The following is a 72089-nucleotide window of genomic DNA, read 5'->3' as shown; positions in this document are numbered from 1 at the left end:
CCAGGCCTCTCAGCATTCCATAAGCTTGAATCTTCCTAAACTCTATCATTTACAGACGTCGAGTTCTCACCCATTCCTCATATGACAAAAGCCTTTCATTCCTGGGATGATTCTTGTAAATCTCTTCTGGACTGACTTCAAGAACAGCATATCTGTCCTTAGATATGGGGCCCAAATCCTAAAATTGCAAGGATGAGATGTTGCCAGGCTGGGAGCCAGTGTGTGCAGGAGTGTTTGGTGAACAGGATTTGGTACAAGTCACAATATGAGCAACACAGTTTTGGATCACCTCCAGTTTATGGAAGGTGGAAGATTGAAGTCCAGCCAGGAGTGCTGTGGAAGAGTCACAAATCAAGATCTTTCACCAACTGGGAGAATGGAATCCATTTTTATTGGTTGTTTTGAGTTACAACCAATCAGTGCTGAATATATGCTTCAGTGATCCCAGTGCTGTGCATGTTTTTCATTGGAGAAGTGAAGAATGGGTAAGGCAATATGATCCAGGTCTTCAGAATATCAATACACCTGGTTGATATTGGGGCACACAGGCTGTCAAAGATGAGTTTGGAGTATCCACCTGGAGGACGTAAGTGAAGAACTGTCAAGTCTCAAGCAAAACTTAATTCAGGGACATCTTAAAACAGACTCAGAGCCAATGCACCTGTGCTTCACTCCACAGGTCACAACATAAAATAAAAATACTTCTTCAGTTATCAAGATGACCAATTACATATCTATCTCAGGATTTAAACAAAAGACATTTCAACCAGATTTCTTAATAAATACAATTATGGGCTTATTATCAAACAAAACACATCCATCATGGGTTGCGCTGGTGGGCCGAAGAGCCTGTTCCTCTGCTGTACTGTTCTTTGTTCCTTGTGATTAAGGAGGGAGTGTTGAAGTATATGGTTGTGATTGGAATTGGTAGTTACAGTGTGAGTACAGATCCAAATGCTCCAACCTGAATTTTCTAAGGAAAATTGCTGGTTGGTAGCAAGAGAAGGGAATGAGAGACCTACATCTCTAAATCTCTGTGTTTCATAGAAAGGACTGTTTTTGCAATGGATTGGAGACCAAGGTCTTGCATATCTGAACAGGCATCAAGCAATATTTTGCTGTTACACCAATTCCAATCACCATCTACCCAACCTGGTCATAGAACTCATTTCTGACCAACTTCCACAAGGGTTTGTGATTGAGTTTTGATTTGTTGGGAAACTTTTCAACAACAACTGGCTGACAGTCAAGAGTAAGTTGACCCTCCAGCACATTCCTGACTTTAAACATGCCAGCGAGTGCACATTGTGGCCTACGCTGTAAGGAGACATACAGTCCAATATCACTCTAACTCCGTCATCAAAATGATTGTTCTCTTGCTCAACATCAGAATAAAATTTTGCACCATCATTGTCCTGGACAAGGGCCTATATCTCCAGCTTCTGTTATCCAGGGGAGACTTTAGTATCCATTGAACACTTTTGGATATCTCAATACCTATCTTTCACAATATGTCACAGTTGAAGTGGAGATCCAAAGTCGAATCAGTTGTGCCAGTGTAATAATTGAGTATTTGGCAACAAGAGATTTCCATAACAGGACAAAGGACTCTTAGTCAACAACCCTATTGTCACCCTTCTCCAAATGGCAGTGGCACATGGGCTTCCTACCAAAGGCACCATTGGGTTCTGGAGAATTTCCACCTGTTGCATCTCCACAGGATTCCCTGAGTCAGGTGGGAAAACAGGCATTTCTCACTGAAGCCAATTCCACCGGCATTGCAACCATTCTCATCCAATATCAGCTTGACTATCTGGACACTCTTCTATGTGCCAAACAATTAGCTTCCAAAGCAGATTCTTTTTTCTAGATTCAAGCATGGGACCTAATCTCAGGGAGGACAGAAAATATATTTAAAGGAAATTCTGAAGACCTTGTTGAAAAAGGCAAAAAATCAACATTGATCAATGAGAGAAACTTGCTGCAAACTCTACCATGTGTTAGGTCCTCATGCAACAAGCTGCAACCCAGTCAGACACTAAACTGTGATTCAGGGAAGTGATAAAACCAGGTGGAGAATAGTCAGAACTCTATCTCGAAGACCACCTTCCTCAGGGTTGCTCCTCTCTGGCCAAAGAACTGTGGCTCAGGGAATGCTGGGATACTAAGGGCTTGAATCATGAAGCTGAAGGATGTCATCTTTGCTTCAAGGAGCTGATGATCATGACACAAGAATTAATTTTGCAGCATAATCACTTTTTTTTTTAGGGAAATGATAAATACTTGAACAGTAATTTGCCATTAACAGAAATAAGATGAACAGGCTGTTATGTTTCTTTTTAGTGGTACTGATTTTCTGGAGAATTGCTGCCAACAGGTTGGTCTCCATACTATACTTTGAATAATTCATTGAGATCTTGAATGTTCTGTAAATAGGCAAATGTTATGTTGATTTAACAGTGGGTGACATTCTGTTTTTGAATCAAGCCCCAATCCAGAGACTATTGATTGTCCACTGCCGTACTGAGTGAGTGCTGAACTGTCACAGTTGTCATTTTTCTACGACTTATTAAAACAAGGGGCCATTTATCAACTCAGTTGAAAGTAGATGATTCCATGACTCTAGTCAAAGAAGGATAGGGAGTTCACACCAAAGTCTTTGTTGATATTTATCCCTCATGAAATGAATGATCTGGTCATTATCTCTTCACTGTTTGAGGGGCATTGCTGGGCACGTTAGCCACCAGGTTTCCCTACAGTTCAAAAGTACTTCATTGGCTATGAAGCACATTCTGACATCCAGCGGTTGTGAAGACAGTACATAAACTAAAATCTTTCTTTTTTGGGTGGAAAGCTGACACTCTGACAATCTTACATGGACTCTATGCCTGGACTATGCCAATTACAGACTCCAAATCACAACCTACTAACCCAAGTGGAGCTTTACTCTGCATTGAATCAATGCTAAAACTGACCTGGAATTGATCAATACAAAATCCTCCAATATTTTCTCTTTTTAATCATCTGCCTTTTAACTTATTTTAACAACAACACTAGTTTCAAGGATAAAAGTAGTGTTTGCAAATAGGATTGTAATTTGATTCATGTATTTTACAAGATGCCTAAAAGAAATTGACTAAAATAAACTATTTCATGTTAAGCAGCATGATTAGAGTCCAACAGTGAAAGGAATATCAAAACTCTTACCTCAGCTTAGACAACAAGGACTATGTTGGCAATCTCCTGTATTTGCCCAGTGCCAGTGGAAGGACATACCTTGCTCTCCTAGAGGTGTGTGCAGTGCCACATAATCTCATTGATCAAGAAGTATATTGTCAACACTAGGCCTTTTCTCACTCTTAAAATCATTGAATGGTTACAGCACAGAAAGAGATCATTCAGCTTGTCAAGTCCATGCTACTCACTGCAAGGGCAACTCAGTGATTCCCACACTCCCCACCTTTTCCTTGTAGTATTACAAACATCTTCTCTACAGATATTTATCCAATGCTCTTTTAAAAACCACAATTACATCTGTCACTTGTTTGGCTTCAGTTTCAGAATTGCCAACTACTCTCATGGACTTGGTCCAAATCTCCATATCATAGAACTCCTACCATGTGGAAGCAGGCCATCTGGCCCATTGAGTCCACACCCCGCCCTCTGAAGAGCTTCCCACTGAGACTCATCTCCCGGCCCTATTTCTGTAACTCTGCATTTCCCACGGCCAATCCTAACCTGCACATCTTCAGCTGTGGGGGGAAACCCAGAGGAAACCAATGCAGACAAAGGCTGAATATGTAAACTCCACGTACACAGTCAGCCAAGGGTGGAATTCCACCCAGGTTCCTGGCAATGTGAAGCAGCTGCATTAACCACTGAGCCACTGTGCTGCCCCAAAATGCTGACATTGTGAGCAGTCTGGTTCAGACCAAGATTGTGGCCTGTCAGACAAATCTCTTCCAAATTCATTGATAAGAACTTGTTGTTTCATTCTCTTCAGGACCTCGGTCTTTTTTATTTGAGAGAAGATGATTTTCTTCAGATCTGCAAATCTTGTGTAAATTGTGCATACTGTTCAAATACCGGTAATGCACCAATAGAAAATCATTCTGTCTCAAATAGACAAGGATTATACCCCACGCAAGGAATTGAGAATGAAGGGTCAATGATTGATAACTGTAATGAGGTATAATATCACAGTTTATATATCTAAGAATGAGTTATATCTGTAATTTGCTTTGCTCAAAGTGCAAAATGTAAAAACAATTATTAAACCACTAATTTTACAGCAAGCAATGGCTGTTCTTTCAATATATTTTAAAGTATAATATTCTGGAATATTGCAATCAAGGCACTGTTGTTTTTCATTTTTAAAATTAGTGAGCATCTTTGAGAGAATTATGGACTGTGCTGTTACCAAACTACCAGAAGCGATATTTTTTATGATAAACCAAACTACAATGAAGCAACGTTCTCTGTTTCCTATGGGGCACATGTCATCGAAATGCAATGCCAGGTGTTCCTTGTAAATCCTGTGATTGAAGGAAGAGATATTCACATTACTGACATTCATTGTTCCAGTCACCACATCATAACTGAATGACTCCAACTGCTGCCATCTGTAGTGACTGTAATGAGGTCAGCCCAGTGGATCCATAGAATATGAGTTTCCTGATTGGGGCTGTTAGCTTGGTCCAATCAGGGAGCCCTGGATGACAAATAAGACATCCTGTTCACTCTGACAGCTGGCTCTGAGGGAGCTGGATCAGTGTCAAGGACTGTCCACGTGTAAATAAAGGGTGACTTGGTGATGGGATACTGGCCTCTGTGGGGTTACTTCACATAGTGCAGCATCTCTGGTCCTGAGGAGATGCATTCAAGGAAGGACTGTCAAATTAGGATCCAGTTCAGAACACAGCAGGATTGAAGCATTATGATCAGAAGGTAGTGTCCAGGTGTAAAATGGTCATTGCAAAGCACCAACACAACTCAGTTAGTCTCCAATATTGAATAGCCACTAACACCTAGTGCCTTGTGTCAATTGTATATCAATTGGATGTGACTTGTATTCAGATGGAGGATCATAATGGGGGATTTCACCAGCACCAGGATAAGGCTAAGCAAAAAATGTCTCTACCTTTAGATTAGAAAGTCCTGTTAAGTCCAACTTGCCAAGGGGTGAGTAAACAGGTTGATTCATTTTATCAAATGATAAGGCTGGAAAAGGTCTGTGCTGTTGGAGGTATGCAGTGAGCAATGTGTAACTCTAAAAATAAGAAAACAAGAAGCAAACAAAGATTTCAGTGCTCTATCCTTCACCAGCTGACATCTAAGTGCATTTCAGACGGATCCAAGAGAACCATGGGAATTTCTGGGAGAGAAATTCACAAAATACACAAAACAATCAACAGAATGAGTTCAGTAACTGCTAAGATCCATTACCTGTTCCTGTCTGTATGCTGGCAAGCATTTTCATTGATGTTCATCATCATAGCTCGGTAAACACTGTTATTTATCTCATAGATCACCTCCTCCAGATGTTTACGGATATAAATTTGAAAGTAAAATACCCACAGTCTGTTGATGAGGTACATCAATCCAAGAAATATTCCTATGATCAATGTCAGGAACTGTAGAAGGAATCATTTGATGTTTTGTATATAATAGATGTACCAGTTCCAACAACACTTGAGAGTTGTTAACTGCACATTATAAACATTGATGTAGCTGTATCATATTAAGGAGGCACCACTAATAAATATAATGTCCTGTGAAAGGAAACAAAAAATTGTCTTTCTTGCAGCTACTTTGAGTCAACTGGAACAAATTCCCAATGAAAAGTAGACAGAGATTAAAGAAACGTAGACTGGGGTAAATTCAGAGGCACACATCTTAAGAAGATTGAAGGACAGTATTTCCCAGGCCAGGAATCTTATTAGAGTTCTGAAAGCAGATGAGAGAAATCTGCAGAGATAAAACTTGATTCTAGTCATTACGGTCCATGAGATTTTTGATGGACATCATTGAGATTTAAATGTGGAGAAGGATAGTGAGTGAAAAAGGCCAAACTGGGGTTATTAAGGTCAGAAGGGACAGAAATGAGATTTATAATCGGTAAGTGATGGATCTGCCAGAGGACCATAAGGGGGTTGGGGGGGGGGCGGGGTGGGGGGGGGGGGGGGGGGGGGGTGTGGGGCATCTGTTAAAAGTGACTGAGTGTTTGGGGTTAACAGCTAGCAGGTCTTTACCAAGATGATGGGACAGTGAGGAGTGAAGCCATTCATGAAACTAGAATAGCAACAGCTATGGTATTGCCATTGATAGAAAATTCATGGGAGTCAAAGCAACACTTGAACCAGAAAAGAAAAGAAATTCTGGAAGTTTTTAAAAAAATTTTACATGAAAATGATGAACATTGCCAGATGAATTCAATAATCTGAGAAGTTCTGTGAATTTTCATGATATTCAGAGTTTTTTTGAGGTACCTCATAAGTTATTCATGGCTGTTATTATTAATCTGATCAAGGGAAGGATGGTATTTTGCTGGAAAGAGAAGCTGAAATGAGAAGGATTGAGAATTTCTTAGAAAAGATTGGCAGCCAGCATAAAAAGGATGTCCCAAAATCTTCTATCTGCATATATATAGTAAAAGGGAATTCAAGGAGAAGTAGGGCTGATGGAGGCAGGAGGTATGGTGAGGCTTTTAAGGAGTATTTTGCATCTGTCTTTCCAATGAGGGAGTTGTTACCCAGGTTATGGTGACAGAGGAGGGCAATCTGTCACTAGAAGGGTTCAAAATTGATAAGAACAAAGTATTGGGTGGACTGTTGGTACTTAAAATTGATAAGATCCTGGGACTGTTTGAGATGCATCCAGTGATATTGAAGGAAGTGAGAGTGGAAATTGTACTCAATGCGAATCATTCAATCTTCCCTAGCCTTGAGATGGGGGCGCGTGTCAGAAGAGTTCTATATATCAACCAGCTGATAGAGTGGATGAAGTGGAACCGCTGTTGATGGTGAGTATTGAATTCACTGCATTGAATCAAAAACTGAAAATCCTAGAGTATCCTGAACTTTAGCAGTTCATTGGATTTCATGACATGAAAGGGAGCCATATCCAACCATAGGTCACTGAAGTCAAGTGTTTCCAGGGAGTTACAAAGACCTGAACAGGTCAACAACTTGTATTAATAGAGCACCGTTAATGTTGTGAAGCACCCCAAAGGAGCATTACCAGACAAAATATGACATTGAGCAACATAAGGGGACATCAAGACTGGTGGCCAGGAGCGTGATCAAGAAGGTTGCTTTCAAAGAGAAGAGACAGATGGAGAGATCAAAGTTCTAGAGATGGAATTTCAGGGTTTGGGCCACAGTAGCTAAAGGCTTGGCTACCAGTGAAAGGGCGAAGGAAGTGACTAAACAAACAAGAACATTGGATAAAACATTAAATGTAAGACTAAACAGAAAATGTTAGACAAAAACAAGCAGACTGAAGGGATGCTTTAAAAATAACATTATATTTTGACCTCAGGCGCTTATGGTTCATTTGTTGGTTTCATATTTTCAACACACATGCTGCTATCCTTTTTTCTAACAAGTGTATCATTTTCACAGCACACAACATAATACCTAACTGGAGAATACAGGGAAAAATAATTAAAACTTGAAGTGATTTTTTTTCAATCTTCACACTTTCAGACATAAATTTCAAATAACTCTGAGTTCAAAATTGTTGCATTGAACCATACACACAAGTAAATTCCTGACAACCTTACAGAAAGGAAACAATGCAAGGAGCATAAAAAGGAGAATAAGCCATAAGCTTCTCATCTACAAAATACTTAGTAAGATTTTCAACATGGTGCATAATGCTGCTCGTAATTGAGTAACTGGCAGGAACTACTATTGCACAGAATAGATTTCTGACAATTTTAGAAAATTTTCATCTTAATTTATCATGGAAGAGTGTCTGCTGTAGGTCTGGAGTGCAAGAAGAGTGAGGGAGTGATTTGCTGCAGTCAAGTTTGGACCTGCAGTTGGGCCTGTCCGAAATGCTTGATGCTTGACACAGCAGCTTTATTTCCAGTTTGGGCAGTTTTGGGCAAGAGATCTCCACGTGTAGATGGGGATGTTGTGTATTTCAGGGAGCCTTTGAGGACATTGTTGAAATATTTCTCGTCTTCTCTCTGGCAACTGCCTACCATAATGAAATGAGCAGGTTTTACTACATTTTAGGATATAAGTAACAAAGGTTTGGATGATCTCAAGTTCACTGAACATGGAAGATTGGAGTTTAGCCAATTTTTAGAATAGTTGTGTTTTCATGTCTAAAGACGTCAAAGGCAAAGTATAGAATTTTTCAGCTCTGATAGCCATTTGAAAGTGCTGACCAGTCAGTCACACTGAACTATCCATTCCCTATATTCCTGACTGGGAGGGATTTACATTTCAGTGTTCTGCAAATATTTGCTCTTGCCGTTTGTTGAGACTTCTAAATAACGATTGGTACACACTTCTTCAACTGGCTTTCTGGAATAGAACAAAGGGAGTGTACAGTTTTGTTCCCAGGGCTGGTATTGGGATCACTGCTTTTCTCATTATGCAACAATTAGCTGCACATGGTGTAAGGGACATCATTTCAAAGTTTATACACGATATTAATCTTGGAAGTGTAGCAAACAGTGAAGAGAATAGTAACAATGAACATTAATGGAAAAAATTGGCAGATTGATGAATTTTAGAGCAGAGAAGTCCGAAGTGATAGACGTGAGCAGAAAGAATGAAGTGAGGCAATATGAAATAAATGGTACAAAAGCAAAAACATGTATTTTCTGGAAATCAGAAATAAAAATAGAAACTATTGGAAATATGTAAAAGGTCAATATCTGTAATTAGAAGTCAGCATTATTTCTGGAAGATAAATTAAATGGTACAATTTTAAAGGGGCTGAAGGAACAGAAAGACCTGAGATTGAATGTTCATAAGGCTGTGAAAATGGGAGAACACTGGAGAATATTTTTAACAAGAATTCCAAATCTTTGGCTTTATGATTGGAGCCTTAGTTCCTAATATTAACGGGAGGCGAGAGGGTAATGATGAAGTTTTGCAGTCAGGATACTCAGAAGAACAAATTTTTACCACTCCTGCTGAAATTAAAGGCAGGATCCAATTAATATTTTCTGTTGCCATTTCCTGGCAGATTGAGGAGGATGCTGACTCTTCAGCAGATAATCCTCCAGCATTGGACCTAAACTGGACAGCCGGAGGTTAGGGAGGGATCAGAATGGTTTTGTAGGGAGATTCAAAACCAAAGTAACTGGGAGATTGGATGAGTCTTGGGAGGAGATTGAAAAGGTTGGGAGGTGATTGGAGACCAGAATCAGGCTATGCAAAGGAGAGAGACGTTACTCTGAACAAGGAGTGGGGGCTCTGAAAAGGTGAGGGAGGGTGAAACCAAGACTCAAGGGGAGTCTAATAGTAGGACGTTGGGTTTTGGCCACAGAGTTAGAGGAAACAGGGCAACTTGATGTGTTGGATTAAGAACTCCTGATTCCCCGAGCCCAGTGCTGACAAAACGCTTAGTTCTTCCATCCAACCTCTTCATTTAGCTGCAGGTTTCTGACTCTCAGAAAGCATTGGTTAGTCAGAGTGAAGAATCTGAGACAACACCCTCATTTAAACATGTAAATTAGTGACCCATTTTTAAGAAGCACGTTGCTTGCTCATGTCATGTTGAATGCTCAGCCTGGAAATGGGAATGTTGTTCTGGATTTAAGATTTTAGATAATTTTACATTTTACCTGACCCAAACCCACTCGTGTTTTAGGGTGAACATTTCCCTCATGAAGTGAAAAAGCAAGGAATTTATGTTAAATTTTCTTAAATAACAAGTTTGTGTTGTATAAGACAGTTTATGCCAGAAAGGGTTAACTGACATCACAAGATAAGCTGTCTATCAGGATGTAATGATGTGGAGGTGCTGGCGTTGGACTGAGGTGGACAAAGTCAGAAGTCACATGACACCAAGTTAGAGTCCAACAGGTTTATTTGGAATCACATGCTTTCACACCTCTGAAAGAATGTGTGATTCCAAATAAATTTGGTGTCTTGTGACTTCTGACTTTATCAGGATGTAAAAAATTGTTGCAGGGAGGAGCTAACCAGAGTGGTGTTGTGTCCCATGAGGCCTCAATGTGAGCACCAGCTCTGCAGAGAGTTCCCAAGTGAGTATTCTTTGTTTTAACAAAATGTAGCTAAAGTAGTGATGCTCGAAATCAGAAACAGAAATAGAAACAAATTGCTGGGAAGACTCAGCAGGTCTGGAAGCATCTGTGGAGAAAAAGCAGAGTTAATGTTACGAGTCCAGCGACCCTTCTTCAGAACTGATTGCAGCTAGGAAAATGTTGGTATATATGCTGAAGATGGGATGGGGGAGGGAGCGCAGTAAACAATAGGCAGACATGGAATCCAGAGAGAGAGAGAGAAAACAGACAAAGGAATGGGTAAAGGTCTGCCTGGGAGAATCAATAGATACTAATGGAGACTAATAGTAGCTGACAATGGGTTATTTTGTGGTAGCAGTCCATGTGATGACAAGGCCTAGTGTTTGGGGGTTGGGGTAAGGAGATGGAAGAAGGTATTTGGTCCTTAAATTTATTGAACTTGATGTTGAGTCTTGAAGGTTGCAGGGATGCCAAGTGGAAAATTAGGTGTTGCTCTTCCAGCTTGTGCTGACCTTCACTGCAGCACTGTAGCAAGCTTGAGACAGATGTTGGCCGGAGAACACAGTAGTGTGTAGAAGTGACAGGCAACAGGAAGCTCAGGATCGGTTTTGCAGACAGAATGTAGGTGTTCTGCAAAGTGGTTGCAATTTTGTCTCCCCATGTAAAGGATACCACATTGTGAGCAGCAAATACAATAGATTAGATTGAGTGAAGTGCAGGTAAATCGCCGCTTCATCTGGAAGTGTGACTGGGACCTTGGATAGTGAGGATAGTGGAAGTAAATGGGCAGGCGTTACACCTTCTACGATTGCACGGGAAGGTGCCGTGGGTCTGTGGGGCTCATGTTGGGAGGGGAGGAAGAGTGGACCAGGGTGTCCCAGAAGGATCGGTCCCTGCAGAAGGCTGACAAGGAATAGGAAGGGAACATGTGTTTGGAGGTTGCAGAAATGGTGGCTAATAATCTTTTGTTGTGGATGCTGGTAGGGTGATATGTGAGGATGAGGGGGACCCTATTAGTGTTGTGGGAGGGAAGAAGTGTGGGAGATTGGTCGGACACAGCTAACGCCAGGCTCATGATGATATAAAGGGCAGCTTTTGGGAGGAGCAAACCAGTCTCTAGAGTGTACATCAGTGATTGTTCTTAATATTAAGAGAATGTAGCTAAAGAAGTATTGTATATTTTGTCTTAACCTGAGCCTGATGTCTCTTGTGAGACAATCACATGTCTTAGATCAAAAACAGAAGTTGCTAGAAAAGCTCAGCAGGTCAGGCAGCATCTATGAAGAAAAAATCAGAGTTAACGCTTCGGGTCCAGTAACCCTTCCTCAGAACAGGTGTCTTAGATATAATGTAACTGGCTACTACGTAATATTTAATAAATCTTTACTTTTCATCAAGTTTGAAGCTATGTTCTGCCTAAGATGTTAAGTACACATCCTTCTCTACAAGGTTTTAGTTGCGTAGACTAGTACCAGCAAGAAGGATTAGTGGCAGTGTATCTAATCAGCATCATATCCAATACTATAAGATGGTGCGAGCAGTGAAAACTGAAAGAACTGCGGATGCTGTAAATCAGGAACAAAAACAAAGTTGCTGGAAAAGCTCAGCAAGTCTGGCAGTATCTGTGAAGGAAAAAACAGAGTTAATGTTTCGGGTCTGGTGACCCTTCCTCAGAACTGGTGCTGAAAGCAGTGATGATTTTGCCAATTATAAAATGCTGCTATCAGTGGCTCCCATTGTCTACCATTATACGATTCCACTCTCTCATAATAGATTCTCCCCAAAGCATCTGGTGTGTTGACCTGACTGAATTTATATGATCCAGAGCAATATTGGAAAGAAGTTGATTGCCTTCTTCTCAAACTGTTAATCTTTACAGTCCCTTAATTGATAAATCCCACTTTCCCTTAATGCTCCCATTTAGCCTTTTTCACTAAATGTACTCTTCCAGCTCTAATCTTAATAGCCTTGGGAAAGAATCTCAAGGACAATAACGATTGACATCCAGTTTTATTTCTACAAATTTGTTTCCATTACTTTCAGGAAGGGCTCCTGGCCTAAGGAAAAGTATCCTCCTAATAGTTTTAAGATCTGCGCTTCTTTAATCTGTTTACCTTCATGGAATGGAAATTTGCTCATGTGTTCACCCTAAGAAGCTGTAAGAAATAACATTGTTTTTCATCTTCATAGCACGGTATATTTATTAATAATGCATCTTTAAACTGATTCAGCAATATTACTATTCATTTCATGTCCAATTTTCAAATGATAAGTGGTTTTAGTGATGTATCAGTCATTATAAAAAATGATTACTTTTTCAACCGTACTTGATGCTGATCGTAGGAATATCTCTTGAGCTGGTGTTCCTCAACAACAGATTCTGGAACTTTCTTTTCCAAACTTTTAACTGTAAATGCATGGAGGAGGAGATCTATGAACTAAAAGATGGTTTTTACCAGGCTATAGTGCTGAACTTCAGTGAAAACAATTACCAGCATACAATCAGAAATGGGTAATTATTAATCATAGCTGTTAGGGTCTGGATTTGTTCTTTTATGAAGCATGTTTTGTTGGTTATGAATTTTATTGTCGCTGGGTCTCAGTTCCACCAGATGAGACAACCCTCCAAGTTCCCTCTGAAGTGAAGGTTTTTTACATGTGAGTCTAGGCACTGGATGTTAGTAGTGATTTGATACCAGAGGATAACACAGTTGAGCTGGATTCGTTTTGTAGATCATTGTGCACGTGCACACCACCTTTTTAATTTGATGCTTTAGTCTGGCTGAATTCTAAACTGGGCCCAGATTTTACAGTCTTTGTGTTTTTTCTCGGGATCAGTGATATGGAATCATGATAGATGGCACCAGCTGGACTGGTTTCATCATGATGTGTTTACCAGAATGATTACCGTCAGTAATGCGAATTTCTTTTCCTCTAACCTCAGAACTTACAAGCAGCGCCTGACTCTTTGAAATGAAACGATCTCCCCTCTGAGCACTTGTAAAATGCTTTTGGATTTCAGTTTCCTTCTTCATAAAGAATGTGTCTTATTGTGGTGCAGCAGTGACACTTTCCATTATCCTCTCCTTATTCATCAACAGTTACAAAGAAGACTATCAAGATTGCAAAATTGAGAACAGCGTTTCATGCACAATTCCAGAATATCACACTTTGAAATGTATTCAACTAAAAGCTACTGTTTCCTGTAGCATAAGCACTGCAATCATTTATTCTTCTGATTCATACTTGGATCTGTACTGACAGATGGAGATCCTTCTTAGCAGTTTATAACTAAAATATTATGCCTCATTACAATTATAAATCATTGAAATTTCACCATGGATTTGCCTTTGCCTGGGGTGTAATCCTTCTATATTTGAAAGAGAATGAGGCCCTGCTAATGCATTTGAACAGCTTGTGCAGTGTACACAGGATTAGCGGTTTCAGTGAAAAACAGTCCGTCTCTTTCAAAATAAGAAACATTCAAACATCTGAGAATGAAACAACAAGTTTTGATTGATATATATCAACAGAGATATTTCTGAGAGGACACCAGGTCAGGATGAACCAGATGTCTAGCAATATCAGGGTTTTATTTTCTCCTGAACTGGGGTCTTAACCTCATTTCCTCCCCATCAAAGATCACCTTTTTTCCAATCGCCAGACTGTCATCCATCTTTTGCCTCAACTCATCATAACTTCATTAAGCTTTTGTTAATTACAGACTTGACTATTCCAATGTGTTCTTGATTGCCTATCTGTCTACCACCCTCCATAAATTTGAGACAAACCTAAAACTGTTGTCCATCTCCTCATTCACATCAGATTCTACTTACCTCTCAGTTTTATGGTCACTGATCTACATTGGCTCCTGGTACCCCAAAACATCAATTATAGAATTTTTGATCACCCTTGTGTTCAAATCCGTCCATTAGCTATATCATACATATGATATATATCCCTATCTAACTTCAATTAGAAAAATTCTAATCTTCTTCCCTTCAGACTCAATGGCAACACCAATGCTGGAGCCATCACTGTTGACCAGAAACTGAATGGGATGAATCACCTAAATGCTATGACTACAACAGCAGGCCAGGGACAGTGTAGTCTATGGCAGCTCTTGATTTCTCAAATCCTTTCCATTATCTACAAGGTACAGGCCGAGACTGTGATGGAATAATCTCTGATTGTTTCGATGAATCCAGTTCTAACATTCAAGAGACTCATTGACTGCTTTAGCCTGGATCACAATTTGTCAAGCACCTAATCCAGTTCCTTAGAAACACAAGGAGAGCAGGCACATTGGTACAACTCAATTTCCAAGGTACACACCATCTAAACTTGAGAACATATTTCTGTGTTTCCTCATTGCTTGTGTTAAAATCCTTGAACTGTCTACTGACCTAGCATACTGGGAGTACCCTCACCACATGAAAGGGTGAGATAGCAAGGTGTAGAGCTGGATGAACACAGCAGGCCAAGCAGCATCATAGGAGCGGGAAGGCTGACATTTCGGGCCTAGACTTCTGAAATAAATAGGGAGAGAGGGGGAGGCGGATAGAAGATGGATAGAGGAGAAGATACGTGGACAGGAGACAGACAGGTCAAAGAGGCGGGGATGGAGCCAGTAAAGGTGAGTGTAGGTGGGGAGGTAGGGAGGAGATAGGTCAGTCCAGGGAGGACGGACAGGTCAAGGGGGCGGGATGAGGTTAGTAGGTAGGAGATGGGGGTGGGGCTTGAGGTGGGAGGAGGGGATAGGTGGGAGGAAGGACAGGTTAGGGAGGCGGGGATGAGCTGGGCTGGTTTTGGGATGCGGTGGGGGAGGGGAGTTTTGAAGCTTGTGAAGTCCACATTGATACCATTGGGCTGCAGGGTTCCCAAGCGGAATATGAGTTGCTGTTCCTGCAACCTTCGGGTAGCATCGTTGTGGCACTGCAGGAGGCCCAGGATGGACATGTCGTCTGAGGAATGGGAGGAGGAGTTGAAATGGTTCGCGACTGGGAGGTGCAGTTGTTTAGCGCGAACTGAGTGTAGGTGTTCTGCAAAGTGGTCCCCAAGCCTCCGCTTGGTTTCCCTGATGTAGAGGAGGCCACAATGGGAACAGCGGATGCAGTATACCACATTAGCAGATGTGCAGGTGAACATCTGCTTGATGTGGAAAGTCTTCTTGGGGCTTGGGATGGGGGTGAGGGGGGAGGTGTAGGGGCAGGTATAGCACTTCCTGCGGTTGCAGGGAAAAGTGCCGGGTGTGGTGGGGCTGGAGGGTAGTGTGGAGCGGACCAGGGAGTCAGGGAGAAAGTGGTCCCTCCGGAAAGCAGATAAGGGTGGGGAGGGAAAACTGTCTTTGGTGGTGGGGTCGGATTGCAGATGGCGGAAGTGTCGAAGGATGATGCGTTGGATCCGGAGGTTGGTGGGGTGGTACATGAGGACGAGGGGGATTCTGTTTTGGTTGTTATTGCGGGGAGGGGGTGTGAGGGATGAGTTGCAGGAAATGCGGGAGACACGGTCGAGGGTGTTCTCGACCACTGAGGGGGGGAAGTTGCGGTCCTTGAAAAACGAGGACATCTGAGATGTACGGGAGTGGAATGCCTCATCCTGGGAGCAGATGCGGCGGAGGTGAAGGAATTGGGAATAGGGGATGGCATCTTTGCAGGAAGGTGGGTGGGAGGAGGTGTATTCTAGGTAGCTGTGGGAGTTGGTGGGCTTGAAATGGATATCGGTTTCTAGGTGGTTGCCGGAAATGGAGACAGAGAGGTCTAGGAAGGAGAGAGAGGTATTAGAGATGGTCCAGGTGAACTTAAGGTTGGGGTGGAAGGTGTTGGTGAAGTGGATGAACTGTTCGAGCTCCTCGTGGGAGCACGAGACGGCGCCAATACAGTCATCAATGTAACGGAGGAAGAGGTGGGGTTTAGGGCCAGTGTAGGTACGGAAGAGGGATTATTCCACGTAACCTACAAAGAGGCAGGCATAGCTTGGGCCCATGCGGGTACCCATGGCCACCCCCTTTGTCTGTAGGAAGTGGGAGGAATTGAAAGAGAAGTTGTTGAGGGTGAGGATGAGTTCGGCTAAGCAGATGAGGGTGTCAGTGGAGGGGGACTGGTCGGGCCTGCGGGACAGGAAGAAGCGGAGGGCCTTTAGGCCATCAGTATGGGGAATGCAGGTGTATAGGGACTGGACGTCCATGGTAAAGATGAGGTGTTGGGGACCGGGGAATTGGAAGTTCTGGAGAGGTGGAGGGCATGGGTGGTGTCACAGACATAGGTAGGGAGTTCCTGGATGAAGGGGGAGAAAATGGAGTTGAGGTAGGTGGAGATAAGTTCGGTGGGGCAGGAGCATGAAAGGGTGAGATGGCTTTTGAGAATGTGCGGGGGAGATTGAACAGAATGGCTCCAGGGTTGAGGAATTTGAACTGCAAAGTTACTTTGGAGAAGCTGGGTTGCTTTTGGAGCATAGAATATTGAGCAGAAATTTGATAGAGTTTAAATAAGGTGAACTAATTAAATTGTTGCAATTTGTTGATAGTATAAGGACCAAGGGACACAGATTGAGAGTTTTAGGCAAGAGATGCAGATGGGATCTGTAGAAGATCTTTTTGAAGTACGCAGTGCTAACAGCCAGGAACTCACCGCCTGAAGGAAATAAACCTGCAGGCCTACTTGGACAGAACAGATTTTGGGACTGACTGGATTGCTCAACAGAAAACCATTAAGGATTCAATGGATCAAACTTCCTCTTCCGTGCCATATTGACTCTGTAGATTGCAATGGTTCATGAAAGAGGCTTATCACTACCTTTATGCAGCCATTTAGGGATGGACAATAATGTTGCCCTTGCCAGTGATGTCTACATACTGTGACTGAAATATATTAAAAAAGCAGTTAAAGGTTTGAAACTTCATTTAGTCAAGGCTGTCCTTGGAGTATTACAAGTAATAGAGGTGTCTATTCATTCTGTTTATAATGCACCTTATTGAATAGTTTAAGCAAAACTTTCAGGGTCCAATGTCAAGTAGCATGATTTAGGATGAAGTAATAGATATTGATGGGCACCTCTCAAAAAGTGTTAGGTAAACACTTTAAAGATCTTAAGAAAGTGTGGACTTTTAGAACATTCTCAGAAGTCGACAAGACAATACAATCCACATCTGATCACCACTGAACCTGGTATTGCTCTTGTTGTATACCAATGTTTTCATCTTTTTTTTCATAGAATCCCCACAGTGTGGAAACAGGTCCCTCAGCCCAACAAGCCCAAACTGACCCTCAGAGCATCCCACCCAGACCCATCCCCCTATAACCCACCTAATCTAGATATCCCTGAACACTATGGGCAATTTAGCATGGCCAATCCACTTATCTTTGGATTGTGGGAGGAAACTGGAGTACCCAGAGGAAACCCACGCAGACACGGGGAGAATGTGCAAACTCCACACACAGTCGCCCGAGGATGGAATCGAACCCAGTTCCCTAGCGCTGTGAGGCAGCAGTGCTAACCATTGAACCGCCCTCTTATTCACTATGTAACCATTAAGTAAGTATAATCATTACATTTAAACAATTCTCTTTCAACTGCAGTTCCTTTTATAAGTATAAGAAACAATTGCACTTGGAAACAAAGCTCCCTCTAGTCTCATGAATACCAAAGACACAATTTAATATAAATCATTTGCAGTTTTCCACGAGGTAATAACCTGCCACCACTCACTGTCGAGATTCACATACGGAGGGTAGAGATTTGGATCAGGCACCTGAGACCATTGATTAATTTGGAACTGAGTCCAAATTAGAGAGAAAATGTTCAGGCCTGGGTCTTGACAGTGTACCCACTAATCAATCAGCATTGAGGGGGAGGGGATATTTGTTTCTAGTTTGCCTCTTCCATCCATGTGTGTTACTGCAGCAGCCTCTGGGCCTGGCTGGTTCACTGAAGCAGGCTTCAATACTGACTACATATAAGAAATTCTCAATACAAAGAGGGACTCGCATTCCTGATGTAAAGTCAAAACAGATAAATGCCTTGTATAGAGGTATGGTTGGCTTTGTACCAAAACTCCCTGAGTGGCTAAATTATTCACCAGCTCACTAAAGCACAGAAACTGACAAACAGATCCCTGCAATTCCTGGCATAACAGAAAAATGAACCTAACAAGTTCAGGGACCTGCTTTGACTGACTCCGAGAGTACTGTGCCTGCTGTGTACAAACTCCTCAGAGAAGCCAGCAGAAGCCTTCAAACAGAAAATTACTCCCTTGGACCTTCACTCACTTGTGGTCAGAGAAGCATTCACGTAAGTAGCAGCTAGGAATCAATTTATACCCAATTTTTAAAAATCAGTTTTGTTACAGCAAACCTGCAAGTGAGTATCCTGTATCAGCAGCTGTTTGCAAACAGCTGGGTTAATTGGAACCGACTTGTGAGTTTTTTTAATTTTTTTATCACTAATTTAAGTAAATTGTCTGAAAGTAAGCTTAAGATATGGCAGGACACCTTGACTGCATGGAATGCCTATCCTGTGCCATTGGTGGAGTTGTGGAAGCTTCCTGTGGTCTAGACAATCACATGAACTGATTCCAGCTTTTAAGAAGTTGAGCTCTAGGTTTTTGAACTCAAGTAGAGGGTAGAATTACCATGGTGCATCTATAAAGCATCTATGTAAATAGTGCATTTAACAAAACAATCACATTGCACATTAACAGCATGCAGGCAGAGGGGGAAGAGTTAACTGCTCAGCAATCTAAGACAACCAGGGACGTCGTGTTGGACTCCTATGAATCTATCTCTCACTAATTGGTTTTCACCCTGGATACTGGTGAGGGTGATGGCACATCAGAGGAATGTAGTAAGAGCTAAGCTTGTAACACCAGAAGTGGTTCAGCTTTGATGGAGCCAAAGAGGACTGGAAAGGCAACAGGAATAGGTGATTTGACAGAGGTGTTTCTGTAGCTGTAGATGTGACTCCAGGATTGTATGTTGCCTTCATGGTGCCAGAATCAAGAAGATGAGAGAGTGGTTGCAGGATATTATTTTAGGGACAGTGAAGAGCCAGAGGCTGTGGGTCATAGAGCCATACAGCATAGAAGCAGACCCTTTGGTCCAATTAGTCCACGCCAACCATGTTACCAAACTAGTCGCATCTGACTGCATTTGGTCCATATCCCTCTAAACCTTCCTTCAAATCATTTGTATGTATTTCAAACAACAGGATTCTCAGCATTGATCTTTGCAAATACCACTGGTCACAGATCTCCAGTCAGAAAAACATCCTTCCACCACTATTCTGTTTTTCACAACTAAGCCTGTTCTGTATCCATCTCACCAGTCCACTGGTGAGCCAATGTGACTTCAAGTCCCCCATAATCAATGTAGTAATACCTTTCTTACATGCCTTTTCTATCTTCTGATTTATTTTCATCCCTACATGCACATTGTAAAAGAAACAACAAGGGCATAGACTTCGAGTGATGTGCAAAAAAACAACTTTTTCACACAGCAAGTTGTTAAAGTATGGAATGCATAGCCTGGAAATGTGCTGGGAGTAGGCTTAATTGAGGAATTCAAGAGGATATTGGATTTTTTTTTGGATAGAAATGGCGTGTAGGAATATAGGGAGCAGGCAGGAGACTGGCATTAGATAACACAGTCCGACTAGATAATACAGCCAGTACAGGCACGATGGACCAAATGACCTCCTTCTGCACCACAACAGTTTTGTGATTTTATCATCTTTACCTGGTCTGACCCACATGTGACTCTAGCCCCAAAAACCTAGAGCCCAATGTGGTTGGCTCTCAACTGCCCTCTGAAATAGCCTAGCATGCCACTCAATTTGAACGCAATTAGGGATGGGCAACATATGCTGGCCCAGACAGCGATGCCTACATCCCATTAATAAATTAAAAACATGATGATTAAATTCCCCTTTAATTGCTACATTGCCTTTATTAAGAGCTCTAATAATTTCTTATTTAATGCACTGTCCAACGCATAACTACAGTTGCAGAAAAATAATACTCTCACCAGTATTTTCTGTGCCTTGCTATTCTTAATCCCCATTCATACTAATTCTACTTCCTGATTTTCTGAGCCAATATAATTTTCCACTAATCTCCTTATATCATCCTTTATTGTTAGGTCTACATAACCTCTTTTTCCATTCTGAAAGTCTTTTTGAAATGTTGTGCACGCTGGAATATTTGTTTCCATCTTTGATCACTTTGTTATATCTATGTGATGGCAATTAGATCTAAACCAAATTGCTCTCTTTTTGCTATATGTTCGTCTGTCTTATTGAAGACTCTGCATATTCAGATAAAGCAACATGAATTTTATTTTCTACAACTATTCTCTGCATGGCTTAGAATCTCTAAGGCACTATTGCCATCAAACTCTCTGCTGCTTCTGGTCCCATCCACACGTACTTACCCACATTGATAGGTATTACTATTAGCGCAACTTTTCTATTTGGATTTCTACATTTCTCTTCACCTGAATCCTTCCCTATCTCTGTGGTTTAAAACAATTTTCCCCTATCCTGGTCATAGTAATCAATGCACTACACTTGTCATGAATTTTGTCTTTAACTTGCATTTTGGAAGAAGAAACATGGAGAAACAATGCAGGCTCAAATGCACATCTTTCAGGGGAGTACAGAAGCAGAAGAACCTTGGGGTTCAACCGCATAATTCTCTGAAGATGGTCAGGCAAGTTGAAACAATTAAGATTTATAGGATCCTTGAGTTTATAAATAGAGGCACGGAGTATAAAGCAGGGAAGGGATTCTACATTTCTACAAATCATTGGTCAGACCACATTTGGAGTATTATGTTCAGTTCTAAGCACTTTATTTACAGAATGATTGGGGGTTGGGGTAAGGACATGGGAGAAGGTGCCTCAAGCCCTAAAATTGTTGAACTCAATATTGAGTCCAGAAGGCTGTAGGGTTGCCTGCCACTTCAACCCACGGGCTTGTTCTCTGGCCAATATCTGTCTCAGGCCAGCTGAGTGATCCAGCAAAACCCATCACACGCTGGAAGAACAGCACCTCATTTTCTACGTGGGAACTCTTTCCTTCTGGGCTCTCTATAAGAGTTCAACAATTTTAGGGCTTGAGGCACCTTCTCCCATGTCATTACCCCAACCCCACACACCAGCCTTGTCACATGCTCTGCTATTACACACTACTCATTGTTAGCCACTTTTCGTCCCCATCAGCAGCTATTCATTCTCCTAAACTGATTGCTACTCACTCCTTTGTCTGTCCAACTGTTCTCCTCTCTTTGGGCTCTATCTCCTCCCTACCCCATCCTACCTTCTAAATTAAAAAAAACATTTTCCAAGCTACCATCAGTTCTGAAGAGTCACTGGACCTGAAACATTAACACTAATTTCTCACTACAGATGCTGCCAGACCTGCTGAGCAATTTTCCAGCAAATTCTGTTTTTTGTTTCCGATTTCCAGCATCTGTGATTCTTTCATTTTTTTTTCTCCCCCCAGCCCCCTCAGAATGTTAGCCGAGTTTCTGGATTAATAGTCTAGCAATAACACCACTAACCCTTTGGCTCCTTGTGTCCCAATGTCTGGTCTTCAAAATTTCTGCAACAATATCTATTATTTGAATTGAACATGTAACTAGTTGCAAAAACTGTATCTTGATAACTACAAGATTTCTAATTAGACTAGAAAGTAGTTTTCTGCAGCCACATGAGTCAAGCAGGCCCTGTAGATGTTTAGAGAATTGTGGCAACAACCTTCATCATAAGCAGCAGCTGGTAAAGTATAGTGTAGAGTAGTGAGCTGACATTCAAGAAGTGTGCTTTTCCTGTCTGTTGCTCTGATGCAGACTTACTGATCAGCACCAAAAATAAGCTCAAAGTTCTGGGTGTATCTGTATTTGTTAAAAATTGACATAACTGCAAATACTCCAAGCTATTGTGGATACATAGATCCCCAGAAGCCATACTGCCATAGTTTTGTGCTGCTGACTTTTTTTTTTGCTTTGGAACATTGTGAAGATGATTGTGACCAATCTTTCCTGTTGCCAGCATGCATGATGAACCAATTGATACAACTATTGACTTTGTCACCTATAGTTCAATAGTGACTGCTGTTGTGACATTGAACCATATCCTGAACAGTCCTTAGATATGAGCCTGCTAAGGTTCGATATTCCCATGCTGCACCCCTATCGTGCCGACTGATGTTTATATAAATCATCGTAGAATCATATAATCCCTAAATCATCGTAGAATCATATAATCCCTACAGTGTGGAAACAGGCCCTTCGGCCCAACAAGTCCACACCGACACTCAGAGCAACCCACCCAGACCCACCTCCCCTATAACCCACCCCGAACCTACGGGCAGTTTAGTAGTCAATCCACCTGGTCTGCACATCTTTGGACTGTGGGAGGAAATCCATGCAGGCACAGGGAGAATGTGCAAACTTCACACAGACAGTCGCCCAAGGGTGGAATCGAACCCGGGTCCCTGGCGCTATGAGGTAGCACTGCTAACCACTAAGCCACCATGCCGCCCCATAAATGTCACATAAATGGGGAAAGGTAGCCCAGCAGTAACACAAACATAGCGAGAGGCAGCTGTACATTTCTGAGGAGGGAGAGAAGTGGTGAGACAAACAAATTTAGAGAGGGAATTCTAGAGTTTAAGAGACTGGGGGTGAAGATGCAGCATGTTGGAGTCAAAATGCAAGGCCTGAGCTGGCGCATAAAACAATATAGGTGGTGCGGACAGCTTGAGTTTACAGAAGTAGTAGTTGGGGGACGGTGGTGCAGGGATAGGGAAAAGGCAGGAGCGGATTTCTATTCAAGAGCAAGATTTATTATGTTAAGTGTCTGGTTTTAATTTTAATTTTTTTTTTATACATCAAATAGACTTATTAAAATGGAATCTTCTTCCACGGTACAGGAATCGCTGACAAAAGGTCCGAATCCCATACTTCAAATTGTTACAGCATTCTGTCACAGATGACATGGAGATAATCACAACTGGATGTTGCTATTTAGTGATCTGTAAAAGGAGTTTTTAAATCTTTTATACATTGAAAAGAACCAAAAAAACTCTACATACATAAAAATAATTATATGTGCACTCTCTTTAATTTACGGGACTCTGAAGATTTTAGCAGCTGGTCTCTGTTCGGGTCCAACTTCTCATCACTGCCTGCACATCACTTTCTCCTCAGCCATCTGTGTCAATCCTGTGTGCTGTGGAGGGAATCACAGGGAACAGTTATTGTGCAGTAACAGATGACTCATCGATGAGCAGGAATAACTAAACCCAGTAGAATCTTCAAAATAAAGAAACTGATAAGACAAAACTAGTCCTTATTAGTCAAGAACTTTGACTGAAAAGGTAATGGGTTATATTTTCAGATTTAACTCAAGCTGCAAATACATCTAATGTTTCCATCACTTTCATAAAGGCAAAAATACTGAAAGCAAACAAAATCCCAGTTTGCAGCAGTAATTTAGCATTTGTGTCCCATTTAAAAGTTGACTGCAACAGATTTATCCTCTGTGGATTTAGAGACAATGGAGATGCTGAAAAATGCTTAATGACATGGTGAGCTCCTGTTCCCAGTTCTCTAGCAGCAACTTTCACTACAATTACTTCTCTTGCTGAAATTTTATATTTCAGTCATTAATATAGAACATTTCCAAGAAGTTTCCATTTCTGAAGTGATATGGTCATTAATACCTTAGGTCATGCTGGGGTGGGGTTGGGGTGAGAAATAAAAATATAGCAAGACAATTAAACATTTAGACAATTCAGCCTTGCTTGAATTCATATTAATTGTCCTTTCTATTCAAGTACTTGCATAACATGTCTTGCAAGATAAATTTCACTCCCTAAAAATTATGTTTAGCATTGATTTCCATTTGCAACCCTTCAGATAATGTAACAGTCTAACATATACAAAATTCATGTATGGGCTACAACAGGCAAGTAACATTTGCCACACACAAGTGTCAGACATAAACCATTTCCAACAATATCCCCTAACAATCAAGTGGTGTAATTGAGCCAGCGAGTTCTCAAAATTCAGATCTCAGGGCAGTTCTCGTAATCCCCTGCACTCATTCGCAGACGAGTGTATGGTTAACAGTTATTTTTCCTGCAAGATCCAGTTCATGATCTCATTTATTAAAAAACTGACAGTCAACAGGGATGGCCTGGAGGTAACTTTGAATATAACTCACATTGCTTTGGTATTCTTAGGGATTCATTGTCTGCTGTCATGACCTGGTGCAGAACCCCTCGGAACAAATAGATCACTTTTAGACTCTTTTCCTCTCCGACACATGGGTCATAGAATCCTGGTACGCCAGTCTGTGATAAACATATAGTTGGTGAGTGATTATACAAATGGAACACATACAATTGAATTCAGTGGGAAAATCTAGCAATGTACATTATACCAGATCTTCAAGGAAATTATAATTCAGACTTTGCTCTTCCCATTTAATTACAACTTTGTTTTGGAACTTTAACTTATCTCACTGGCATGTGGCAGCTTAGCTCAACTGGCAGCGCACTGAACTTTGAGACAAGTAATCATGGGTTTAAGCCCTATTGCAGAACTTGACTACACAATTCTGACTAATAGACCAGTGCATTACTGCGGGAAGACTACATTATCAGATGAAATATTAAATTAAGGTTATTTCACCTGGGTGTAATCGAGTAGGTTCTCCCAGTTACCTGGTCAACATTTATCCCAAACAACATTGGAACAGAGCAGCATTGCTATTTGTGAAAGGTTCTGTGTATAAATGGACTATGGTATTTCCTTGTATTATAACAATAATTCTACGAGAGATGTTCTGGGATGTTCTAAGATCACAAAAGACATTTTAAATTAAGGTTCATTCTTTGTCTAATAAAACATAGATCTTCAATATTGAGAAACTACCCAAAGAAGGTTCAAGGTTCCTGAGTGAAGGAGATGGATGGGCAGCATAGTGATTAAAGACCTTAATCAACTGTGTATTGTAAGGAGTTTCCTGAAAGCCAGGAGACAGCACAGAGAAGGAGAAATGTAAGAAAGGAATGAGAGAGCTGTACATTATACTATGGGATGTTACATCACTGCAGGGATCATTCCCACATCATACGGCTCAATGGTTTGCAATCACCTCAATTTAGAGGGTCTCTTCAGAAACTTGAGCACAATAATGTAGGCAAGCAGCACTGAGGAACTGTAGCACTACTGGAAATGTCTCCTTTCAGATGAGGTGCAAACTAAAGCCCTGTCTGTTCCCTCAGGCGGATGTAAAATATCCCAAGGCACAATTGCAAAGAAAAAAGCAGGGAATGGTTAACCATGTGTAAATATAACCTTGATGGTCAAAAAAGGAGGGAACTAAAGGCAATTAGTAATAGGTAAAAATACTACAATCCATTATTCAGGGTGCAGTTATTGGGCATTTGGAAAAAAAAAATCACAATATGAATAGGAAAAAGTCACGGTTTACCTTCTAGAAGGTGTAACAGTCAGTAAAGGGAAACCATAGAGATTTAATATACTTGAATTTTCAGAAAGCATTCAGAAAGGCACCAAGGAAACTGTTGCACAAGATTACATTCATGGGTTTGGGGAAAAACATGTTAGTTCAGATAGCCTAATGGAAAGAAAACCGGATGTATAAACAGAACGGTAGTTTTCCAGATAGCAGGATGTAACCAGTGTTGTGTCAAAAGGATCAAAGTAAAGAGCAGTAGCTCAAGCAATCTAGATCTAGATTTGGATGACTGGACTGAGTGCAATATAAAAAGGCCAGCTGACAACGCAAAACTGAGGAACCTGCAATGAGTGCGCAAAGGAACACAGTTGGGCAAGCATAGAACAAAGAACAAAGAAAATTACAGCACAGGAACAGGCCCTTTGGCCCTCTAAGCCTGCACTGACACGCTACCCATCACAACTAAAACCCACTACCCTTCTGGTGACCACATCCCTCTATTTCCAACCAATTCATGTATTTGTCAAGATGCCCTTTAAAAGTCACTATCATATCTGCTTCCACTACCTTCCCCAGCAGCGAGTTCCAGGCAACTACCACCCTCTGTTTAAAAAAAACTTGCCTCGTACATCATCTTTAAACCTTGCTCCTCACACCTTAAACCTATGCCCCCTAGTAACCGACTCTTCCACCCTGGGAAAAAGCTTCTGACTGTCCATTCTGTCCATGCCCTTCATAATCTTGTAGACCTCTATCAGGTCACCCCTCAACCTCCATTGTTCCAGTGAGAACAACCCAAGTTTCTCCAACCTCTCCTCATAGCTAATGCCCTCCATACCAGGCAACATCCTGGTAAATCTTTTCTGTACCCTCTCCAAAGCCACCACATCCTTCTGCTAGTGTGGAGACCAGAAGTGAACACAATATTCCAAATGTAGCCTAACTAAGGTTCTATAAAGCTGCAACATTACCTGCCACTTTTTAAACTCAGTGCTCTGGATTATGAAGGCAAGCATGCCATATACCTTGTTGACCACCTTCTCCACCTGCGCTGCCACTTTCAGTGACCTGTGTACTTGTACACCTAGATCCCTCTGCCTATCAGTACTTTTAAGGGTTCTGCCATTTACTGTATATTTTCCATCTGGATTAGACCTTCTGAAATGCATTACCTCACATTTTTCCACATTAAACTCCATCTGCCATCTCTCTGTCCAAGTCACCAACTGATCTACATCCTGCTGTATCCTCATCGCTATCTGCAATTCCACCAACCTTTTGTGTCATCGGCAAACTTACGAAACAGACCAGTTACATTTTCCTCCAAATCATTTATATATATTACAAATAGCAAAGGTCCCAACACTGATCCCTGAGGAACACCACTAGTCACAGCCCACCATTCAGAAACTCACCCTTCCACTGTTACCCTCTGTCTTCTATGACCGAGTCAGTTTTTTATCCATCGTGCAAGCTCACCTCCAACCTGTGTGACTTTACCTTCTGTATCAGCCTGCCATGAGGGACCTTGTCAAAGGCCTTACTGAAGTCCATGTAGACAACATCCACTGCCTTACCCTCATCGATCATCTTCATCACTTCCTCAAAAAACTCAACCAAGTCAGTGAGACACGACATCCCCTTCACAAATCTATACTGCCTCTTGCAAATATGTCCACTGATTTCCACGTGGGAGTAAATCCTGTCTCGAAGAATCCTCTCCAATAATTTCCCAACCACTGCTGCAAGGCTCACGGGCCTATAATTATGTGGATTATCCTTGCCACCCTTCTTAAACAAAGGAACAACATTGGCTATTCTCCAATTCTCTGGGACCTCCCCTGTAACCACTGAGGATACAAAGATTTCTCTCAAGGCTCCAGCAATTTCCTCCCTTCCCTCGTTCAGTATTCTGGGATATATCCCATCAGGCCCTGGGGGCTTGTCTACCTTAATGTTTTTCAAGACTCACAATACCTCCTCCCTTTTGATCTCAACATGACCCAAGCTATCTATACCCTCTTCCCCAGACTCATCACCTACGAAGTCCTTCTCTACGGTGAATACTGACACAAAGTACTCATTTAATACCTCACCCATTTCTTCTGGCTCCACACATAAATTCCCTTCCCTGTCCTTGAGAGGCCAACCCTCTCCCTGGCTACCCTCTTGCTCTTTATATATGTATATTTTCCTTAATCCTGTTGGCCAATGACTTTTCATGACCCCTTATAGCCTTCCTGACTCCTTGCTTAAGTTTCTTTCAACTTTCCTTGTATTTCACCCTTGCTTTGTGTTTCCAGCCTCCTAGCCTTGATAAATGCTTCTTTTTTCTTTTTTATTAGTCTCACAATATCTCTCATTATTCAAGGTTCCCTAAACGTGCCATACTTATCCTTCAAGGAATGTGCCAGTCGTGAGTTCCCAGCAACTTACATTTCAAAGCCTCCCACATACCAGATGTTGATTCGCCCTCAAACATCTGCCTCCAATCTACATTCTTCAGTTCTTGCCTAATATTGTAGTAATTAGCCTTTTCTCAATTTAGCACCTTCACCTGACAACTACACTTTTGTTTATCCATCAGTACCTTAAAGCTTACTGAATTGTGATCACTGTTCCCAAGCTGCTCCCCTACTGAGACCTGGCCAGGCTCATTCCCCAATACTAGGTCCAGTAAAGCCCCTTTCCTAGTGGACTATCTACACACTGTTTCAAGAAGCCCTCCTGGATGCTCCTTACAAACTCTGCCCAATCCATGCCCCAAGCATTAAGTGAGTCCCAGTCAATATATTGGAAGTTAAAATCACCCATGACAACAATCCTGTTACTTTTACATCATGCTGAAATGAGTATAAGCTTGAAATTATCCACAATGGTAGGAAGTATGGAAAAAAAGAATAGTTTTAAAAGATAATACCAACATTTTAATGATTCCTTAAGAATTTGAATTCCCCTGCACTTGAATCATAGAAGGTAAAATGACAAATTGGAAAGGCAAATTGTATGTTGGCTTTTACTGCAAAAGAATTGAAGTACAAGAATAAGAAAGTCTTGATACAAGTATTTATGACTTTGGTAAGACCACAACGGAAGTTTGTAGAAGGAAGGATGTACTTATTTCAGAGGGATTGCAACGAAGGATTACCAGGATTGATTCTTGGAATGAGGTTGCTAACCTATAAGAACAGAATAGAGTGGACCTATACTAGAGAGTATGTCAGAAGAATGAGAGGCAATCTGATTGAAAGGTATAAAATTCTGGCAAGGTAGATGTTCAAGAAAAATGCTCCCCTTCCTCCTGAATTAAGGGCATAGGTTCAGGATAACTGGTTTGTCATTTAGGAATTAGATAAGGCTAAATTCTTTTACTTGAAAGGTTGTGAATCTTCAGAATTCTCTGCCCCAGAGGATTGTGATGCCAGTTAATGAGTATATTCAATACTATGATCCAGAGACTTTTGGTCAGTAAGGAAGGATAGAGGAGCTGATGTGGAATTTCAAACACGATCACATTGAAAGTTGACTTGAAAGACTGAATAGCTATTTGTAGTCCTATTTCTTAGCCAACGTGTGTCTTGGCAAATAATTATGTCCCAATCAACACTGCAAAACAGATTATTGCACCATTGTCACGTTGCTGTTTGTGGGAGCTTAGTCTGTGCAAATTGGCTTCTGTGTTACTTTAATTACAATAGTTATAACACTTCAAAACTACTTATATGGCTGTAAGGTGCTTCGGGAAGTTGAGGCTGTGAAACGGTTGCATAAATACAAATATGTCTTTAGTTCTTTCCTTCCCAATCACTGTTGAGATACTTATGGGAGCCATCCTTCTGCAGATCAGAAGAAACCTTGAGGAGAGATTGAACAAGAAGGAGCAGGTACAGCAGGTGGTTGAAAAGGTTTAAAAAAAGTATGGCAGTCACCCTTGGGTGTGGAATGACAGCAATGTAGGCAATATAGTGTTGGCAAATCAATGCAAAGGGCAACTTTTTATCAAATAAACATTTAACCTCACCTTACAGGCTTCAGTAAGAATGAGTTTTGACTCCTTCACCAGACACTGAAGAGGAACAGTCACATCAATCACTTTGGCCCTCTCATTCCTCCCACTGCTGTCAGTCACAAACTTTCCGTACCAGGCATTGGTAATAATTAAGCCTAGAAGAGACAAGTAGACACTTACACATGTTCAGCCATATTACATTCATGATAGACATGCTCAATTGTGCTGCACAAGCCAGTGGGAGTCTAAAACAGAGACCCATGAACAAAGGAATTCTTAAGGATTGAGAGGTAGGCTTGGGGTCAGTGGATTCCGGTCTACGTGGGGTCTGGCACAGTGCATATCTTGAGCAGCAGAGCTGTATTTGTTAGTTTAGTCTGGGTTTGTCTCTATTACAATATTCAAGATATAAAACATTCACAGCAATATTTGATTAGCTTTGGTTTTCTTTCGATTCCCAATCTGCTCTTTTGCCATTTAGTATGGAGGGATTCCAGGATTATAATGAATGCAGAGAACCCTTTGAGTGTTCAGATGCGTGTTGTCGATTCTTGTTGAAGAATGAGGCTATGGATCAGATGGCAGAATTGCTCTCTTAAAATTCATAAATATTAGCAGAAAGCATACACATACAGAAGATTGGAAACACGACTATCATTATCTATAGACACTATATACAGAATCTAAGGATGCAGACTTTGGGAAGTGCAATTTCTCCACATGACATAAGCCACAGATTTCTCTCCTTCTCTTCCATGAACATATGGGTCTGAATTGGTTTACATTTTTCATCAATTATCTTCAGCCATGATATACACTTTTTTGCTCCGGCAGACATTAAAACGTAATTTAATCTGTAAGTTTTGCATTAATTCTGACGAAGAATTTAATTTTTCAATAAACTTTTCAATGTTATTCACTGTGCTTTTGTAGCTCAGATGACTTTACAGTGACTGGCTGATGCAGCATTAATGAGGGAGAAGAAAATGCACCAAAAAAATAACCTGACAGATTGAAATCCAGATAAGCAATATAAATTCTGACCTAGTTTGGACTCTTCTATTTCTATTATCCTCCTCACAGACTCCTGCATCAACCGGACCTTAACAATAAAAGCAAAAATATTAATAGAGTCTTAGTACTTTAAATAGATTACTCCCTACCCTAAACGATGTACATGCATTGAATTAACCCCCTTACTTGATATAGAAAAAAAAATTTGAGAACAACTTCCAATGGCTTTTTTTTAGATATTCTGTTCAATAATGCTGCTAAATAAATGCAGCTTGGTATTAACAAAGAAACATAGGAATTACAGATGAGAAAAGACCCTGGTTCATCTGGTTCAATGCCTACCACCTGATAGGCACACAATACAAAAATAATGGACTAGCTTGACTGCTACCAATGGGGAACCCCCCAGTATTAACTGCTCCGTTTCTGGTGACTGTGCCTTCAGTTGCTGTGGTCCCAAGTTCTGGAATTCCCTCCTTAAACCTCTCTACCTCTCCTCCCCCTATTCAGATGCTCCTCTTTGATCAAACCTTTACTCATTGGTCTTAATATTTCCTTAACACTGTTCAGTGTCAAATTTTATTTAGGTGTGAGACTGAAGTCAAAGGAGAGTTATGGGAAATTACAAACAATTGCAGAAATCAAAATTAATACATATCAGAAATATGCCCACCCATGTAATGAGCTCCTGCCTTTCAAATGTTTGGCTTAAATCATTAACCTGCCCTTTCCAGATGCTGCCAGACATTAGTTTCTGGTTTGGTGCAAAGCTCTAGGTTGCCACATGGAGGCACAAATTTGTCATTACAAAGTAATACTGGCAGGTTGGAGTTGGACCCTTTTCTCTACACCTTGCTTGTTAAGTTTAAGATATGGATTAATTTCTAAAAACACTCCCATGATTTAAGTCACCACCTGGCTGATTCCCCAAGGCTCCTCAATTCCCAAAACTACATGATTTAGGTTTTCACAGCAAAATGAAGGTACAGCCAGTTGCACATCTTGCTCTACGTTTCCAAACTCCGCTCTCCTTCCAAAGAGCTATTTTGTTCCAGCAACACAATGAGGAACCGATCATTGTCAAGGGCATAAATCTCCAATTCCTCTCCTGCTGAAGTACAGTTCTCAGGTGCACTTACCACCCTAGATCTTGCTTAAATAGCCGTTTATACTGCAAGAACTAGGACAGCGAATCGGGGCTGAATTCTTGCTTATAGCAGGTATCACAGCCTCCTAAGTCACAGCAGATGTCTTTACAGAGCCAAAATCAGACCCGAGTCTGATTTGTAGAATACATGGCCACAAAAGGAGTGCAGCTGGTTGACCAGAACGTTACCAAGGTTCAAATGATGCAAGATTACATACAGAAGGTTTGTACATGAACAGCTAATAAGTGGATTAGATAGCTTTTGTATAGCCTATCAATGACTTACAGTCATAGAGTCATCGAATCAAACAGCAAGGACGAGTCTCACCTGCCTGCGTTTGGCCCATATTCATCCAAATCTTTCCTATTCATGTGCTTATCCAAATGTCTTTTAAACCTTGTAACTGTACCTCCATCCACCACTTCCAAAAGTTGCCCGTCATGTCCTTATTAAATCTTTCTCCTCTAATCTTAAAATATGCCTTTGTGTTTTGCTCTTCCCCAGCCTTAAAGAAAAGACCTTTGCTATTCACCTTATCCATGCCCCTTGTGATTTTATAAACCTCAATGAAGTCACCTCTCAACCTCATATGCTCCAGTAAAAAAAATCCCAGCACATCCAGCCTATTTTTATAACTCAAATCCTTCACTCCTGGCAACATCCTGATAAATCTTTTCTGAACACTCTATGCTTTAATAGTATCTTCCTAAATAGGGTGATCAGAACCGCACACATTACTCCAGAAGAGGCCTCACCAACTTACTGTATAACCTCAACATGACATCCCAACTCTTATCCTCAAAGGTCTGAGGAACTGAAGGCAACTGTGCTAAACGCCTTTTTGACCACCCTGCTTACCTGTGATTTAATTTCAAGGAATTATGTACCTGAACCCCTAGGTCTCTCTGTTCTACAACACTACCCAGAGCTCTACCATTAATTGTATAAGTCCTGCCCTTGTTTGTTTTACCAAAATGTAATACCTCACCTTATTCCAAGTTAAACTCCATCTGTCACTCCTCAGCCCATTGACCCAATTGATAAATATGTCTATGTAATTTTTGATAACCTTCGCTGTCCACTAGACCACCAATTTTGGCATCATCTGCAAATTTACTAACAATGCCTCCTATATTTTTTCATCCAAATCATTTACATAAATGACAAAGAACAGTGGATCCAGTACCGATCCCTGTGAAACACCGCTGGTTACAGGTGCCCAGTCCAAAATCAACCCTTCACCACCACCCTCTGTCTCCTGCCGTAAAGCTAATTTTGTATCCAATTGGCAAGCTCACCCTGAATCTCATGTCAACTAATTTTACTAATTAATCTATCATGGTTTCAGATGAAAGCTCCTAAGTCTGGCTAGAACCTGAAATAATGAGATCCAACCCAAAAATTAGGACCAGGTAATTAAGGAGTATGTTAAGAGCCACTTCTTCATGCAAAAGATGGTAGAAGTGTCAAATTCTCTCCCCCATAAAGTAATTGAAGCTAACTCTATTAATAGCTTTGGGGATTTTTTTTGCCAGCCAAGGTTATTTAGGGATATGAAACCAAGATAACATGGCAAAATTACGATATAAACCAGTCATGACTTAGAGAACAGTGGAATAAGCTATAGGAGTTGAATGATCACTTATTCCTATGTAACTGCTGTGAAGAATGTTGCTGTCACATAGAAGCATATGAATGAGCAGCAGAAGTAGGCTACTCAGTCCCTTGTGTTTGCTCCGCAATTCAATAAGGTCATGGCTAATCTAATTGTAACATTAAATTTGCATTCCCCTCCCCCTACCCCTAACAGTCTTTTACTTCCTTTCTTAACAGAATCTACTTATCTCTGCCTTGAAAGTTCTGCTTCACCCTTTCAGGAAAAGAACTCCAAAGACTCATGCCATCAGAGAAATGATTTTGCCTCATCTTGGTCTTAAAATGGGTGGGAAACTGTGATTTTTAAACAGTAACCCCTCCCTCAGATTGTATGGAGATTTATATCATTATCTCTCCTAGCTTCAACTATTGCACTTACCGCTGCCTCAGCCTCTTGCTTCTTCAATGCTATGGTACTCGATGAATTTTCTCTTTGTTTCTGTAATTCTCTGTAACATATATGAACGCAGAACAAAATTGCATGTTACCTAAATGACCACCAAAAGGCTCAAATTTTTACACCCAGTAGAACAGAAAAATGGTATTAAAAGGATTTCCTAAAAAAATAGGAGATATACAGGGAACAACAGCTGAAAATGAACAAACAGAGGATTTCATTGATTTAGTTATTTTTAATCAACCTGTTTGTACATCATGACTCACCTCTCGGGCTAGTGGGAGTTGAACTTGGTTCTATTGGCTCAAAAGTAGGAACATTATCACTGTGCAACAAAAGCCCCAAGCCTACTGTATTGTAAAATATTCCCAGGTGGTCCTTCATCTAAATACTAAGCAGGCCTGAATATCCTTAGCTTCGGAGATTAGCCATTTTCAGTCTAATAAAGGCCATAGGTAAAAATTTCCACACAGGAATAGAACAAATCCATTTCAGCTAGTGCTGCAGATAGCCAATTGATAACTACATTTCTCTATCAAATTGTTGTGGAAATGAGACACATCAGAAACTTGCTTTTGAGCCACCCAGTGGTCTGTGGAGTTAAGACACATCAGAAACTTGCTCTTGAGCCACCCAGTGGCCTGTATGATGACTGATGCCATGGCAAAATTTAATGAGAGATACTGACGCAGAAATTTACAATGGCAAAAATTGCAACAAAAGTTCATATTTAGAAAAGAAATTTGAATTGCAGAAAAATAATTAAGATGTGCGTGCAGGAAGTTTCTGTCCCATCTTTAAATTTGCTTATGCAATGGATTAAAGATAGAGTTGCAGGCAAGAATCTAACAGAGATTTGTGTGGTTTACATAAACAAAACAACAGAGATGCAACAGCAGACTATCGACCAGGTTCTAAAAGATTGGATTGGAAAATTTGGAAATTGAATAGTGGATACTTTGGAATCAGTTACAGGCAGGTGTCAAACCAAGGGGATTAGATAGATATAAATAGAACAAGGCCACTAGCTGAAAATAGTGTCCAACTGTCCCAAGAATCTAATAGACAGTTTGCAAAAGCTGATATATTCTCTTACTAGATTACATCACAGCATTTAGCATTAATTGTAAATTGCGAAGTGCACAATGGATTTCAACATCAAACAGCATTAGCTTGCTTTTTCTCTTTGGGTGCCTGGGGCTTTCTATGGTTCAGTAGAACAGGAGGTGGTCCATTCTCGCTAATTAACAACTGGATCAGCTGCAGGTGGAGAATGAAAAACATGGGAGAACTAGAGAATGAGAAACTAGACAGTTTGACAGCCAGACAAAATACACTCACTTTTCTTTCTGCATGCGGAGATAGGGTTTGATGATAAGCCGGTGCATGGCAAAATAGAACACCAGGGGTCCAACTGTAGCATAGAAGATGGCACTGGGCAAGAGTTGGTCTGTTAGATGAATTGGGAAGAAGTAAGTCTGGCTGGCTCGATTTAACCTGGAACAAAAGAAAGTTTAAAAAACAAAATTCAGAGAGAAAAACTAAAATCCATGAACACAGGTTATTCTACTGCTTAAAGGATTCCAGCCTACTATACAATCCTTAGGCATTATAATAAGACACTGTGGCAGGTCTATTTGCTCATGAAATGCCGCTTCAGCAGCTGGACACCCACTTCTAATTGATGAGATCAGGTTTGTACAACAACTCAATATCATAAAACGTCCAAAGGTACTGCACAAAACCATCATAAAATGAAGTATGACAAGAGTTAAATAAGGAGATTTAGGTCAGATGACCAAAACCTTGAGAGGGGTTAACGAATGCCTCAAAAAGGAGGAAAGCAAGGTGCAAACATGCAGGGAAGGTACAGGTTAAAACTAGGCAACTGATGGTGTGGCTACCAATGGTGCAGCAAAAGAAAAATCAGAGAAAAACAAGATGTCAGAATTACAGCAACAGAGATATCACAGAAGACTGAGTCTGGAAGAGATTAGAGAGATGGGTAAAGGCAATGCCATGGTAGGTCTTGAAAAATAAGATAAGCATTTTAAGACCAAGATGTTTAACTGGGAGTCAGTGTAGGTGGGCAAGCACAGAACCGATAGGGAACAGGGCTTGCTGCAAGATCAAACTCGAGTAGGGAAGTTTTGGATGACTTTAGGTTTGTGGAAGGTTGAAGATTGGAGACTATCCAGGTGTGTATTGGAATTGTCAAATCTAGAGGTGAAAAGGCATGTCTGTGGATTTTAGTAGGAGATTAGCTGATGCAGGGGCAAAGATAGGCAATATTGGTTAGAAATAGGTAGTCTTCGTATTGGCATATAAATTTGACAGCTTATTTGGGATCGAAGGTAACACCAAGATTACAAACAGCCTAGGTTCATCAATGACTGTAGCCAGGGAGAGAGATTCAGTCAGGTACTTGGGGAATGAAAATTGGAGCATGAACTAAAAATAATGCCTTCAGTACAGGCCCTCTGCACGTGCAGAGTTTTAGAAGGCTTTTTCTATTGCTCATGCGCCAGCCAAAATTCATCTAAAGCAGCACAGCCCAGAAAATGAACCTAGGACCTTTAATTTTACTATCCTGGACGCTGCATCTACCCACTAACCCATGGAGGGTCAGAAAAAGATTCAACAATTTGCTTTTGAGAAGGAAAACTCACCATCATTTGTGAACACTTGTTGCCACAGTCACTGGATGCAGCTTCTATTTACCACATGCTATTAAGTTCTTGGTTTTTGTTCATCATATTCTGGGAGGGACTGAGGAAATGCCAAGCAAGGAACAATTTCTCAAGATTCAAAAACTGAATACTTGTGTAAAAAAAGTGTTTCACCAGACTGTTGGACAGTTCCAATGACCGTTAGGAATTGGATAAGCTCATTCACGTCTTTGAGCCGGTATCAACTTTTAATTAGATCGTGGCTGATCTGTTTTGCAACTCCATCCACCTGCCGTGGTTCCATATCTCTCACTAGTCACACAGGACGGAAAAAGACCCTTCAGCCCAACTTGTCCATGCAGACCAGACATCCCAATCTGACCTAGCCCCCTTTGCGGCTTTTGGCCCATTTCCCTCTCGGTGGTGTAGTGGACAGTGAAGAAGATTATCTCAGAGTACAATGGGACCTTGATCAGATAGGCCAATGGGTCGAGAAGTGGCAGATGGAGTTTAATTTAGATTAATGTGAGGTGTTGCATTCTAATAAGGCAAACCAAGGTAGGACTTGTACAATTAATGGTAGGGCCCTGGGGAGTGTTGCCGAACAAAGAGGCCTAGGGGTGTGGATGCATAGTTCCTTGAAAGTGGAGTCGCAGGTAAACAGGGTGCTGAAGGTGGTGTTTGGCATGCTTGTCTTCATTGGACGTAACATGGAGTACAGGAATTGGGATGTCAGGTTGTGGCTGTACGGGACATTGGTGAGGCCACTTTTAGAATATTGCGTACAATTCTGGTGGCTCTTCTATAGGAAGGATGTTGTTAAACTTGAGGGTATAGAAAAGAGTTATAAGGATGTTGCTGGGACTGGAGGATTTGAGTTATAGGGAGAGGCTGAATAGGGTGGGGATCTTTTTCCCCACCCCCGGAGCATTGGAGGCTCATGGGCGAGGTTCATAAAATCATGAGGAGCATGGACAGGGTGAACAGCAAGGTCTTTTTCCTAGAGTGGGCGAGTCCATAACTACAGGGCATAGATTTACGATGAGACGGGAAAGATTTCAAAAGGACCCAAGGGGTAACATTTTCACACAGAGGGTGGTGTGTGTATGGAACAAGCTGTTAGAGGAAGTGCTGGAGGCTGGTACAATTACAACACGTAAAACGCATCTGGTTGGGTATATGAATAGGAAGGGCATCTTCACATAACAAAATTCTACTGGAGAGGCAAAATAACACATCATCTATCAGGTGCTTGGTCAAAAATAGAATTACAAATGTTTTTTCATAAAATTTAAACTGCAAAGCTATTGCTTTTCCTGCTCTCTCAGTACAATCAGACAGAGGCAGCCAGATAAACCACTTTCAGATCTTTGCCAAGCTATCTCATTAACGAGTTGCTGGAAGCAAAATGAGGAGGAAGTAGTCTAAACAACTTGCATAATTTCTTATTTGGCTTTCCAATGGAAAAGCCTTCAGTATTCTTTGTAATTTCCCTGCGAGTGCCCCATTCATTGGAGATTATAAAGACTACAACCTTTTGTCTTACTTTGTTTGTGATTGTGGATTGAACTGTGCAAAAGGAATGGCTGTACTTTAGCATGCAAGTTACTGAAACCCTTTGTGGGTTTACACTGTTGCTTTGCAAGTAGTGGAGCAAGAAGGTAACCAGAAGGCATAGCAGCAGGGCATGTCTACAAAAGTAAGCTTTAGCCAGCAGCAAGTAGCTGACTGGTTTGTGGGTACCGAAGGTTAGCAGCTTAATGATAACTTTCTTGTTGTTCCTGGATAGTTGAACGGCTTGTGAGTATGAACAACAGTGAAAACCCGTCAGATCTCTGGAACAGGAGGTCCTGTCTGTCTCTTTCTCATTCTAGTAAAATATTTGAAGCTAAAGAAAGCATGTTGTTTTCTCCCAATGGTAACTGCAGCTGTTCTTTTAACCATTAAGTTAGAGACCTTTTCATTTGTGAATCAGTCACTATGAGCTTCCTGTGAATAAGTGAAAGAACCTGAACGAAAAGATCAAAGAACTGAAGGACTTGGCAAATAGAAGAAACACCCCAGCAAATCCTGTGGACTGCTGCTGTGGAGCTGCTTCCCTTGTATTTTATTCCCTCCACCCATGACACCAGTTTTCTTTGTCCATCTGTGTCTGACTATATGTGTCTGTACCCCTGTGGTAGGAGTTTAGAAGTGGGTTAGAATCGATTTACTTGCAATAAATAGATTTTGTTAAGTACAGAAACTTGGTCAGTGTTTTCTGTTAACCTGAGTCTATCAGGCAAGTAAATTGGGGGATTTGCATACTTTTGAAATTTTTAAAAATACTTTTGTGACAACTCCAGGAACAACTGGTCTGGATTTCCAGGGCGCTACACTAGTGAGGCACGACAAAACTTGCAGGGTTAAATAATAGGACTGAAGCCACTCTATGCCATGAAATGGCACAGCAACTACACACATCACCTGAAAAATTGCAAACCTGCAACAAATCCTTCAAGTCAACAATTTTGGCTTCCTAAATTGAACAAAGAAAATTATCTTGAGAAAATACCATATGATCTTCAGTACATACTTAATTTTGAGGGACACTCCCTGAGGCACTCCAATACTGACAGTTGCTCCTAGGATGCTATGTCTGGAGATCTTTCTCTCAGCACCATATTCAACCAAAGTGCCGAAGAATCCAGTCCTGTAGGCAGAAGCATACCAGACCCCTTGAAACATGGTCACCTCTGTGGAGTTTTCACTCCTAGTTATCCATTATAATATCCCAGCCTGCAGCTCACTGTTAATTATAATTATATTTTACATATGAACACCCAATACTTAGATGAGATTACTGCCTGTGGCTTATTTTCAGTTCTGTGCTATTCTACATATAAACCACCTGAACCTTGATTCACTTCCAGCGTGGAACACATGCCTTAACTCTACACAGGAACTGCCTGCAACTCTTAATTAGAGTTTCAGCCTGTAACTCACTCCTGCACACTTATTCTTAGAAATACTTGAAATGTCTACACCATTATCCTCCTAATTATTATTGCAGTTACCTTGCTCTAATAAATAACATTTAATAGTATTCTATTGTGCATTAGAATTGTCTGTTTCTTACACAGTCTAAACAATTTAAATTTAAAAATACAACAAAAATCTTACTTGATTGTCCCCTTTATTCTGGTTTGATCATCATCCTGGAACTTGTATTGGTAGCTGATTAGCATAAATGAATGAGGAATTCCTAGCTGTAAACAAATCAGCAATGTTATCATGTAGAAAAATGGTGAATTGGATAAAAGCAGCATTTTATTTGAAACGAGAGAGATTGCAGAACTTGGAGGTACACAAAGATTGGGTGTTCTGGTACATGAATCACAAATAGTACACAGATGCAGCAAGTGATTAAGGCTGTAATGCTGTTGTTTATTGCAAGGGGAATGGAATAGATGAATAGGGATATCTTGCTAAAGTTCTGTAATGTGTAGAGGAGGTTAAACTCTGCAGTACTGCACAACAGTTTTGTTCTCCTTTAAGAAAGAATATAAATGTGATGTGGTACGAACAATTTGGATGGGCATCACTCAGTGATAGCAGGATTGGTAGTGGGGAACAGGGTGGCTCATCAGATTTACTTTCAAACCCTTATCAGGTTGATTGTAGACAATTCTATCCAATCTATGAGCTTTAAAAAACCAATGTAAAATGACTGTGTTAATACAATATCCTAGGTATCAAGCCACAGTAAACAAAATACTTCTAACTGGACACAAGCTGCTAATCTCAGTTAATCAAAGGTGTAGAGATGATAGAAATATATATATTACTTGGGCACGGTTGAGATTAGGATAGTGTAAAGGGAACTATTTCCAACTCATACTTAACTTGTATTGTGATCATCGGAGCTAAGATTTTGAGCTCTTCCCAACTCAGTCATAGAATCATAGTCACTTAGTTATCAGTACTCCCAAGTCAAGTACATGGGTTAGATACAATGTAAACTCTCTCCACACTACTCCTGGGATTATGTGATAGGACAGTATGGAGAAAGCTTAAATAAGGTTCCAACCTTGGTTAAGTGTCTTAAGAGTACTAAATGGGACAGTATTGAGTGAACTTTACTCTGTACTCAATCAGTGCTGTAGCTGTCCTGACAGAGTATCTGACTGAATCGTGTAGATAAAACCTTAAATCTGCACCTGGTCAAGCAGTGTTTGATGATAGGGCATAATGAACAAACCCTACATCTACTCTGGCAATGTTTGTTCAGTCAGTCTGTTGAAACTTCATAAGAACGTAAGGAATAGGAGCAGGAGTAGATCATAGGGGCCCCATGAAAACGGTTGATCTTCAGCCTCAACTCATTTCCAGTTGGTTCCCCATGTTTCTTGATTCCTGAGAGGTTAAAAATCTGCCCACTTCACTCTGCATTGAACCTGCTGTACGAGTGCTTGATGGGGCGACTCAGACTGTACTTAACTCTTGTAGTACATGATCTCGGAATACTGATACTGGATGGCTGAGTGGGGTGGAGTTCAAAATCTCAGCACCTTTCAAGATGATTTTTAAAATTCATTCAGGGGATTTGGGCTTTGCTGACTGGGTCAGTATTTACTGTCCACCCCTAATTGCCCTTGAGAAGTTGGTAGTGAGCTGCCTCCTTGAACCACTGTAATTCCCTTGGTTTAGGTAGATCTACAATAGTGTTAAGAGACAGAATTCTAGGATTTTGATCCAGCAACACTGAAATAATGGTCATATACTTTCAAGTCAGGATTTAAGTGGCTTGGAAACAAACTTGCAGGTGATGGTGTCCCTATGTATCTGCTGCCCTTGTCCTCCTAAATGGTCATGGACATGGGTTTGGAAGGTGCTCATTAAGGAGTCTTTCTGCACTGCATCTTGGAAGTAGGACACACTGCTACTACTGGGCGTCAATGGTGGTGAAAGAGAACGTTTGTGGATGTGGCGCCAAACAGCAGGCTGTTTTGTCCTGAACAATGTTAAAAGTTTTTGAGTGTTGTTGCAGCTGCACACATCCAAGAAAGTCGGTGTATTCCAATACATATCTGACTTGTGTCTTGTAGATGGTGGACAGGCTCTGGGGAATCAAGAGATCAGTTACTTGCAGCAATATTCCTATACTTTGATCTGTTGTTGTAGTCACAATATTTATATGGTGACTCCTGTTCAGTTTCTAGTCAATGGCTAGTTTCCCTCTTGCTGGAGATTTTTATTGCCTGGTATTTGTCTGGCATGAATATTATTTGCTAATTGTCAGGTTATTTTTAGGTCTGCTGCACTTGGATATAGACTGCTTCAGCACGTGAAAATGGTGCTGATCATTGTGCAATCATTAGTGAGCATTGCTATTTCTGACCTTATGACAGAGGGAAGATGACTGATTAAGCAGGTAAAGATGGCTGGGCCTAAGAAAATTAACCCGAGGAACTCCTACATTGACATTCTGTAATTGAGATAATGGAGCTCCAACCACAATCATCTTGCTTTGTGCTAGATATGACTCCAGCCAACAAACAGTCCCCTCCTTATCTCCATCAATTCCTACTCACTCCAGTTTTGCCAAGGCACCTTGGTATCACATTCATTTAAATTTGACTCTGACACTTCCACCCCATCTCTAGATTTGTTTCTTCTATGCATGAATAAAGGCTGTAATTACGTTAGGAGTTGAGTGACCTCAATGAAAATCAAATTAAGTGACAGAGAGAAGATTATTGTTAAGCAAGTGCTGCTTGACAGCACTGTTGATGACCCCTTCCACCATGTTACTGATGCTCGAAAGTAGACGAGTGGTAATTGGCCAGACTGGATTGGTCCTGCCTTTTGTATACATGACACTCCAGAACAGTTTTACACATTATCAAGTAAATGCTAGTGTTGTAGTTATAATGGAATAGCTTAAAGGTGTGGCAAATTCTGAAGCACATCTTCAGAATTATTGCTTGAATATTGTCAGGACCATAGCCTTTGCAGCATCCAGTGCCTTCAATCAGTTTTTGATATCATATGAAGCAAATCAAATTGGCTGAAGATTGCCATCTGTGATGCTGTGATCCTGATGCTCAGGAAATGGTTGAGATAATTTGCTTCTTCTTGCTACTTCAGGCTGAATGTTGTTGCAAACGCTTTTTGTTGCCTTATCTTTTGCACAGATATGCTGGGCTGCCCCATCATTGAGGACAGGGATATTCGTGGAGTTTCTTCCTCTCGTGAGTTGTTTTAATTACCCATTACTATTCACAACTGGATGCAGCAAAGCTCTGATCTGTTAATTGAAAAATTGTTCAGCTGTTGATCACATTCTGCTTTTGCTGTTGGCATGCAAGTAGTTGCACACAGTGGCTTCACCAGGTGGACACCTCATTTTTAAGCACGTTTGATGCTTCTTCTGGCATGCCCTCCTGCATTCTTCATTGAGCCAAGGTTCAACCCTGCTTAATAGCAGTGGTAGAATGAGGGATATGCCAGGCCATGAAGTTGCAGATTGTGTTACAATTATGTACAATTCTGCTGCCAATGGCCCACAATGCATTATGGATGCCCAGTCTTGCGTAGTTAGATTTGCTCCAAATATAGCCCATTTAGTATATGCAACATAACACCATGGAGAGTAGCCTCACAGTGAAAACAGGACTTAATCTCCACTAGAACTATCCCTACTGACTGTCACGGACAGATGCACCTCTTGTTGGTTCCCTCACCATTTGCTGCAGACATGGGATAAGGGTGTCAATGGCTAGGCCATCATTTATTGCCCATTCCAGAGGACAGTTAAAAATCAACCACATTGCCGTGGGTCTGGAGTCATATGTAGTCCAGGACATTAGTGATCCAGGTGTAATTTTCTGACAATTGACAATGGTTTCATGGTCATCATCAGACTCTTAATTCCAGATCTTTTTTAAACTGAATTCAAATTCCACCATCTGCTGTGGCAGGATTCGAAGCACCAGAACACTACCTGCGTCTCAGGGTTAACAGTTCAGTAATAACATCACTAGGCCATCGCCTCCCCTTAGGACTTTAGCAGCTCAGTCAGGTGCGGTGCTGTTGAGCAACTCTTGGAAACGGACTTTGACCTTCAATATTTCCTCCAAGTGGTGTTCCACATGGAGAAGTGCTGATGCATCAGCTGAGGTGTGCACGGTAATCAGAAGAAGCTTTCCTTATCTGACCTGATGCCATGAGACTTTGAGAGGTGTGGACTCACATTTTGAGGATTCTCAGGGAAACTGTCCCCCTACTGTGTACTGCTGTGCAGTCACCTTTGTTGGGTCTCTTGTTCTGTCGAGAGAACAGGAATGGTGATGATTGTGTATGGGACATTGTTTGTAAAGTATTATTCCATCAGTATGACTATGTCAGGTTACAGTTCGACTAGTCAAGACCAGTCATATGTCAGTTAAACCAAGGCTGACAGATCTCCTTCCCCAAAGAAGATTAGTGACACAGTCATTTCTTTTTACAACAATTGACAATGATTTCAATCATCATGAGACTTTTTATTCCAGATGTTTTGAATTCGAATTCAAATTCAATATTGTAACATGATGGGATTCAAACCCAGGTCCCCAGACCATTACCTGGGTTTCTGGATTACTAGTTGTGTCACAGTACCACTGTGTTCCACTAGCCCCTCAAATTGCCAGGAGGAAGGATAAGAAATTTTGAACTGAAGTAAATATTAACTAACGCTATGTGTATGATGCATGTAAGAGACAACAGTACTGGTTTTAATTTGTTTAAATCTCCATTACCTGCAATGCTAATGTAAGGTGGCTGGTTTTAGTATCCCTTACTAGACTTGTATTCATGGCAGACTGACTACCCCAACGCCACTGCAGGTAGCCCATTGTGTTCTTGTCCAGGTTTCGTGCTAGGACTGTGGTCAAGCCAGGACGGATTCCACGAGATGAAAACTGTAGGCCACAATGAGTGGTGATAAAACTGTATAGGGCCAAGGAGAAGAGAGAGAACATGTGTCAATGAAGGCCACTGTTCGGTTTAAATAAAAAGCTGATTGTTCCTAAGTTTCCACCTTTCTAGGTTGCCAAAGCTGCTGTTGATGGATGTGCAAAGCTTGGTGTAAATTCTGATCAGTCAAGCTAGAACTTGCCCATCTCCAAATAATTTTCAAATGTGCCAGAAAATTACAGAAAATTAGGGTTAATCAATGGCAGAGGTTAGGTGTAGAAATCCTGCCTGATTTGTCTGTTCCTAATCCATGGATTTGTTGCAGTTACTGCTGACACTTAGTGGAGATCAGATAAATGAACAACTGGCCAGTGATTGTGCCCACTCCTTTTGGACAGTATGATTCCATAATCTGTCAGCTGTATATTTACATACCCATTATCTGGAAAAGGTGAATCAAACTTTTGAGAACAGGTAAATTTAATATTGTCGGTTAATAAGGGCATTTTCCACCTAACAAAAGGCTCTGTTTCAGCATGTTTGCTTTGCCTCTTGACCTTGATTCAGCTCTAAATCTTATTGCCATGTGATCAGTTGCTTTACTCCAGAAAACAGCAGCAATTTTGCATGGAGGGGAACAGTCATCACTTACTAAATTTCCATTGAGTTTGAAACAAAAAGTTTGGAGAGCTCCATTTCAATAACGATGAGGAATGGTCAACTAGCCAACTTGTCTCCAGGAAATCCCTAGTACTGGTGAGCTGTGAAAAATCATGGACCTAAAATCATCTGTTTTTCCAGAGCATACACCACTCATGATGTCATGTGTCAAATTACTCATATACTGTATCCCCAATTGTTATTTTCTGAAACAAGTGTTTCTAATTTGCATTGAAATGAATCAATACAATTTGTACCAGCACCCTGCGGTGCATGCTGTACAGACCAGTCACACTGTCACTGAAATAATATTCTTCTAGATTAGTTTTGAATTTACAGCACTGAATGTGCGGGTTGTCTCCTCGGAGTTCTTCTGCTCTGACAATGTAAAACAGCTGGCCATGGCCTATATCATGCAGTTCCTTAACAATGCTAAAGATCAGAACACATTTTAACCTTTTCTATTCTAGTGAAGACATAATCAATCCTCATAATCCAATCTCTTCAACCCCTCAATCATTGCTTTCTTCTGTACTTCTACAATAACTGATTTTCTTTAGTACAGTGGTGACCAGACCTACACACTGCAACAAATTAAAGTGTTGCTGGATTACCTCACTATTTCCGCTCAGTATCAATCCTATAAAATGTCCTCACATCTGATTTGTTTTACTTGCTATCATTGAACATTTTTGTTTAATTTGTCAATCATGATCCCAAGAGTTTAATTTTCTAATTCTTTTCATACCAGAGATCAGTCATTTCCTAATAGAGGGAATGGTGGTTAATGGCCACGACTAAACTCTACTTTGGCTGCCCTCTGACCATCTGCCAGAAGGGGCGAGAGCCCAGCCAGATGTCCAAATATTTCCCAACTAACCATCAATCAAGGATCTTGGAAGAACTATTATGAAGAAGAGCCAGCTGAAATCACACTGTGTCAGCTTCAATGTATGTAGCACATTGTTAGCCTTTTAATTTCAAGCAGTGCACTGCCTGTAGCTCGAGAAAGATTTACCGGCCTGAGAATGGGGCACAATGGCTATTCACATACTGTGTTTAGATAAAATATGATGACAGGTTGCACAATCTTGGGTGTATTCACCTTGAGTTTAGGAGATTGGAAGGGTGAGTGGGATATATAACATGATTGAGGGATCATAGAATCCCTAAAGTGTAGAAGCAGGCCATTCAGCCCATTGAGTCCACACCGACCTCTGAAGACCAACCCATCCAGACCCAACCCCTACCATATCCCTGAAACCCTGCACTTCCCACAGCTAACCCATCTAGCCTGCACAACCCTGGACACTATAAGCAATTTACATGGCCAATCCACCTAACCTGCACATCTTTGGACTGTGGGAAGAAACTGGAGCACCCAGAGGAAACCCAAGCAGACACAGGGAGAATGTGCAAACTCCATACAGACAGTCATCTTAGGGTGGAATCGAACTCAGGTCCCTGGTGCTGCGAGGCAGAAGTGCTAACCACTGAGCCAATGTGCCACCCTTTGACTGTTCAAGGAGCAAAATCAGGAAGTTCTTATTCACACAAAAGGATAACGGAGAACTAGAATGCAACAATTTCTGGTGAATACACAGCAAAACTTTAATAGCAACAGTCAAGTCTACTTGAAATTAAGACTGCAACTTGCTTATGTCACCTACCTTTGTGAAGTGATGTTTCTAAATATTTTTATCCCAAACAAAGGCCCTTGAATATCTCCTGCTCCGAATTCCAACTGTCAAACATAAAGTAAGTGAAAAATCAGACTCTTGTTAATTTTATGACAGCTTAAATATCATGGTTTTATATTGCTCATTTTGATTTCATTTATTGACGTCACATGTACTGAGGTACAGTGAAAAAAATGTTGTTTTGCGTGCTCTACAGGCAGATGACAAGTGCATCAGGTAGCAGAATGCAGCCTTACAGATGCAGAGAAGGTGGAGGGAGAGAGAGAGGGAGGGAGAGAGAGAGAAAATCGGATAACAGCGGGGAAGAAGCTGTTCTTGAATCTTTTCGTATGTGTATTCTTTTGTATCTTCTACCTGTTAAGTGTGTGTGGAAGAGCGTACAAGTGGGGTGGGAGGGGTTGGTTGCTTTCCCGAAGCAACGAGAAATATAGATGGAGTCAATGGATGGAAGGCTGGTTTGTGTGATGAACAGGGCTGTGTTCACGATTCTCTGTAATTTCTTGCGGCTTTGGGAAGAAGAGTTACCAAATAATGCTGTGATGCATCCAGATAGCATGTTTTCTATGGCATATCTATAAAAATTGGTGAGTGTCTTTGTGGACATGCCAAATTTCTTTAGCCTCCTGAGAAAATAGAGCTGTTAATGCACTTTCTTGACCATCGCATTGATTGGGTGGACCAGGACAGATTGTTAGTGATCATCATTCCCAGAAACTTGACTCTCTGGACCTGTCTGCCTCAGCATCATTGGTGCAGACAGGGGTGTGCCCTCCACTCTACTTCTTGAAGTCAATGACCAGCTCCTTCATTTTGCTGACATTGATGAAGTGATTTTTGTCTTTACACTATACCACTAGGTGCTCAATTTCTTTCCTGTACTCTGTTTCATCGCTGTTTCAGATCCAACCTACAATGGTGGTGTCATCAGCAAATTTGTAAATGGAGTTGGGGTGGAATTTGGCCACACAGCTGTGAGTGTATAAGGAGTACTACAGTATGGGCTGAGTATGCAGCCTTGCGTGGTACTGATGTTAAGGATGATCATGGAGGAGGAGCTGTCACTAATTCTTACTGATTTGTTGTGTCAGTAGTTTTCTTGCAACCGAACTGAGGACTGAAGGTTCAGACTTCAGACTTGATTATCCAAGTTCATTTGAAGGGTGTGAAATGCAAATGCAGAGGAGAACATTAATAATTTCAGGACACTATGCTAAGAACAGAGAGATCTCCCTGTGCCTTGGATAACATTCCCTCTTTTAAACAAACAGAAAAGAACAATAAAGGTCATTCATTTCATTTCCTATTGTGTTTTTGTGTGGTTGTACAAATGGCTTTGATGTTCAGTCAGAATTAGTTATTGCTTTTCAAAGAAATACAGTGCTTTAAAACATTCTAGTGAAATGTCATGAGAAACAGTGCAGATACAAAACTTTCAGCTGCATGTTATTGACTATGGAACAAAAATCTTGATCCACAAACATTTTATGTCTAAAATCCATTCCCAGAGATTAAATATATAGCCATTTTCAGTGTGCTAAAAGCAAGATCATATGCAATTTTAGAAAAATTGACACCAACAATACGGATGCACCAGCTGAAGATCTTGGACAGGCAGTCGACAGGCACTACTAGTGAAGAATGCTACACAGCACTCAATCTTTATCAACACAAAGAGATACACGGGAATCAGCTAAATGGAACACCACACTGTACTGGACATTACTTAGGGTATTGACGGGGAATAATTCCCAAACGAAAACAACCAATCTGTTGATTGATGAAAAGAAAATGTTACATATTTCAACTCATGAAATCAGGAGTTTGATGGCATACCATTTTCATTTGGACTGCTGAATTATGATACTGCAACATCATGCAAGCAACCTGTTTACATTCTTTGGTGAATCACAGCCTCACAGAACATGCCATATGCGAATAAAAGAAATCATAAAACACAAATTTACAGGTTACACCAAATAAATTCATGTATATTTCTGGAAAAATCATAATGGATCAAACACTTACTCAATTCATCAGCGAGGCAGACTTTGTTTGGAGTGACCAAATGGTCTGTGGAGTAACCACGTGCAAACTGACAACTTTGTGCAACTTTTTTACATTCAAGTGCAATCTAAATTCAACCTCATTGCTTCTGAACAAATTCATCCTGGATTGGAAGCAATAGTTCAAACAATAATTGCAAAGGAATTCCAAGAGTACCAAGTTAGACTGTTACCGCAAGAAGTAAACGTTCAGCCCTTACCTCGCCCCATCCTTTTGCAGATGTTACCCGCCTCAATGCAATGTTGATTGAACCACCGCCATTGCCATTCTGCGTTGATAGACTCCCTGCTAGAACAGCTGTATCTGTCGTGGTCAATGGAGCCTGTGAGAAAAACATCAACTTAGCGGTTAGCTTCACCTTTCTTACTTTTCTGAAAATGCACAATGGGGTGCACACCATAAGTGATAGCAGTCTTGCTGTATATCATACAAGTGGATGTTTAGTTTTTGTCAGCTGGACAGTGCGACTTCAAATATTTTACTATGGAAGGGATTAAAGCTCAGCCCAAAGCATACATGATCATACTCCTTCCACTACCGGGTAGTGATCAACAGCAGTAATGGCGGCTACCTTCCCCTTTCCTATCTATTAGCTTCTCAAGGTAGTTTCTGCATTTCGTTAAACTTCATAATAGAGCCTAATCTGTAGCAACTATTGGGCAGTTTAACCACATCTTGAAATTACTTTACAATAAAACAAGAAATCGGAGCAGTAGGAAATGATATATGCTCTGCCACTGAATATGATTATAGTTGCCTATAGTTGCTTTCTGCCTCAGCTCTACTTTCCCGCCCACCTCTCATATCCCTGCATTTTCTGCACTAGTCTCAAAATGCTGACAAAACAGCTGGATTGCTCAAAGCAAAGAACAGTTGGATTGGTCAGTGCACATTATTTGAAGGATTTAACATATGGTGCTTATCCAATGAGCTGTGTCTACAGTCCATTAGGCAACTGCAATTTCGCATTGTTGGCTCAGCCAAGGCTGTTTATTTAGTACAGACCTTCCTGGTCTGTAAGACTTGGTACTCCATACCAGAGCAGAATCTGGAGGTGTCACTTCACCTTGAACCATCATTTTGGGGTACAGAATTTTGGTAGGAGGAACAGCATTAGGAAGCGGGAGGCAATGGCCTAGTGGTATTATTCCTGGAATGTTAATCCAGAGACTGGATAACATTCTGGGGACCCGGGTTTGAATCCTGCCATGCCACATGGTGGAATTTGAATTCAATAAAATATATGGAATTAAGGATCTAATGATGACCATGAATCCATTGTCGATTGTCAGAAAAACCCACCTGGTTCACTAATGTCCTTTAGGGAAGGAAACTGCCATCCTTACCTGGTCTGGCCTACATGTGACTCCAGACCCACAGCAATGTGGTTGCTCTTAACTGCCCTCTGGGCAATTAGTGATGGTCAATAAATGCTACCTAGCCAGTGACATCCTCATCCGTTAATGAATAAAAAAAAGGAAGTGCTCAGCATTAGTTTTAGCCTTCTACATTTATACCTGGCATTGAGCAAACCATCAAGGAAGGGCTACTGTACAGTTTCAAAAGTTATCCCTTTTACAAACTTTTGTGACAAGTTTTGAAATACCTACTTCAATAGATTGTGATATGTGCATTTTATTAATTTCAATCTGAGGAAACCGACTGCCTGGCTCTTCAAACTCCTCATCATAGCGGTCAAACAGATCTGTGGCATCTACTCCAACACTTATCGTGCCCTGCAAGAAAATTAAATGAATCATTGCTCATTTATGAGGAGGTACTGTTCTAAAGTGACAGTGCAGCAAATGATGTATGTGGCTCTTGGCACTATTCAAAAGAACAACTGCAGCCTTAAGTTGATAACTGTAGTAATCCATCCCTTGCAGTGGTGCTCAAGGAGTCAAAGCCAAGCCTGATTTTCAGAGGAAGTAGGCTTAGTGGAACAATTCTGTGTTTTTATATCTTGCCATTATAAATTCCCATTCATAAAGAAAACCAGATATACTCTCACTCTCTAATCACAGTTGTGGCATTGTAGAACTCGATTGATGGGAGTGTGTAATTAGAGTGTGAAAATTTTAGAATGGTATTTTATTGAAGTGCAGACGTAAGAATTTATAATGGAAACTATTACACTAACTATGAACACAGATTCAGATATACATGCACATTTTGAAGCACTTTTATGTTTTTAACTCTTGATCCTGCTTGAAGTTTGCAAGTCATCAAGCATATGATAATATAATTACTTCAATACAATGTAATCATTCTCAGACCTTAGTTCCAAATGATTGAGCAGACTCGTGTACCTTGGGATTTGTTCTTTGTTGCAATCGCCTTTCTTCCCTTTCTCGTTGTAGCCTCTCAAATTCTTCACGTATTTCAGCTGCTGCTTTCTTTCTTTCCACTACCTGTAAAACAGAACAAAACAAAAACATCAATTCACAAATTACAGCATTAGCCAGATAAGTCACAGACAATAGTTGCTGTTTAATGTACAATACATGGTCTAATAACCAAATCTTGTACACAAGTCCAAAAAAGCAGCCCTGTAAAACCTAACTTCCACCACTTGGAACAGGTAAACTGCCTCTGGTAACTCAAGTTGGTTAAGGTAGAGAGAGTTATCTGAGCCTGACTAGAAACTTAAGTTCTGCACTCGTATGGAGTTAATGGATCTCAGCTAGTTTGAAACTGCAGTTTAACTCTGATGTAAAGTGTGCACACATGTAGACATTACATGAGGACAAATCATGCCAAAACCCAATATACTGGCACCAAACAAGAAGCAAAGTATCTATGAAAGTATACCAACTCATGGAGTCAGTAGCTTCAGGGAAGAGAAAATTGGGAAAAGAGAGGGAAGCTCAACCAATTGAATTTTGACAGATGTGAGGTGGTAAACTTAAGAACAGTGAGAAAGGCAGGGTTGAAAAAGCTGAAAATTGAAATAGATTAACAACACATTAAGTTGGCATGATAGGCAAGTCACTGGCAACAGTCACTGAGATCAGGGAACAGAGATTCTGATTGTACATTGAGCAGTGAATAAAATGCTTTACAAAGTTGAAATCTTACTCCCTCCTGGCTCCCTAAATGGAATGTGCACCACAACCTGGAGGTAAAAGGTAAACATTAAAACTATTCAAACTCCTGGACCTTGTGTTGCCCAGGCACCAGTTTATACACATGCTTCAATTTATCTTTCTGGGAACTAATCTGTAAGCATTTGCAACAAGTAATTAGATCACTACTGCCACCGAGACTTTGGTATCTTCTGCAGTACCAATATGACAAATTTTTAAAAATCAGTCCGCCCAGAAGGAAATCTGTTAGCTTGTTAATTTACTGATTATTTACAGAAATGTTTGCGTAATGGCCTCAAGCTCACTACCAGACAGAGAAAACACAAATTCCTCTCATGCAAGGCTCTTTAAGATAGCAAATTTCTTTAATTTCACTCTATGACAGGATCCAGCCTTTTTTGTGGGGTTGGGGGAATGCTAGGAATAGAATAATGGCTTACCTCCCATCCTTCCATTTCCAGGCCTTTTTTACCATAGATGTCATAGATGGCTCTGCTCTGGGGATCACTAAGTACTGTCAAGCAAAATAGGAAAATAACAAGGATTCAGAACAAACTGATCTTTAAATAAAGGGACACAATACATGATTCCATACCAGAAAGTTGTAGCCCAGGTTGTGGGAGAAGTAGAAGAGACAGAGAGGGTGAAGGAAAAGGAGACAAAGAGTAAGAGTATGAGAAATTGAGAGGGGGAGGGTGAAAACAAAAAGTAAGAGCAAGAAAGGAGATCAAAAGGGAACAAACAGAACAAGAGGGCACTACACAAAAGACTGTACTATACAGCGGGAATTAAGGGACATTGGCCTTTTAATTTCCTTTTTGCCTTCAGACAAGGTGATCTGCAACCTGCTTCCTTGTTTGCAAAGGGAAGATGGGAAATTGACGTGCCACACAACTCCCGAAGCTATGCGAAAAAAAATTTGGGATTGTCACAAATACAATATACTAACTGAGTAAAGTTATTGGCAAAATTGGTGGTGACAGGGATGGGGTCAGAGAGAAAGCGCTCCATTTTTTTACGACCTAAGGTACTTGCCTTCATATGCCTGGTGTACAAGGTTGAACAGAGTCTCTGCTTGTTGTTTCAGATCAGGATCTCGGTGCTTGTCTGGGTGATATAGCATACACAACCGGCGATAAGCAGCCTTCAGCTCATCTTGTGTGGCCTGCAAAACAACAGATGGATCAGCAAGACTAAACACAAAAATAAGAAGCAAGCGTTGTTTCAAACTGATCTGGTAGAGTCAAGATGATAGTGCTGCTGCTTGATCCAAGAATATAATTTTGTTCACCATTTTTTTGGAAAACTCATGACTCACTTCTCTTTGCTTAATCTACGTACAAGTCACTGGGGTTGGTGGCATGTAAGATGACAGGGGAGAGCTATTCTGACACTGTCTATCTCACTGAAAAGCTGAGTGCTAAATTAAGAACTTCTCATTCAATCTCCAGGGTTCATCGGAATGACTTACCAAGTTAAGTGGTACAGAGTCATACAGATCAAGACATGACTTCAATGCCTTCAAACCAGTTGGGGAAGTGGAGGCATAGAACTAAGCTTGCCTAGTAAATCTCTCTCACGCATACAACCATGATCAACTTTTGAAAGGGCAGTCAGAACATTTATTATACATGTCAAGTGAATGAGGCAAATCTATTCTTAGTTCTGCAAGGAAGCTGAGGTGCATAAATAGAAGCTCTGAAAACCTGAAATTAAATGCAATGTCAGGAGTTGTTTTCTCATACTTTTGTCAACATTTTTGTTGACAATTTCATTTCTACTTCTGTTAGGTCACAGTTCCACAAGTAACAAATGCTTTTTGGAATTTCAGCCAAGAAGTTGTTCTTCACACAAGGGCCTGGACAGAAAGACTTAACAGGGGAATTGCTGGACGAAAAAAAGACCAAGGTCGATCTAAGTCACCTCCTACCATACTAGTAGTTACGTGATACAACGGCTTTTGACGAATCATAGCAATCAATCTTCAGCATAAGTCAAGAACAAATGCAGACATTTGTTAGCATCTAGTCAAGCACCAGCCTTACATTATCATACACACTAAATAATACCTTACTAACAATATTATCAGATACCACTAACACCATCTCCTGTTAAATCATGTCCAGCAGCAGCACAGATCCAACAGAGGTGGGAGCACAGTGGTATATAGTCAGGAGGGACTTACCCCTGACATTGACTCTGGACTACATGTAGTCTCAAGCAAAGGAATTGTCTGCTGATGACCTATTGATTTCATCTATTATTGGTCTGGTACAACTCTCTCAATATTGTAATTGAGAGTTGTTGGTAGAGGGGACTCTGTCAAGTCAACAGGGGCATTTAAAAGTTGACCATTGCTGTGGGTCAGGAGTCACATCCAGGCCAGGCCAGGACTGGATAGCAGATTTCCTCCCAAAAAGATGTTAGTGAACTAAAATGGATCTTTATAATGCTAGTTTCATTGTCATTAGTAATGAGACAAGATTTTAACTCTAGATTTACTAATTATAATTTTAAATTTGAACCTACTGCCCTCCTTCAGCTGATGAATCAATACTCCTCCACGTTAACATCAATTAGAAGAAGCACCGAGGACGGCAAGGGCATGCAAAACACACTATGGTGGAGATTTAAATGTCCATCAAGTGTGGCTCAGAGCACAAATACTTAACAAATTGAATGAGTCCTGAAGGACATAGCTGCTAGATTTGATCTGTAGCAAGTTAAGAGACCAAGAGGGAAGACTTACTTTACTTCTTACTCTCCAATCTACTGGAGGTCACCAGCATCATGGATGCCAGTCATCAGCTAATTTGATTTACTTTACAAGAAAGTGAAGACACTGGATACTGCCAAGACAATGGGTCCTAACAACATTCTGGCAGCAGCACTGAAGACTTATACTGCAGAACTAGCCATTCTGATCAAGTCGTTCCAATATAACTAGGTTAGGTGGATTGGCCATACTAAATTGCCTGCAGTGTCCTGGGATGGGTAGGTTATGGGGATTAGCCATGGGAAATGCAGGATTATGGGAATACGGAGAGGGGAGGGTCTGGCTGGGATGCCATTTGGACGGTTGGTGTCAACTCCATGGGCTGAACGGCCTGCTTCCACAATGGTAGGGTTCTATGATTCTATGTACTAAAACAATGGCATCTATCCAATAATGTGGAGACTTGCCTAGCTAAGTCCTGTCCACAAACAAAAGTCAAATCCAACCCAGCCAATTGTTGTCCCGGTCTACTGTCAATCATCAAAGTTAGGGAAGGGGTGACCGAAGTGCATCAAGCAGCATTTACCCAGAAATAACTTGCTCAATAACACTCAGTTTGGGTTCTACCAAGACCATTAGGCTTCAGAACTCATTACTGCCATGATCTAAAAATTGACAAAAGAGCTGAATCTAAGAGGTGAGGTGAGAGTGACCTCCCTTCACATCAGGAGGAGCAGCATTTGAATGGTTGTGAATTTTGGATGTCCTGTGGCTTAGATGATTGGCCTCCTCAGAATATTGTCTTTTGCCAAAACACCCAACAGCTTCAGCTGCATCAATGATCTTACCTCTATTAAAAGGTTGGGATGTTTGTTGATGATTGCACAACATTCAATAATATTCGCAACTGCTCAGGCACTGAAGTGTCTATGGCTGTACGCAGATGAGGTCTGATAAATTGCAAGCAATATTCATGCTGCATTCCTCAATTTCAAGATCTTGGGGTTACTGATGAGAAACTTAAACTTGATATAAAATGATGAGCAGGTCAGAGTCTGAGAATTCTGCAGCAAGCAATTTATCTCCTGATTTCCTAATGCCCCTGCCCATCATCTAAAGCATATCAGGGGTGTAATGAAATACTCTCCACTTGCCTAAATGAATCCAACAACACTCGAGGAACTTGACACCATGCAGGACAAAATAGCTTGTTTAATTGGCACAGCAGCCATCATTTTAAAGATTAACTCCGTCCACCAAAGATATGTAGTGGCAACAATATATATCTACAAAAGTACACTCTTCAAGGCACCTTCAAAAGTATTGTTGTAACCTGCAATCTCTACAAACTAGAAGGACCATAGCAGCAGAACCAAAATATTTCTAAACCATGCGCAGCCTCTCCAAGGTTCCATGAATAGTGATTGGTGTTGGAACGCTGATTGTGGCATTGGCTTTCAGTTCCGGAAGTTGTTGCTGCGCATAAGCCATGGAGGCCTGCACAGTCAGAATGAAACTAAAGGGAATGCTGATCGAATCCCATCACCTTGCAAGTTTCTCTCCATGTCATACATCACCTTGAGTGAGAACTATGCTGTCATTCCCTCCATGCCACTGGGTCAAACTCCTTCCCAACACTACATGGACTGTAGTGGTTCAAGAAAGCAGCTCACTTTCTCAAGGGCTATTAAAGATTGATAACAAATGTTAGACAGCAAAGCCCACATCTCATGAAAGAATTTAAACAAAAAAAATCAACTAAAGATAAAGAGCCCAGCTTGATCCTGCCCTCACCTGATGAAACCCTCAAGGTAGGGGTCACCAGTTTACAACTCAAGCCCAAATATCTCACTCATGATTTTTCACCTGGCTCCAACAACACTCAAATCCACTTAAACATTCTTGCTATTTCCACAGCCATGATCAGCAAACAGAGCAAAAAGGTGGGAATTGGGGATCTTCCCAGCTTGGATAGTCAAGCTTCTCACTCAATAAAACTAACAAGCCATCAAAGTAAGCATTAGGTAGTTAAACAACCAAGGTAACCACCAGATACCCTTGACTTAAATACTCAAAAAGAAAAATGTCAGGTTCCAAAGGATTTCTGAAGAAAGCTGTTAGACACAGTTATTAACATATACTTTCTGCAGTCAGCATTATTTTCTAATCATTTGCAACTAATTTTACCCTTCAATGTTTTGGAAAGTGGAATTTGTTGGTAGAATTAGTAGTTTAAAACTCATAAGCTCAAAGGACAAACTGTTCTTCTACCATTTTTCTCTTGGAGGAGTGTTTCAGCAGGATCATTAATTTTCTGAACACTGCTTTCTTAATCCTCCATAGCAGTACCTGTTAACAGTAAAACCAAGGAAATGATTTATGTTTAGAACTTATTGCCTTTCCTGAAGATGCAGCACCTCACCCAGTGATCATCTTTCACAGGTTAACTTAGAGTAAATGTCAATGGGGTGCTCAAATATGGAAGTATATCAGTCCTGAACAATTCTGTCACAATCATTCACAAAGTTACTCACTGGCCAACAAGAAAAACTCATCCATGACTTTATTCAAAATCCCTTAAGCTGTGATCTAATAAAGAGCAAGACTATTTGAGACCTGCCTTGTGCACAGCTGCAACTTTCTGATCACTTATTGTCCTTTGTACCTTTGGGTTCCATTCACCAGCTCCCGGTCTGTGACACATTGACTACAGCAAGATGCAGTACTACTACTTCTCCTTACAGCTCTCTAGTTAAGTGGAAACATTCTAATTTTAAAAGGGTTTTTGTGGTGCAACCTTAGCACCCCCTACCACCAAGCCAGGAGACCCAAGTCCAATCCATCTGCTCCAATGGTCTAGTCTGGACAGATCGATTGGAAAAACATCTATTCTAGGCTTAAACCCACTTGAGACAGCAATAGCAAGTGGACACCAGAACCAATGTCCAACATTGTGAAGGTGTAGTGAGTGCTTTCCCCATTCACTGGGTTGAGGGAACCTATACAACCCTTCAGTAAGACCCTATTAATTAGGATGAAAAGAAAGAGAGTTGTGCCCCGAGAAACAGTGTTCATGTTGCAGCATGTCAGACTATTAAACATGCCTGCAAACCTTGCCTTACTTCATATTATTGTGTAAGTGTGATGACATGTAAACCACGTTGTGCTTCGGCAAAAATAATCTAGTATTCAAAATTATCCCAGCTATTATGCAGTGCTTTGATAGATTAAAGAATCTCAAAGTATCTCAAAAGAAAATATTTCTGAATGTCTTAAACATCTACGTTTAAAGCATATATAACATGTACAACGTCTTTCTCAGTAAGACAATCTCGTCAAGACATATATTTTGTTCCAGGGGTAGGAATGAAGAGAGAGATACAGAGAGGCCCAGCCATTAGTGGCATCATTTATTATAATCAGGATCTATTTCAAATGTTAGTGCTTGTAGAATTGTGTCAGGCACCCAAAATAGTTTACGATGTGATCAGATATCAAAAGCAAAAAAGAACCCAAGAAGTTGTTTGCACTATATTTTCCAGTAACAGAAATAATATATTTTCTAAAACCTGAGTAACAATACATCCATTCTTCAAAGGCTGTTTCTACTTCAAAGAATGATCTCAAGAGATACACACGATCAACAGATCTAGGGTTTTCACATCACTTGTCTCCATAATGAGTAGTGTAGTTTCAACTGTGAAGAAGTTGGCATATCAACTCATAGAATGGTTACAGCACAATTGGAGAGTTTAGTCCATTGTGCCTATGCTGGCTCTCTGAGCAGTTCAGCAAGTCTCACTTCCTTAATCTTGCTCCAAACTCCCAAAAATCTTCTCTCTTCAAGAGCTTATCCAAATACTTTTCAAAACTCCTGACTTTATCTGCATCAAATACACTCAGGTGTTGCATTCCAGATTGTTGTTTTATTAATTCAAGGAATGTGGGCATCACTGGCTAGCCAGCATTTATTGCCTATCTCTGATTGCTCAGAGGACAGTTAAGAGTCAACCACATTGCTGTGGGTCAGGAGTAAAATGTAGGTCAAACCAGGTACAGATGGCAGATTTCCTTCCCTAAAAGGACAGTGAACCAAATGTAATCTTTTTTCCCGACATTCAACATTGGTTTCATGGTCATCATCAAATTCTTAACTCGACCACTAGCCATGGCAGGACTTGAACCCATGTTTCAAGAACATTACTGTGTCTCTGGATTAAGAGTCTAGCAACAATACCACTAAGCCAAATCCTAAAACTGATAACATCATATTATTATGTAAAATGTTTTTCCTCAGAACCCCACAAGCTTTTATACCAATCACCTAAACTCAGTGTTCTCTGGTTCTCACCCCTACTGCCAACGAGAATGGTTTAGTTTGTCCAGACCCTTTCATTATTCTGTAGTAGTAAAGACTCAAGAGTTATGACCTTGCTTACAAATCAATTTGATCAACAGTTTTAACCAAGTGCAAAATATTTACTGTATTTCAAATGTAACAGGAAAACCATTGAGCAGTATCATTGGTGCACCATTCCTTGGTAAAAATAACAATTAGCCTTCCAGAACACTATTGCATCAATGCATACATTAAACAGCAAGTTTGCTGATAGGCATTAAGGATTTGCTTCCAGAAACTAGTGCTATGACAAAAATTATGACAAACAGTATTAGTTGGGAAACAGCCAGAACTTCAACAGTACGTGAAAGAGCCACGTGAAAATAGGAGAATTTAACTGAACAATTCACCCAGAATTTTGTTTTCTTCCAGTCTAAAGCAGCAGGACCTCAAGTAACAATAAGTAAAATCAGGAATTCAATGCGTGGAGAGGCACAGGTGCTGATCTATGTCCTGTCTATTTACACTACAGTTCACTGCATTCCAATGGGCAAACTTTCAGCAAGACATTCGTTGAGACTTTAACTTTGAAATGAAAGTTCTTTAATGAAGCCTTACCAAAGGACAGATAGGATTTTTTCCAAAGCTTTATTTTTGTAAACATGATTCAAAATCATTTTTAAAAGAGCAGTCCAATGGCATTAAGTAGCATTTTGTAAAAGAAAGTCGAAACTGGAATCACTGGAAGCAGGCTGCAGGTCAGATAGATCTTTCCAGTTCGAACACCCCAAAACATAAATCTTTTCTATCTAATGATGATAGATGACCAGAAATTACAGTTTCTTTTAGAAAGATAATTCATTGTTTGGGAAGCTATTTCCTTATCTCTTGTTCACACATGGTTGACACCAAGCAGTATTCCCAGCCCCTGGTGTTTAGTCAGCATTACAAACCACATGAAAGCAGCCTGCATCAGGATCAACACCACCAATTAGCCTTCAGAACAACTGCCTCTTCTTCATCTACCCCGTCCAAAATGAAAAGTCACAATGTTACACTGAGCCACACCAGAATACAATGTACCATTTTACAGCAGATCTTGATGAGATGTGTCAAAGCTAATACTGCAATGAAAAAATCTGACAGCATGGGACAGACAGTAACGTATATCATTATACCCGCACTCATCATCAGATAAAAGAAAGCCAAATTATACAAGAAGCATGGCAGAGGATCAAAGACTAAAAGTAAAATATTGTTTGAACTTTTGAACCATACAATCACATTACATACAGTTATTAATATAAAACTAAATTAGAAGTGAAGATCCCTAAACACACACTTCATGAAAGACCTTCTCTCCCAAGTTATTTGACAGATAGATTATTAAACAATCAATTATGTGATATAAATGAACAGTTTCATTTCTCATGAATACTGAATTCATTGAGACAGCAGATTGAATCGTCCATCATGGCTGAGTCGTTAAGGTTAGATGTTCAATATTTGTTGAATGATGATTTACGTCTGAAGTGGTTATAAAGAGCAAGGTACCATCATCACCTAGCTCATAACAAATTACATCTGTCAATCCCACACTCAGTGTGTTATCAATAGAATATATTGGAGGGTGAATGAAATTTTGCTTCCCCTCCTTTCCTCCAACTTCCACCTGGACTTGAAACCAATATTCAACAAAGCAACATTTCTTTGAATGAGCTGGATCATCTGAAGGAAACACTGCAGCCAAGTACGGTCTTGTCCTTACGTGACATCCGAGCAGTCAGCTGTAACTCTAGTGGATCTGTTCCTTCCTCAACCAGCAGGAGCAAGGCTAATTGGAGCACACCATCACATCAAGTTGCACAGTCCAGGGATCTGTCTTACCCAATGCATACAATGTACCTATAAACTGATCAAATTAAGAAAGCTAAAGAACAAGTCAATAAGCTCTTACATTAAGAAAAGGAACTTGACAAGAGACTGCAACAAGGACTCAGTGCCTTGATGCTTTATGTAGCTCCAAATGTCATGTATTACATACACAGCTTCACCAAGCAAAAGGGCTCACAATTAACGGAGCAGATTACTGGGAAATGTCAGGCAATAGTCAGTAGTTTGAATTCTGGATCGATGTTTGTTGGAGTAAGGTTTGCTTAAGAAAATATTAAACATAAGATTGTCTGTACAGTGAGCAAGTAGTGCACTTGAGACTCACTCAGTAACCCATCAGATCAGTTCTGAACTTATTCAAGTTCATCAGACAGAAACAAAGTTTATCCCTGTAGACATGGTTACTCACAAGTCTATGTTTCCTTAAGGTACAAAAGAAGGGGCTAAGGATCTAAACCATACTACACCTGACCTAAGAGTATTTTCTTGGACAGAGTAGAACTTCATGTACCTAATTGGGAGTGGTCAATGCCCTTTATTGCAGCATTTGAACTGTTCCATCTTTAAAATAGTTACCATTCACTTCAATCAAAATCTACAGCATTCAAAAACTGAACAAGATTTCAGAGTAGCTATGACGTAAAAGTGTTAACCCAAGAGCTGGTCTTCTAGTGAAGATTAGAAACAAACATTTGGTGATAACAAATTGAAATGATTTTCAAAGCAAAAATTATATTTGATTATATAAACCTATACCACTATACAGCCAAGGAGTTATTGAGCAATGCAATTTAAAGCAATACTAATATATTGCAAGCACACCATCACTGGATTCAATGATTTGATATTGATATGCCCTATCAATATTAGCTTGACTGTGTAATTCCCTTCACTTATCTCATCATTGCCTGGGACAGGCTTGTACCCCCAATACTTTACTTCAGTTCACACAAATCAATGTGCTCTTCCAGATGCAGCCCATATTTAGGACTTTGTTTTTCATTCTACTGCTGGATATTTTTCCACCGAGTGGATATACACCAGAAGAAACATTTGACACCTCGACTGTTACATTTTGCCTAGACCCCAATGATTGGATTGTGCTAGAACAATTTCAAATGCAGGACTAGTAATTGTTTTCAGGGTGTTTTCCATATTTGATGTAAGCAAACCATGAAGGTGTAAGGGATGCCACTGAATTACAGTGTGACTGTGCCAATTTTTCTATCGAGAATACATTCAGTATTTTAGATTTTCTAAATTCTGACATATCTATGAAACAATCAACCATTCTTCAAAAGTTCACCATTTCTTACACTCTTTGATCTGGAAATTGCACACGATTTCTTTTCTTAAGTTCATTTATAGATAAAACGTAAAACAATCACTTAACCTTTTCATCCCATTTATCCCCCAGCAAGCAATCCAGCTTGTCACTCAATGAGGTCAAGATCACATAGGCTTGTTTCCACTGAATGGAAAATGCACTTGACTCCTATAAGGTATCTATGCCCACTCACCCAAGTTGGGAACTTCTTATTGGACCATAATGGACTTTTGCAAGGTTCTAATTATGTCAAAATACTACATTTGAAGCCACAATAATGTATGCTTGCATTTCCATTCTGTGTAGACATTGTAGCTTATAAACTCACCAGTCTTTTGGCAGGTTACACACCTTAGATTAACACCCATATGAATGTACATCAGAGTTACCACTTGCCCAGAGTTGGAGCTGATAAGGTTCTCCATTCCAAAAAAGTTGCATTAAGACTTTCCACAACATAAACAGGTGCCAAATGTGTCTTTTGTTATGGGAATCAATTCCTTCCACTTATTTCTGTCATGTGACATGGAAGTTTTAATTATTGAGGATATTGATTCTTTTTGTCAGCAGCAAAGCAGAGTCTTAAATCACTGCCCCAGTCCTTTTTGGATTTGGCAAAAGGCAATAGTTCTTGGGACTATTTATTTATTGTGCACATTAACAACAGACTTTTTGTACAATAATTATGTCATTATCAGCAACAAAATTGAAACCTCAATACTTTGATGAAGTGAAGCACATCCCAAAATGGTCTCTTTACAGGTACAGCTTTAGCTTCATATCCACTTGAAACTGGGCTGCACTCCACCCAAAATAATTTCACACTAGATGTGTGCAGCTGTCAGATAGAAGAGAGTCAATGATGCTAGGAAGTCAAAAAGGTTAAAGGACAAATTCTTCAGGCATGGTACCAATTTCACTAGTATCCCTTCCAATCAAAAAATTATAATGCACTTCAATAATAAATGGGACACATTGGCAACTGCAGGTCTGGCTGCCAATGATGGAGCAATTAACATTGTGTTACATACGAGACCAAAATTGGAAGAAGGCAGAGATCTTGGTGGTTTGTAGAGTTGGAAAGGTTTCATAGCTAGCAAAAGGAACAATCTCAAGGGGATTTGAGTAGGAGAGAATTTTAGAAGAGGCATTACCAGATTAGATGCTAATGTAGTTCAGAAAGCACAGAACAGATCAGCAAGCAGGGCTTGGTTAGATGGGCTGTCGAGTTTAGGGAGATCAAATGTATCGAGGGTGGTAGCTAGTTGGCTGGCGAGTTTGGAGGAGAAGCTTGAGTATCAAAGTTTCTGCAGCATATGCTTTAATCAAAAAGATGAGTTAGCTAATATTACGGAATTGGAAGTAGTTGATCTTGGTGAAGATGCAGATAAGGGTTACAAGATCAGCTCTAGGTCAATCTGGACATCAAGGTTATCCACAATCTGGTTCAGCCTCGGTGGCCAGAGGCAATGGCCGCGGAAAGACAATCAGCCCGAAGTTGCACTGTCCTTACACTGAACAGTTGCCAGCCTCGTTATGTCATACCTTTGCAAGGACAAAATCAACTGTGCGTCCACCCACAAATCAAATGGATTAGATGTAAAATTTTCAAACAGACCGTTAGAAAATTGGGGGTAAAAAGAAGAGAAAAGGTCCATAAGCTATTGAGCTATTTATAATAGATTGAACAGCCTGATTAATAACTAAAATAGGCTTTTACATTAACATTCCCGCCTGTGTTATATACATATGGCTATCTGTTCTGCTACACCGCGGACCACACGGTGCTCTTCAGGCCGTGCCGCACGTTAACTGAAATCCGCAAGGCGCCCGCGGTCACTAACGACAAAGCAGCAACTGACGAAAATATTGCCATCTCCTCCTCCCGCGACATGTTCTTCACTTAAATGAGCCACAATATAAACGGAGCGCGGTAACAACAAACCCCCCTCACCTCCCTCCTGACGTTCAAAAGCGCGTAAAAGTCATCATTATTAATCTCTTCATCCACCAAGGCCGCCGCCATTGTCACCTTTCACCCCGCAGCGGGGCACCGGCCTTTCGCCAGCCCCGGCTGCTGAGAAGGGAACGATTCATCAAGAGATTCCCTCTCCTTTCACTCCGCCGAGCCCCTGTTTTCTGCCCTCTGGTGGCCTGGGAGGACCGAGGACCGACCAAGCAGGAAATCACGTCCCGGAAGCAAGAGTTTGTCCGTGTAAGACTTCGTGATGGCACATTTCAGTCCATGAAAATACCTCAGATATCAAATAGATGCTGGAAATGCTCAGCAAGCCTGGCAGCATTCGTGAGGGGAGAGAGAATGTTTCGAGTATCATTTTCGAATGATTCTGACGGAAACAAGATGAACTGCTTCCTTAGTTTTGTAATCGGCGGTGCCAATCAAAAGATTACCACCTTGTCCTACTGTAGGCCGTCTGCTCGTAGTCACCTCACTAGAACAGTCGGCCCAGAGTGAACAGCTCAGGAGAGCTGCCAAGAATGTTGGTTGTGTCTGAGGCAGGGCCTTGCAGGCTAAAGCTTACAATCTAAAACAAACATCAGTAGGCAGCTAATGGAGGAAGCCCCTCCTATAAGGAAAACTGAAGCTACAAAGACTTCCCTGCCACTCATGCATTTAAAAAAAAGTCTTGTCTGGCTGCTACCGAGAAACTGCCTCCATTTAACTGGCATTCTCTATGTGGAGATAGCAAGAACTGCAGATGCTGGAGTCAGAGATAACACAGTGTAGAGCTGGAGGAACACAGCAGACCAAGCAGCATCAGAAATGAAGAAGGTCCCGACCTGAAACGTCAACTTTCCTGGTGCTGCCTGGCCTGCTGTGTTCGTCCAGCTCCACAGCCTCTGTATGTGTTGGGTTTTGATATTATAGTTATCAAAGTGCCCACAGCTCCATAAAAAAGGGTCACAATGGGTGTAATTCATATAAACTGGTGCCCAGCTACTTAGAGTGGGCAGACTATGTGATTATGCTGCTGTCATCAGTAAAATTTCCCAACCATGGGACACTGTTGGAGAGCTGTTCCATTATGGTTCCTCATAATTCTACTGACAACACTTCAACCTCTGTTCCCACTTCCTGGCAGCCAATAAAATTTTGGCCAATGTTAAGGTCTCCCAAAGATTGTGGTAGGGAAACAGAATTTTTTCTCAAGGCTGAGGAAGCCAGCTTCAGTGTTCTGGAGGAATTTGTGACCAAGCAAATACTCGATGTCATTTGGTTGTTTGACAGTAGAGAGGCAGCAAGGGGTTTCAAAATTATAGTGGAGAAGGAAACCTGAGTATCATCATGTGAAAGGTGACCCCATGCCAACAGGTGATGAAGCCTGTACATGCCCACCTCCCATTGGGATTGTCTGAAGTATCTTCATGTTTCTTCATTGAAAGGAGACTTGAATAGTACCCATACACCATGACTTTCCTTCACCTGTTGGGCTCGATATCACTTGTAACAATTTCTCCTTTAACTTGTCACATTTTCTCCAAGTCAATGGTGTATCCTAGTTATGACTGTCTCTTTATGGGTTATATAGAATAGTCTTTTTTAGGCCCACTCCCACAATTCTATCTGATACACTGATCACATCAAAACTGATTAACTCTGGACCTCAATAGAAAACAGCACAGATGACAATATTGCTTCCTGCTGTCATCTAGAATTAGTTCATTTTACTTCCAATTTCCATTCTTCCCTTACTTTCACCTGGTCAATCTCTGACTCTTCCTTTCCTTGACTTGTCTCTTTCCATTTCTGCAGATCAGCTGTCCACCAATATACACTACAAACCCTCTGGCTCCCACAGTTATCTTGACTACACATCCTCACACTCTCCTTCGTGTTAAGGACTCTGTACTATTCTCCCTGTTTCTCCACCTCCGTTGTATCTGTTCCATTTATGCCATTTTCTTCTCAACATGTCCTCCTTTTTCCTAGCTCTCTTCCCCCAACCCCACACCCTTCACTTCTGGTTGACAGGGCCCTCAGCTGTGTCCAAACCATTTCCCACATTTCTGCCCTCACCCACTTCTCCTCCCTCCCAGAATAATACGGTCCCTCTTGTCCTCAGTTTCCACCCCACCAGCCTCTACATTCAAAGGATCATCTGCTATTTTCACTACCTCCAGCAGGATGGCACTACTAAACACATTTTCCCTTTTTCTCCACTGTCAGCATTTTGCAGGGATCAATCTCTTCCTGACACTAAGTCCACTCCTCTGTTACGCCTAACACTGCCCATGACACCTACTCATGCAATCATAGAAGGTTTAACATTTGCCCTTATTCCTTCTCCCTTCTCACTGTCCAAGGCCCCAAACACACCATCGGGGTGAAGCAGCAGTTTAATTGAACTTCTATCAGTCCAGTTTGCTCTCATACTAATGAGTTCATCCTATGCCAGCTGTAGTATTCTGATGAGGCCCAATTCCCTAAGGAACAACACCTCATTTCTGCTTAGGCACTTCACAACTTTCAGGACTTAATTCTGAGTTCAACAACTTAAGAGCATGACGCCTGTGCTCCATTTGTGATTACATTTGTAAAGGGTTTGCTCTTGGCAAAACTGAAACTATTTTCTACTATTTGTACCTAACATTAATACGTATTTTGCATCTATGTTAACCTTGACCATGATTAACACTCCTTTTGTCTTTTCCTGTGGGCACCCTCACCACCTGTTCCACTTATTCCTCCTCTCCCTTTGACAACAACATTAAATGAAAGCCATCATTTTCAGCTCCTTTCAGTTTCTTAGAAGAGTCATAACAGATCTTTGTTTTTCTGTCCCTGGATGCTGCCAGATGTGCTGTGTTTTTCTAGTACTTTTTATTGTTCTTCAGCTGATGTTGTTGAGAGGCAAGATATAGATAAATAAGAGGAATAGCTAAGGATAAATATTTTGGGGAACCTAGAACTGATACAAAAGAAGAAGACAGAGAAGCTACTAGTAGGGGTACATGATCCGTACACTATGATAATTTCTTTATTCATTCGTGGGATTTGGGTGTCTCTGGCTTGCCCATCCCTATTTGCCCTTGAGAAGGCCTTTTTGAAACACTGCAGTCCAGGTGTTGTAGATTGACCCCTTAGGGAGGAAATTGCAGGATTTTGACCCAGCGACACTGAAGAATTGGCAATATATTTCCAAATCAGGATGATGAGTGACTTGCAGTGGAACTTGCAGGTGGTGGTGTTCCCATTTATCTGCTGCCCTGGTCCTTCTAGATGGAAGTGGTCATGGGTTTGGAAAGTGTTGTTTCAGGATTTTTGATGAATTTCTACACTGCGTCTTATAGAGAGTACACAGTGCTGCTGCTGAGAGTCGGTCAACTGGGATAACGTGGATGTAGTGCCAATCACAGGTTGCTTTGTCCTGAATTGTGTCAAGCTTCCTGACTATTGTTGGAGCTGCACCCATCCAGGCAAGAGGAGAATATTCCATTGTACTCCTGACTTATGCCTTGTAGATGACAGGCTACGGAGAGTCAGGATGTGAGTTACTTGCTGCAGTATTCCTAACCTCTGACCTGCTCTTGTAGCCACCATGTTTATGTGGCAAGTCCAGTTGAGTTTCTGGTCGGTGGTAGCCCGAAGGATGTTCATAGTGGGGGATTCAGTGATGGTAACATGATTGAATTTCAAGGGACTGTGGTTAGATTGTCTCTTGTTGGAGGTGGTCATTACCTGGCATTTGTGTGGCGCATGTTACTTGCTACTTGTCAGACCAAGTTGCATTTGAACTTGGACTGTTTTGGTATCTGAGGAGTTGTAAATGGTGCTGAATATTGTGTAATCATTGATGAACATCCCACTTCTGACCATTTTGGTGCAAGATAGTGGCAGAGTAGCAGGGCTGCCCAGGGCCCACCCACTTTCCTTCTTTGTTTTACTTTTGCTTTTCTTCTTTTCTTTCGCTTTATTTTCCTTTTCTTTTTTTTTCTTTAGAAAGGCGGGTTGGTTGGCAGCACTGGCGTGGTAGTGAGAGCGAGCCGCATGCGGAGTGGCAGCCGTGGCTTCTCCTGGTGATAGGAGGCAGCGGCAGTGTGGTCGTACTCCTGCCGTTCAGGGCCGGTGGCAGCGGGGTCGTTCTCCTGGCATTTGGGGCTGGTGACAGCAGCAACAAGGTTGCCCATCCAGCATTTTGGGGCCAGTGGCAGCAGGATCATTCTGTTTGATTTGATTAATTTGATTTATTCTCACATGTAGCTAAGTACAGTGAAAAGCTTTGTTTGCAAGCAGTACAGGCAGATCATAGTAAGCACAGACATATAGTTCACAGGTGAAAAGATCTTGGACAGTGAGAGCCTTATACGTTACACCGTGCAGGAATGCGCGAGGCAAGAACAACATTAACAAGATCAACATTATTTGAAATTAGAGAGTCCATGAGTCTAATAATAGCAGGGAAAGAAGCTGTTCTTGAACATGCTGGTGCATGTGTTCAAGTTTCTGTATCCCCTACCTGATGGAACAGGTTGTAGGACAGCATTACTGGGGTGCGATGGGTCTTTGATGATGTTGGCAGCCTTTCCGCAGCAACAAGAGGTGTAAACAGAGTCCATGGATGGGAGGGTTCTGAGGAAGGGTCACCGGACCCAAAACGTTAACTCTGGTTTTTCCTTCACAGATGGTGCCAGACCTGCTGGGCTTTTCCAGCAACTTTGTTTTTGTTCCATGGATGGGAGGTTGGCGTCTGTGATGGTCTAGGCTGTGCACACAATCTTCTGTAGTTTCTTATCTTCCTGGACAGAGCAGTTGCCATAGCAGGCCATTAGGCACCTGGACAGTATGCTTTCTATGGTGCATCTGTAAAAGTTGGTGAGGGTCCTTGTAGAAATGCCAAATTTCCTGAGCCTCTTGAGGAAGAAGAGGTGTTGTGCCTTCTTGACCATCGCATCTACGTGGGAAGTTCAGGACAGGTTGTCGGTTATTGTCACTCCTAGGAACTTGACGCTGTCAACCCTCTCAACCTGTGGTCTGTCAATGTAGAAGGGGGTGTGTTCTCCTCCTTTTTTCTGATGTCAATGATCAGATCTTTAGTTTTGCCAACATTAAGAGAGATGTTGTTATCACTGCACCACGTCACCAAGTCCTCTATCTCCTTTCTATATTCTGACTCATTGTTAGATCTGTTTGTTGTCTCTCCCAATTCGCACTGTGATAGTATCACATAACACAATGGTGGGTATTCTCAATGTGAAGGCGAGTCTTCGTCTCCACAAGGACTGTGCAGTGGTCACTCTTACCAATGTTGTCATGGACAGAAGTATCTCCAGCTGGCAGATTGGTAAGGATGAGGTCAAGTATGTTTTTCCCACTTTTTGGTTCCCTCATCACCTGCCGCAGACCCAGTATCGCAGCTATGTTCTTTAGGACCCAACCAGCTCGATCAGTGGTGCAGTTGCCGAGCCACTCTTGATATGGACATTGAAATCCCCCACCCAGACTACATTTTGTGCCCTTGCCGCCCTCAGTGCTGCCTCCAAGTGTTGTTTCAACTTGCAAGAGTATTGATTCATCAGCCGAGTCAGTACCTGGTAATCAGCAGGAGGTTTCCATACCGATATGTAACCTGAAGCCATAGGACTTCATGAGGTTCAAAATCAATGTTGAGGACTCCCTGGGCAACTCCTTCCTAGCTGTTTACCACTGTGCCGCTATTTCTGCTGGGTTTGTCTTGCCAGTGGGAAAGGATATATCCAGGGATGGTGATGGTGGTGTCTCAAACACTGTCTCCAATGTATGATTTTGTGAGTATGACTGTGTCGGGCTGTTGCTCAACCAATTTGTGAGACAGTTCTCCCAGTTTTGGCACTAGCCCCCAGCTGTTAGTAAGGAGGACTTTGCAGGGTTGATAGGGCTGTTTCTGTTGTATGTTTTTGGTGCCTAGGTCGATGCCAAGTGGTCTGCCTGGTTTCATTTTGTTAAGACTTCATAGTGAATGTTACAACTGAGTGGCTTGCTAGATCATTTCAGATGGCAGTTGAGAGTCAACCATATTGCTGTGGGTCTGGAATCACATTTAGGCCAGACCAAGTGAGGATGGCAGATTTCTTTCCCTGAAGAACATTAGTGAGCTAGATGGGTTTTTTCAACAATTGACAACGGTTTCACAGTCATCAGTAGATTCTTAATTTCCATATTTTGTTTTTTAATTGAATTCAAATTCCGCCATCTGCCATGGCAGGAATTGAACCTGGGTCTCCAGAACTGGAGCTGAGTTTCTGGATTAGTAGTCTAACGATAATACCATGAGACCATTGCCTTGGAATTTAGGAATGGAACCACCTAACAACAGGGTGGGAGTACCTTCACCACACAGACTGTAATAGTTGAAGAAGGAGGCTCACCAAACCTTCTCAAGGACAACAAGAGACGGATAATGAATGCTGACTTTGCCAGAGACGCCCATCTGCTTTGAATTAATACATTAAAAGTTAGGAGCAATCCCACAGAGTTGGACAACAGAACAGAGTATGGTGTTTCAAACCTCAACGCAGAAATACTGAGGACGATGCAGTATGAGAAAGCACTATGACTACAAATATCATTTATGAAATGGCTGCTTTCAGTGCTTTGAAAAAGTTACACTACACTGGAAGCTACACTAGAGTGATTCAAATGTGGAGTTTTGGGAGTGGTGGGAATTGAGCTTTGAAACAATGGCACCATGTTCGAGGTCATGTTAGAAGGCAAAAAGCACAGTGAGGAAAAGAATTTCTATCCCAACAGGCCACTTATATAGAATTTATTATGGACCCTGCAGCACATGATTACCTGAAGTTACCATGTGAAAAACATTGATCAAAGTGAACAACTCCTATAATAGCCTCCATGGCAACAAAAATCTTGCATTTATGTAGTGTCTATAAAGTAGAAAAATATACCAAGAAATTCTCAGGAGTATTGTCGAACAAATTTTGTCAGTGAACCACATAGTGAAAGGTTGGGATTTGTCCCCCTCCAAATGTAATCAAGCAAAACTCCAGAATATTGCTAACTATATATTTTCACTATTCAGCAGAATGTTAGTATATGTTACATTATTATATTAATAAGAATTATTTTGGGGTATTACTGACTATTACAGTATGGCATTGAAGATGATATTATAGGTTTTTGGGATGTTACAGTAAGGAGTTGAGGAATATTCTACTTGAATTACTGGGTGTTATGGTAGAGTGTTGAAGGCTGATACGAAATGGGTCTGATAGGTGTTACGGTGGTGTGTTCTTGGGTGTTGTTGTAGCATGTTGACTTAAAATCCCTGTATGTTCTCATGTGTCCCTATTTCTGTAATCTGCTCCAGGCTCTTAGCAGTCCTCCAATTCAGGGCATCTGCACATTTTTGGTTGTAATTGCTATACCATTGCCAGCTGGACTTTCGGCTCCTTGAGTCCAAAGCTTTGGAATTCCTTATTTGAACCTCTGCTGCTTTCTCCTGCTTTAAGATGTTCCATGAAATGTACCATCAACCAAATGTTTGGTCACCAGTCCTAATATTTCCTTAGCTTCAAACTGTGTTTAATAAAACTCTTTTAAGTCTCATGGGTTGTGCTTAACTGAGTTAATGGCACTAAATAAATGCACATGTTGTTATAGAAATAGTTCTGATTGGTCAATGTTTCATAAAGGAGTGACACTCTTACCTAAAATGAATATGCACAGAAATATTGCATTATGTCAAAAGACGACCTGGGAAAAATGGCAGGCTACCTGAAAAGCAGTAAAATAAAGAAA

At 41.0% G+C, this 72089-nt stretch overlaps 1 protein-coding gene across 1 annotated transcript; it reads right to left on the bottom strand.

Annotated features, from left to right (window-relative positions):
• Positions 1 to 23049: 23049 nt before the first annotated feature.
• On the bottom strand, positions 23050 to 64433 carry dnajc11a (DnaJ (Hsp40) homolog, subfamily C, member 11a). Its single transcript, XM_020530843.2, has 16 exons — positions 64287 to 64433; positions 53093 to 53222; positions 52498 to 52571; positions 51281 to 51382; positions 50582 to 50707; positions 49171 to 49293; positions 46878 to 46951; positions 44391 to 44580; positions 39772 to 39857; positions 39185 to 39301; positions 35282 to 35437; positions 33923 to 33992; positions 30770 to 30827; positions 29738 to 29880; positions 24454 to 24583; positions 23050 to 23457 (listed from the first exon to the last, which is right to left on the bottom strand). Exons 1-16 carry the CDS (start codon positions 64356 to 64358, stop codon positions 23432 to 23434), a joined length of 1677 nt encoding a protein of 558 aa, XP_020386432.2. The 5' UTR covers positions 64359 to 64433; the 3' UTR covers positions 23050 to 23431.
• Positions 64434 to 72089: the final 7656 nt, after the last annotated feature.

This window comes from Rhincodon typus, chromosome 31, assembly GCF_021869965.1.
Source record: "Rhincodon typus isolate 14 chromosome 31, sRhiTyp1.1, whole genome shotgun sequence".
Classification (NCBI taxonomy): Eukaryota; Metazoa; Chordata; class Chondrichthyes; order Orectolobiformes; family Rhincodontidae; genus Rhincodon; species Rhincodon typus.
The sequence above is the reverse complement of the archived record's forward strand: the minus strand, read 5'-3'. Positions and strand labels throughout refer to the sequence as shown.

Coding starts and splice junctions, on each gene's coding strand:
- dnajc11a (XM_020530843.2), bottom strand. CDS start 64,358: ATGGCGGCGGCCTTGGTGGATGAAGAGATTAATAATGATGACTTTTAC. Junction 53,223..64,286: donor TTTTGAACGTCAGGAGGGAG/GTGAGGGGGGTT, acceptor GTTGTTTTGCAG/GCCACACAAGATGAGCTGAA. Junction 29,881..30,769: donor AATAGAAGAGTCCAAACTAG/GTCAGAATTTAT, acceptor TGTCTCTTCTAG/GCTTAATTATTACCAATGCC.